The sequence below is a fragment of the Arachis ipaensis genome, chromosome B4, assembly GCF_059453495.1.
Source record: "Arachis ipaensis isolate K30076 ecotype BB chromosome B4, ASM5945349v1, whole genome shotgun sequence".
In the NCBI taxonomy this organism is placed as follows: Eukaryota; Viridiplantae; Streptophyta; class Magnoliopsida; order Fabales; family Fabaceae; genus Arachis; species Arachis ipaensis.
The window spans coordinates 45,398,702-45,470,790 of NC_142439.1; the positions used below are offsets into that span (position 1 = coordinate 45,398,702).

At 36.8% G+C, this 72,089-nt stretch overlaps 1 protein-coding gene and 1 pseudogene across 1 annotated transcript; both read left to right on the plus strand.

Moving 5' to 3' along the window:
• The first annotated feature begins 268 nt into the window (after nucleotides 1-268).
• Nucleotides 269-4,041, plus strand: LOC148567400 (uncharacterized; annotated as a pseudogene).
• Nucleotides 4,042-21,720: 17,679 nt separating this feature from the next.
• Nucleotides 21,721-23,802, plus strand: LOC107639288 (uncharacterized protein At4g06744). The gene is made up of 2 exons (XM_088485793.1): nucleotides 21,721-22,693; nucleotides 22,949-23,802. The coding sequence occupies exons 1-2, from the start codon at nucleotides 21,903-21,905 to the stop codon at nucleotides 23,541-23,543; spliced, it is 1,386 nt and encodes a 461-aa protein (XP_088341919.1). The 5' UTR covers nucleotides 21,721-21,902; the 3' UTR covers nucleotides 23,544-23,802.
• The last annotated feature ends 48,287 nt before the right edge of the window (nucleotides 23,803-72,089 follow it).

The following is a 72,089-nucleotide window of genomic DNA, read 5'->3' on the forward strand; positions in this document are numbered from 1 at the left end:
CGGCAGTGACGGGAACCGTCTCAGCCTCGGACCTCTCCCTTTCTTCTTCACGCACGCCGGTCCTCTCTCTCCTGGCAGAACCCCTTGACGGCGACGGCGGAACGGCGGCGGTCAGTGAGAGGCAGAATTGGCGAGCCCTCCTCTTCCAGCGGCGGCGCTGCGGCAAGGAGCATAGCGGCGGCGTGTGAACCGGCGACGGCAGAAACGTGACGGCTCTCCCTCACGGCGCGTCTCCCTCTCGCGCGACTGGCAACGGCACAGGCTAGAGATGACGGCTCGGCTAACAGTGGCGGCGGCGGTGCCAGGCTCTCCTCTGGCGACGCCCTTCCCTCACTGCTCTCTCTCGGATCTCGTTCTCCCTGCTGTCAATGGCGGCGGCGTCGAAGGAACAACAATGGCACCTCGGCGGCGTCTCCTCCTTCCCGACACGGCTCTCTCACTCTCTATCGTGAAATGGCGGCAGCTAGCAGGGGCGGCGACGACGCGTCGGTGGTGGTGAAGCCCAGCGCGCCGGCGCAGTCTCCTCCCTCCTCTTCTCTTCCTCCTTCCACGGATCCCGTTTCTCCCTTCCCTCTCTATTTCTTTCTTTCTTCCATTTTCGCAGCTGTTGCTGCTGGTTGAATTGGGGAAGGCTGCGGCTGTGTGTGTGTTTAAGGGGGGTGACTAGGGTTTCATTTTGAAACTTAGGGTTAGGGATGATTGGGTAATTTCACATAAAATTGGGAATAATATAATAATTGAAACCCAAATTAAATCCAACACTAATTATATATAGAGAATACTATTTGCTCATCAATTTCACAAATTATTTTCAATAAAATGCCCAAATCTAAAAATTAGAAATAATATACTTAATTTCTTCATTTTTCCAAAATAGCAGTAATAATATTTAAAATATTACTTATCTAATCCAAATCATATAAAATCTTATTATTTCACAACTACCAACTTTATAATTCAAATATAGAAAATAATCCAATAATTATAAAATTGGATAATAATCATAACTCGTCTCAAATTCAATAAATCAAAACTTGCCTTAATTATCTTTAATAAAATCATTTCTGAAATTAAGGTTATAAATAACCATATGATTTGAGACTTGATCATAATAAGACTTTTCAAAGGTTCTGGGTCTTATAATCATCACCTTCAATTTTTAGTTTATACGTCTGTACAAAAATAATGTGTATAAATGTGCGAATAATTATATGGTGGAATAAAAAAAGTTCATCATATATGTATATAAAAAAATTAAACTTAATGCACTGTCAGTATAAAATAGTTTTATATGTACATTCAATTATATAATAATACATCAACAAAATAATTATTTTTTATACTCACTGCATAAATAATTATCTAAAAAAATAAATGTGATTATACAATTATGTAAAATATTTTATACTGTCAGTGTATCAAAATTAAACTCTATAAAAAAATCATTGTATATAAGGCTACATATTTGAGGTTTTACAAAAAATTTTATTATAATATTAGAAATAAATTAAATTATTTATTTATTATAGATTTAATTATTTTATTATAATAAATTTAATTATTTTAATGATGACCAATTATTAAATTAAAATATATAAATTAATATTACATAATACATAATAATTTAGTGACTGATTTTGACCGTATATAAAACATAAAAAAATTGATTGTCGAACATATGTTTTTTATGTGCAATACACATAGAAACTATATTTTCATAAGTGTTAAACTGGAAAAACAATATATGAATTGACGAGACGTATGATGATAGATAATTTAATTAAATATATTAAAATATGTAATAATTTTTAATTATTATTTTATATGAGTAGTTACCTATTTACTAAAATGAGATAATTTTAGCTTAAATTATATTAGATTGGGGAATTGGAAAATTCCAAAATAGAAAAATTCAGTGAAGTTTAAATGGAACTTACACTACAAGAAAGGCGTAATATTGTGGCGGTTTTTTCATAATTAACGACGGTTTTAAATTATCGCAAAATCAAATGTTGATAGCTAAAGAAACTGTCTTAGTTATTGGTGCGGGGATAAGATTTTGCGGGAGTTTTTAGCAACCGTTGGTATAACCGCTGCTATCACTATAAGAAAATGAAACATTTGTAACAAAAATTTTTTTGTAACAACAATTAGTTATTGTCTTATTTTGTAATAAGAAAATTTGTTACAAAATATTTCAATATTTTGTAACAACTTGATTTCTTTTGTTACAAATTATGTTGACTTTCGTATCGAATTGTTGTTTTGTTACAAAATGTTATAATGTTTTGTAACAAAAGATTATATTGTTGTAAAAATTCAAAATATTTTGTAACAAAATATCTATTTGTTTGAAAAGCTCTAAATATTTTGTAACAAAAAATTAATTTGTCACAAAATACAATATTTTTGTAACAAGTTATTTATTTGTCACAAAATTCAAAGATTTTTTGTAACTAATAAAAAATTTTGTTTCAACATACTAAATGTAAGACTTTGAATTTTTAAAAATTAACATAATAAATTATTTATGATTTATTATATTTATTTAAGATTTTATATTCAAAAATTTATTTTACTAAAAATATTTAAGTCAAATTGATGATAGTTTGAGTTTAAAATTATTTTAAAAATTAAATAATAAATAATTTATAATTTATTATATTTATTCAAAATAAATTTTTAGAGATTTATATATTAAACGGAGTATTTTTTATTTATATTTTAAAATAATAATAAAATAATATTTTAAGAATAATTAATTTAATTACTCTAATTCTTAAAATTAAAATATTTATTTAAAAATAATTTAAAAATTTATAATTATATAATATCTTTATATAACTATTATTAAATTAAAATTAATTTTTCAGTTATTATACTATCCTTATTTTTATTAAAAATATTTAAGCTACCCAATCTCTAACCTTATCTTCAGAATTTTCGAAAAATGTTATTATAAGTTAATTTTAATTTATTAATTTATTAAAGACTTTATTTTTAGAAATTATTGTATTAAAAATAATTAAATTAAGTTTTGATAATTAAATTAAAAATTTTACTTAATCTTATAATATTGAATAATTTTCTATATTTAAACGATAAAACTTAATAGTTGTAAAAGAATAGGAATTTTATATAATTCGGGTTAAATAATTAATATTTTATAATTTAATACTCATATTTTAAAAAACAAAAAGAATTAACCATATTATGTCTAATTTTTTTGAATTAAAATATTTATTAAAAAATAATTTATATATTGATGAACAAATAATACTTTCTTTGAAGATAATTTTATTAGATTAAATTTAATTTTTAATACCATTTTATATCCTAATTATATTGTCAATTGTCCTCAAAATGAAACCTAATTTGCTAATACTTCCTAAGACCCTAACCCTATTTTTCCCCTTCAGCCGTCACACCCCTTTTAGCAGAAAGAAATCAGCAGAAAGAAAGAAAGAAAGAAAACGTTGAGGGAGAGAGGGAGAAACGGAGTTAGAGAAGAGAAGAGAGGAGAGGGGGACGGCCAGTGCTGGTGGGCCGAGCTGCTCGCCGCCATCGTTGCTAGCACCGACGCGGAGGAGGTAGCCAGAGGAGAAGAAGCACAACACCGCGGATGAAGCTCGCCGCCGCTGCACCACGCCTCGCGAACCACTGCTGCGTCGCGTCTGTCGTCATCTTCGCGGGTTCCGGTCGCCATCGTCGTCTCTTCCGTTAAGCCCGTCGCCGCCGTCCTTCTCGCTATGAAGCCAGCACCGCCATCGTCATCATCACGGGCTGCTGCTGCGCGTGATGCCGCCGCCGCCGCCTCTGAGTCCATCGCCGTCAAGCAGAGCCACGGGCAGAGACAAGATCCCCAGGTGAGAGAGAGATGGAACCTGGGAGGGCCGCGACCAGTCCAGCCGCCGCAACCAGTCAACGGCGTCGTCTTTGTCTGAACCACCGCTAGATCCGCCGCTGTCGAAGCTTCTGGCTGCGCCTCTGCCGTCGGTGGAGCTTGCCGTTACTAAGATCATTGTTGCTACTAGGAATTAAAAACAAACGAAGGGTTTGTTGCGTTTAATTACCGAATTTTAGCTAATTGAGGTAGGGGATTTTATTTTGAAATTAACTGTTTTAATTTATGAATGCTATGGAAGTTTAGGGTTTAATTTTTTAGAATTTTTTATTAGGGATATTATTTTTGATTATCAGAACTTGTGAATATTAGGGCTGTTGATTATTGTTCTGTGTAGTTTTTTTCTGATTTGTTACTTTTTCTTTTTTTACTTGTTCTGATTAGTAATTTAACATTATTGGAACTTCAAATTATTACTTGTTTTTGTTTTTAATTTGTTCTTAATTTAGTTGATGCTAGATTGATGCCCAACAAAATTCATTCATAATAATAATTACTTACATGTTCATACCATCGATTGAGTTGTTACTCTTGAGTTGTTACTCATAATTGAGTTCATACCACCATGAACTGTTGATGAATTCTAACAGACAGCACAAAATAAAAAATGTTAGTAATGGAGGATCAGTTCATAATCTGAGTCATTGGATTGACAAAAATCTTTTCAGTAATGCAGTACACAATAATTCATTCAATCTTACTGCTGTTTGTGATTATTCATGGTAAATGTGCTGCTGTCCTGTTATTCTTTGTGCTGCTGTCCTGTTATTCTTTGTGCTTTTGTGGCTTCATTGTGTAAAACCAATTTTGAGGGCGCTGTCCATGGCAATATCTACAGTTTCAATCCATATCTTTGGTGATGTGCCTTCCTTACCACTTGTTGGCATCCTGCAGGTTACACCTCATTTTTCCTGATATTGTGCGTGTTTTGGTTACTTTTATTATTGGATATATATCAGCCATTGGATTCTGCATTTTACACGACTTTTCCTAATATTTTGATTATTTTTATAACTGGATATTATCATCCAACATAAGACACAGATTTGTACTAGAAGTAAAGTGCTTGATTGATTTTCACCTTATCCATGTTTGTTGGATTTCATTTGCAGCTTCTAAATCACATTTTAGTAGTTTTGTCCAAACCATGATATGGAGTTGCTCAAATAGAAAAACCAAACATATGATTAGCCAGTGGGTTTGATCTATAGTAAACGTTTCAAAACTTAAGTTTATCCCTTCTCTTTTAGTTATTATATCTATCTCCAGAAAATTGTTAAAATAAATGTCAAACCTGGTTTTATTTGTTATAAACTGTTCTCTCTTTTTCATCTCTCCCTTTGATGTAAAAGGGTTTCACATCTTAGTTTGTTTAGGCAACTTTCAACACCCCTCTTGAATTAACATATATGGAAAAGATGTTGACAAAACTAGTAACAAGAACTGTGCTGCCTTATGTTTTATATTTTGATGCAACCATACTCATGATTTATTGACCTGCTTTACATTGTTGGCTGTTCCAGCCTTTTGCCTGTATTTGTTCCTGTTTTAACATTTATTTTTATTCTAAGCAAAACAGTTTTCCTACACAGGATCATATTAATGACTGGAGGAAAATAGCATTTTGTTTAACATCCATTTTCTTTCTTGCTGCTATAATATGGTTCATAGGTAAGTGGCATACCACCATGCAGCTTTGGTATTATATTAGATGTTCTTAATTTTTAAACCAGATATGCATTAGAATTAATTATTTTTTAGGAATGTTCCTGTAAACTGAAATTTTAGAACACGTACTGAAGAAATTGCTGAATGTTGCCCATGGGTTTCAAATGCTAATAGACCCTAAAGGTACTCCTAAAATTACTTATGGTTTAAATACATTTTCATAGATGATTTCCATTTTATATTAGTATACTTTAATTTGTATATGGATCTATTTATCACATTTTACTTGTGTCATGGTTGAAAAATGATAAATGTCCTATTATTTGGTTTGATAAATTTGGTCGGGTATTGGCTGAGACATAAGTTGTGAATTGGTTATTTTTGTTGGAATCGTAGACGGTGAAAATATCCAAGTTTTAGGGGAGGTTCTGGGGGAGGTTCTGCCAAAATTTTTCTAAACATTTTGGATAAAACTTAGTGGAAAAATTATAATTAGTGTTATATCTTGTTTCTAAAATTTTGTTTCAGTTTTTCTTATTTACAGGAGTGCTGAAATGGTGATCATATGCTACCTTGAGGGCTCAAGAATATTTTGATGCATAAAGACACTAATCTATGTTAGAACTTTTATGTTTTGGTTGAACTTATGCAAGACATATAACTTGTAAAACTAATCAATATACTCACTAATGTTATTTTGTTTGAAAACAATTTTAGCTAAAAGGATCTTGTTTGACTTATGTATGTTTTTGCATATTATATAGATATAAACTTGCTTATTAAAATAAATATATTAGTCAATTTAAAAATAGTTTATTAAACTATGCATGCAATTTGTATTAAAAAAAAGTTGTTGCAAAATAATTAATTTGCTTTTATAACTAAAGAAAAAAAATGTTACAAAATCATGTTACATTTTGTAACAAAATTTTTTGATAGGAAAAAATAAATTGTCACGAAAAATACCTTGAAGATCAAATTTTGTTACCACTTTTGTAACGGCTTCTAGTTTTTTGTATCAGAAAAAATTGTTACAAAACATCATATTGAATTGTAACAGTTCTATTTTTTGTTACAAAAACTTTTTGTAATGGGACTTACTACAACGGCCCCTTTTTTTGTTACAAAAAACTTTTATTTCAAAATTTTGACGTTTTGTAACAATTTTTTTGTTACAAATACGCCTTTTTCTTGTAGTGTATATCAATATTTTGCGTCATCCAAATAAAAAATCGCCGCTAAATGTGAGTGCCACGATTTCGCGCATGCTTATTGGCGGTTACCGGCTGCCGCTATTTAACACGGTTTTTTAAAGCTTGCAGCTGTTTTGCGGTGGTTTTAAAACCGCTGCAATATGGAACTGTGAGTTTTAACCATGTTTACCAGCAATTTCAAACCGCCGCAATCTATGACGGATTTTCAAAAGTTTAGACCTTTTTCGACAGTTTAAAACTGCACGCTAATTTTAAAAAATGTTTTAAAAAATTGGTGTTATTTTTAAAAAATCGCAGGTTTTTTGAAAATTTTATAGATATATTTTTTATGCTCTTTGGATTTTTTCATATTTTAACTCTTAATATTTTCATGCCTAGAATTTAAACTTGTGGCAAAAACAAAAAAAATATCTGTAAAACAAAATAATATATTTATAAAAATTTCAATAAAACAAATCTCTTGCAAAGAGTTGCATAATCAAATTCAACTAAATGTTTACTTCAAACCAAAAAAATTCATATCCTAATTTATTATTTGTTACTCTATCATTACACGGAATTCATGCCTGCAGCGATGTCTGATGGCAGCTCCTCACCCTGCCGTTAAAATAGATATCTCAGAGCACTCTTCATTGCTTGACTCTTTTTCTTCTCTGATGCTACTTCATCCTCGATTGCCTTTCTTTTCAACTCCTCGGCTTCCATCTCTGACTATAGTTCAAGCAACTTCCTTTGAGTCTCCTCTACTTAGACTCCATTATCCGGCAGATGCGAATTCGGACCGAAGAGTTGACTAGGAGTCGATCCGAAATCCATACCACTCACTCTACTCGCTTTCTCTTTTTTGAGAACTTGAGCAATGGAATTATTTTGAGACAACACTCTAGAAGAGTTATCCTATTGCTCAATCTCCTTCAGTCTTTCCTACAGACATAAATAAGCAAATACAAGCATTTTGTTGATTGGTCTATCTGATGTCAAGAACATGCCAAACAGGATTATTAACTGCATCACTTTCATCACAGTAAAATAACATTCAACCACTGCAAGTCTATAAGTATATTAATGCATCAACAACTTATACTCTCATAGTAATAAAGGGATCTATTTCAAAAAATAATGGGGTAAAATACAATAAATTAAACAGTTAACCTATTTGAGATCATAATTCTATCGATCAATTATAATAAGTAGTACTTACACCAATTGCTCTTACTTCATCATTGATATAGGAACCATATTTTTTTATGTGCACTATGATCCATAACTCTCTTCTACCGACTCTCCTTCTTGTTGTTTCAACTGTAACAACAAAGTTTATGTCATTACCGTATTCCACACAATTAAAGAGAATGTAGACATAGAGATAGTCTACAGAGTGAATAAAAAAGTAAAGTACCACTTCTTACCTCTGTATTGTCAAAATTTTCGTACCGCTAGTGTGGGTATATAGTTGTTTTGATCGATTCATCGCGTTTTTCCTACACTTCTCCTATTGGTCCATCAGAGATAAGCAGCGATTAGAAACTGATTTAAAAAGACTCAATGCAACATAAATTGTATTGTTGTGTACTAAATGATATACTAGATTACCTGCGTCTCAAGTTTACTGCAAGTACCATCTCCAATCCTCTCAATCAATTCTCGGCCGGCGGTTCTCAATATTTTATTTAGTCGTTGATGTTGGGTCATAATAAGCATCATACAACCTCAACTTTGTGTCCTTCCAGGACTTCCCCATACTTTTCAAAATATTTTTCTTGATAGTTCCTTCACTATCTTCATCAAAGTGAAAAATTTGCTACATAGATAATACAATTTGTTAATAATTATCAAACGAAGTAGATTTAATTCAACATGGATATAAACTTTTACCTTTACACATTCGTTATAAACCTTGTCTTTAGTGGTAATCTTATGCCAACTTTCCTCACAGATAAGAAATTTTCCATATTCAGATCCTAGCAGACCAAGAATGCCACTCAACAGTCCAACTTCGTCTCCAATTGGTTGCTTTTTGTTGTTAAACTTGATCATGATCCTTCTACTATTAGGCCGTTCCATAGCCTCCTTCATACTTAATTTTACCAGCTTGATTATGCCATCGAAATCTATAAAGAATATAATACCTTATATGAATATCCGTTGTGGACAACATGCAAAAAAATTAATATATAACATAGAGTCTAAATCATGTTGAATAAGAAAAATTATTTATACGTTACCGATGATCTTAACCATCCAAAATTCTGTAGTCTTGCGTCCTTTGCGACTCTGAGCTCCAGAAGTAACAAAGAGGTCGTCAACTTCTTAATCAAGAAAATCTACCTCATTTGCATTAGCGTCCAATTTTACGTGAAAAGAATCCAAGTTCTGGACACTATTTGTACTTGTCTGTGGAGCAGGCCTTGGTTCACTGCGCGGTGGATGGAACTGGCGTGAAGTTGCAGGGACACTATCACCACTGGGAGGGAGAATTTGAGAGTCATCATGGTGGGAAGCCGAAGCCGTAGGCGGAGTCGTTTGAGGTTGCTGACATCTTGGTCCTAATTTTGGTTTTTTCGTGTAATGACCTTTCCTAGCCATTTTAAATTCCTAATACCAGGATGCAGAAAAAAAAATCACATTATCTCTAACAACACATAATGCTAGTAAGTTATGTTTATACAAATTAACCAAAAAATATATATATACAATGCAAGGAGTTAACCAGCACAACACACAGTTTTAAGCATGTATACTCTTTTGGTTATTTTTAAAGGAAACTAAACATAAAGAAAGAGGTAAAAGAAACATATCAACCAAAATAAGCGTATAACCGGTTTGCTAGTTAGTTTGCAGTTGTCATGCATTTTTTCCACGGTGAAAAAGAGGACACGGGAAATTTTTTCTCCCCATATCCTTAATCCTCCCCACAATTGATTTGGGGTTAGTCCTAATTAAAATGACATAAACAATGCACAAAATTCCCCCACTATCCTTAATCTTTCCCATATTTTTTTAGATCTCTCTAAATATTACTAATTTTGTAAGGCAACAGAGGAGTAATTGATAAACCCTATTTTTAGGGTTTATCTTGTGTTAATTGAGAGCATTTTATCAATCTTTTCTCACATTTATTCAATAAAATAGCATGGTTTTGTGATTCTCCCTCATTTTGTGCTTAAGTGTGAAAACGTGCTTTTAGACCTTTAATTTGATGATTTTAATTCACCTTTGATTCCACTAGATACCTTGATTTGTTTGTTAAGTGATTTCAGGTTGAAAAGGCAAGGAATGGATCAAAGGAGTGAAGAGAAAAGCATGCAAAGTGGAGAACACATGGAAGAACCAAAGATTTGGTTGCGCTCATCCACGCGCACGAGCAACAGACGCGCACGCGTGGATCGTAAAAACTCCATGGATGCGCACGCGTGCTGTACGCGTACGCGTCAGTGCTGGCACATGATTTTTAAGTGAAAACGTGCCCAGCGAATTCACAGGGAGTGTGGGGCCCAATCTGAACTAACTTTGGCGCCAAAATGCTTAAAAGGACCAAGGATTGAAGGGGAATGCATCATCCATCATCATGAATCATTAAGGAGTTTTAGATCTAGTTTGAGTGTTAGTTTTAGAGAGAGAAGCCCTCACTTTTCTCTAGAATTAGGATTAGGTTTAGGTTAATAAGCTTAGATCTAGGTTTTAATTCATGCTTTCATCTACTTCTACCTTTCAATTCTTTGTTGTTACATCTTGTTCTTCTATTCTCTTGTTGTAATTTTTTCTATTTTGTCTCTATACTTTGTTGTTGATCTACTCTTGTTCCTTTTATTTTCTTTTAATGAAATTTGAGGTAATTCATATTAATTGTTCTTTCTTTGATTTTTTTTTGTTGATTCTTTGCAATAAATTGTTGTTAGATTTCACTCTTGTTGTCAATTTACTATGCTTTTCTTTTATACCTTCCAAGTGTTTGTCAAAATGATTGAAAGGATGTTAGAGTAGAATTTTATGCTCTTGGCTTGGGAAGGTAACTTAGGAATTCTTGAGTTACTAATGTCCAAGTGATTGATAGTTGGTAGCCATTGACTCTAGCTCTCATTAACTCAATTAGTGAATAGTTAGGACTTATGGACTTCGATTGATATAACTCACTTGACTTTCTTTTACTTGTTAGAGGATGATTTAGTGGGATTGATCCTTACAATTATCATATTGTGGTTAGTGATAAGGATAGAGATCCTTGACCACCAACCCTTGCCAAGACCTTTTCATCATTTGAATTCCTTTGCAATTTACTTTTCTTGTTTTTCATCCAAAACTCCAAAATATACATGTCCATAGCCAATAACAAGAACACTATCCTGCAATTCCTTTGAGAGACGACCTGAGGTTTAAATACTTCGGTTATTATATTTATTAGGGGTTTGTACTTGTAACAAACAAATTTTTGCATGAAAGGATTACTGTTGGTTTAGAAACTATATTTCGACAAGATTTCATTTGTGAATTCTATACCATCAATTTTTCATTCATCAGTAATGCAAAAGTTCGAAACAAAAATCCAAGGTAATCAAAACATATTGCAATCTAATACAATAATACTCAAAATTCAAAATCAAAACTTAGCTCACTGTTTTGGATTATCCTTCATATAACCTTAGTTAGCTAACTGCTTAATTACCTAGTATTTACATATATAAATTTCATATTAAAACCATGAGTCAAAATCAAACATGTTGTGATCTTCATTCCAAACCAATTTTATATTGCAAATTAACGTCATTGATTATACAAATTAATACTAATTAACATCATTGACTATAAAAACACCTACCATTAATACTAATTAACATCGCAAATAAGAAGAAATAGTTAAACATGAGATGAAAATGACAACAGCTCCACTATTCCCATCAAATAATTATACAATATATACAATCCAGTTAACAAAGCACCATAGGAACGGGTGTGTACCGGAAAAGAGAAGGCGGGCCAGTAGCAGGCCCAAACCGATGACGACGCAGGCAGAGACGGCGACGCGACAAGAAGCTCCTAGAGACCGAGACAGTGACGTGAGGAGATGAGTAGTCCTCGTCGGCGAGAGGTGCGAGAGGTGAGAGGTGAGAGCGCAAGAGATGAGAGCTTCTCTGGATGAGGGATTGGTTCACTGGATTCAGGGCTGTAAGTTAGGGTTGGAGTGGAAGACAATGTATAAGGAATAGAGAAGAAGGATTGGGGCGCACTGAGGCTACTTTCAAAATAGGAATAGCAATATATATAAGGCTATTATTATTAAGGTTTAATTACTCTGCAGATCTCTATAGTTTCACCGAATTTTTAATTAGATCCCTATACTTTTTTTCTTTTCAATTGGGTCCCTATACATTATTTTTTTTGAATTTAGTCCTTATTAATATTAAACGTCAAAAAAATATTAGTGAATTGTGAAATTATTTGTATACCCTTAGGGACCTAATTGAAAAAAAATATAGGGACTTAATTAAAAATTCGATAAAATTATAAATATTTGGTTACGCCCATGTGGTCAACAACCAATATGATGAGTGGAAAATGTATGCTATAGGAGGGAGTTCTAATCCAACCTTTTTAAGCAAAGGGAATGTTTATATAGCACCAAATAATGATAACAAACAGGGAGCAAACGAATTAAGCATTACCATGAAATCCAACACCCAATAAATGTACTAACTGATGAGTAGTATTGGAAAATTAAAGCGTAAACAAATACATAAACGTATAATATATGGTGTTGTCTACAGTACTAAAATATGAATTGTCAAAATTATCCCAAAAAATATAACAAATCAAATTTTGTACAATACAACAAGATAAAGAATTTATTAACGTAACTTTTTCTAAAGAAAGAATTATATATCAGACAGAAGAGTCTGTTCTCATTGCTTTGGACTCCACATGTTACGGATGCTTTAACTCTCAATTTCTTCAAGTACCAGATACTTGCTCAAATTCCAAATGCCCCAACAACCGATATGTCAGTTACTATTCCTGCAGACACAACACATTACCCTCATTTTCAACTTGAAAAAGTTTGCTATGAACAATAATCAATACACCACTTCAATTAGCAGTAACAACCTGCAATTACATGTGCCCTCGTATTGTGCTGTGCAATATTATAATCTGCAAAATAACATACGAAATCTAATTCATGATCATTACTTTACTAAAAAGGCAGAATTATATTATTGAGGTTGTAAGATACCTTTGCAATGAGTAGTGGAATTTTCATTGTCACAAAGGCACATGAAACTCTCTGTATGTGTATCAAATCCATAAGTTCCACCTCCTTTGGATGGATCCTGGCAAGACACTCATAGTGAAAGAACACTCCGGCATGGCAAGACACTCATATAAGATCTTAATTCTAGTTGTTACTTAATAATAATGTATAGACTAAAATAAAAACTATTCCATTATATGATGATGAAAATATAACTAAAGATAAGGGCATCAATTCACATAACATAATGGAAGAAAAATTAAATAGATAAACATAAGCACGGAGGCCAACCCCTATGGTCCCCCAAGTCCCTACATCTAACCTAGTCTTGGGTGACCAACATAGCCCTACCTACATCGATAGTATTTGCACCCTCGGACACCACTATCGGAGCAGAGCTTCTGATTCTAAGAATTGCATCTCTTATGATCCTCATTGGGGTCAAAAAATTGAATGGCACAACATCCTTAGCAATCTGAGCCTCCATCTTTGCCACATTATCCTTAGACTTATGTCATACAGCTTCCACCCAAGGTGGTTCCTGGCCAAATAAAAAGGATTATCCTTAATCTCCTTATTCAAAGTATCCACAACAGTTTTTGCATCACCAACCAAACCCAAATTTAGTAGAAATACCTGAAACTTGGCACCATGATGATAAAATCCAAATCCCCCATCACTACATTAAAAAAAAAAGAGAAACAGAATCCTAATAAAACAGCATCATCACAGCAACAACAATCAACAATCAACAATAAAGAAAATTCATCATCAGCAAAATATTAATTTATATGTCAATTCACCAATTAACAAAATTTCTGTACATAAATATTCATATTGTAAATCCTAAATTACTATATCAAAACAATCCAGAAATCAATTCAAAAAAAATAAGTACTCAACCAATGCCATATTTTTTGAAAATTAAAATTAGCATAAACATGTTACATCAAGTTTTAAAAACTGAAAAAAAAAAATCAAATGTTGTATGTTACCTTTTTTTGTGACAGATCAAGTACAGGGAGATCGAGGAGAGGCGCAGCGCGAGGACGAGAGGCCAGACGGGAGGTCAGGCGCGGCGATACTCGGCACGGTGCGGTGCGGCGCAGCGACGTCAAGCGAGGCAAAGCACTGCGAGGGACGGCGACCGCTTGGATGGAAAAATAGTGCAGAAGACCTCCGAACAGAATAACGCAGAACAGACCAACGCAAAGAGAAGGAGGCAACGGGCGGTCGACCACCAAGTGTTCGTTGCAGACGACGCCACAGAGGGATGAAGACGACGGACCGACGCAGGAGATGACAGTGAACGCGATCTCCACAGAGCAACTGACGGCTAGCTAGGTTGTTTTTTCTTTGGGATAAGATGCAAGGGGCTCTTTTGGTATTTTAGAAAAATACATGTTTGTTTATCTAACTATTACAACTAAATCATCAGAATATTTGTTTTTTACTGAGAATATTCTGTTATCTTTAATGTTATTCTCACGGCAGGGACTTAATTAAAAAAAATTAACGTATAAGAACCCAATTGAAAAAAAAAACGTATAGAGACCTAATTGAAATTTCGGTGAAACTATAGGACCTGCAGAATAATTAAATATTTTATTAATTATCTTAGTTTTTTGTAATAATAATAATAATAATAATAATAATAATAATAATAATAATAATAATAATAATAATAATAATAGAAACAATATAAGAAACCGTACTAAACTGTTATAGCACCAGTAAATTTCATTGTTTATTAATATATTATTTTAAAATGAATAAATTCTATTAATCTTTTTTTAAAATTAAATGATAGTATACACAATATTTATTAGGTAAATCTCAAAAGTGAAAAAAATATTATAAGATAAATAAAAAGAAAAAAAAAGTTTATATAAAAATCAAATAAACTTAAAAAAAACTCTTATTTAAAAAAAAGAGTAAACTACCATTTGTACCCACGAAAGTTGAAAACATTGACATATTTACCCATAGAAAAAAGAAATTACCATTTGTACCCATAAAAAATTATTTTTACAGGAAAAATTATCCAAATCCTAAAAAATTATCTAAAATCCCTAAATTACCCTTCTCTCCACACTATCATCTCCTTCCTCCCTCCTCCTCTCTCTCTTAATGTTCTCAGCCACCCAATCCCTACCCTTCTCTCCACACTATCCTCTCCTTCCTCCCTCCTCTCTCTCTCTCAATGTTCTCAGCCACCCAATCCCAGCATCAACCACAAACCACCATCTCACCCTCCTCCGCTAGCAACATCGCGGACCTCCGCCAGCCCAGGAGCACTGCGCCAGCTTCTCCTCGCTACCATCACCATCGGCCTCAAACCAGAGCCTACCGCGTCAGAGACCCTCCTCTTCACGCTACCTTATCGCCGCTATAGCCAACCCTCTTCACCTCTTTCTGCGTCGTAGAACCACCACCGCCGCTGCCCTTCCAGTTGGGAGGAACAACGCCAACCCTCTCTCTTTGTCAGGACAGGTGTCAATGACTCCAATGACGAGATCTGAACCGAAATCCGTCTCCTTGAGGAGGCCGGCCCTATTGGCAGTTTTGAGGCCCAAGAACTGCGGTGAGCGGATAGTGTGGAGTTGGCGGACCTGCTTTGGGATCACTGCGATGACGTGGGACAGGGATTCCAGCTTCTGGGCCTCTAAAGGTGAGAGCTTTGCTGAGAAGCCGTGAAAGACAGTGTCGTAAGTGTGAAGGACGGCGGCAGAGGCCGCGGTGGTGGTGGTTTCAGCTGCAGTGGCATGGTTGATAATAGAAGCGAGAGAGGATTCGTATCAGTGCTTGTGGGTTGAGAAGATGGAGGGCTTGGCTTCATGGTGGACTTGCACCGTGAAGATGCTCTTCTTCTCCGGGGAAGCGGCAGCAAGTGTTGCTGTGACTGTGAGGATGAAAGAGAGGAGGGTGTGGCAAAGAACCATTGGAGCAGTGGTGGGGACTGAGTGGAAAGCAATGGTGAGAGTGTGTTAGAAAGGGAAAGAGGGGTGGTGGCTGGGTGAAGAGGGTGGTGGTGGAATTTGAGATTAGAAAGGGAAAGAGGGGTGGTGGCTGGGTGAAGAGGGTTAGGGTTAGAAAGGTGATTGGGTGAAGGAGGTGGTGTGGTGGTGAAAATAAGGGTAATTTATGGATTTTAGATAATTTTTTAGGGTTTGGATAATTTTGCCTGTAAAAATAATTTTTTATGGGTACAAATGGTAATTTCTTTTTTCTATGGGTAGATATGTCAGCATTTTCAACTTTCATGGGTACAAATGGTAGTTTACTCTAAAAAAAATTAAAAATATAATCATTCAGATTATCTTCTCCAATTTTTTTTTTTTACCAAAAATAGGAGACTCGAACCCACAACCTCTTAATTGAGTATGGGAAGACTATGCCATTTGAGCTATAACTCATTGGCAATTATCTTCTCCTGTTAACATAAAGTATTAAGATGAATGATATCTTAATAGCATATTGTACAAGTATATTTTATTCTCCCCTTACTTTAATACTATTTTTGGATAATTCAAGAATCGTTCCATTTCACTAGAACAAGATGAGCTAAAGGGTCAAGGAAACAAATTAAAACATACATTATCGTCAAATTACAAGCAACAATTAAGGGGTACATCCTAGAGATAAAATATAACAGATTTTCGTTTTAAAGTGAAATAAGATATATCATTTAATTTTGTTAGAAAATATTACATTCCGAATATTAAAATTTTATGAGAAACACGACTCTTTTGAGTTCTAACTATATATATATATATATATATATATATATATATATGATTATATTTAACATAACATTTTTTCCGTCACTTATTAACGTTCTTATAGGCATATGGTCAATCCCTTTGTCACTTATTTCATATATATAACAGCTGGACCTCATTATTGTTTGTACGATCAATAATTTGAAAGTCCCATTGTTATCAAGACAAAAAGGTTTCACGAGTCTTGACATTTTCTCCGCATAAGTACAGGAATGACAGTTGGACACTAATTATCCCATCCCCCCCTGAGTGGTAGGTTGCAACTTGCTGGTCCCAACATGAAAGAGAAAAAATTGACTAGATAGTTTATGGTCGATGCATATGGATCCCTCTTAATATCCTCAATTTGTGTTATGTGGATATATATAGCATGAATTTAATTTGATACACTCTCGGCATAAAACAGTTTTAATTTATACTATATTCAGTTATATAATATCATAATAATAAAAATAATTATATTTTATATTAATGGTGTAAATAATTATTTAAAAAATAAATATAATTAAATAATTATAAATAAACATTCTACATGATCAATTCATTAAAATTAAACTCATATAATTTATAGTAACAATTTGTGATAATTTTCCTATGACCCCCCCCCCCCCCTTCTTATTTTGAACCTTATGCATTTTATGTGGTTAAGCATTTATAACGTGACACATATAAGCTTTCTAACCTGACTATATTTCAAATACGATTTTTTTCAAATTTTCTTTCAACTGATATTGTTAAGTGTGATGTTTTTATCATATCATATATTTTTTTTTATCTCACTTAAAAAATTATATAATAAAAGGTTATACTTAATATATCAACTTAAAGAAGAAACTAAGACAATCTATTTCTTTCAAATACTTATAGTTCTTCCCCCCCCCCCCCTTTCTAGATATATATATATATGTGTGTGTGTGTCCTCCCAACTGTAATTTTTCACTTCTTCAGTCAATATAATTTAGCCAAAATATTGGAAATCTTATGAGATAAATAATTTATTACCATTAACATTTGTCTACTGTGATTTTTATCTAGTATTACATTTGTGCCAAAGATAGGCATGTGAATTTGAGTTGCCAGAATCAACGGCTCCTTGGGGAATCTGATAATATATTAGTAGTACTATATAGATAATAATGTTATTTTGAGAAAAGTATGAAGAACCAATGTATGTTTTATATAATGTATACAATGACGTTAAATTGAAATTATAATTAATTTAGAGGCAATTAATTAATTTTGAGTAGTTTTCAATTTAAAATTTGAATCAAATCATGATTCCCGTCAGTTATGGAATCAAATTAGGATTACCTAATTAAATTAGAGGTAACTAATTAATTTTGAGTAGTTTCCAATTTAAAATTTGAATCAAATCGTGATTCTCATCAGTTACGGAATCAAATTAGGATTACATCCCTCTCTCAATACGGTGTGAACTTCTTCTCTCATTCTCTCCTCGAAACAAAAGCCGGTATAATGCCGCCACGGTTACCAACCGCCGTCGGACATCGCGCCGACACTCTTCTGACTGGCGCCGTCGTCCGCACAGGCCACCATACGTAGGGAGGCGTGCATATTGTGTGAGTCGAGCTCGCGGCAGTGCAGCAACCCGGACGTCCAGCGACTCCGTCGCAACCGGTTTGTGCCTTCTTTACGTCACCAGATGTTCACCTTCTCTATGAACGTGGATGGTTATTCTTGGGTGCTTAGTTGTAGATGATGATTGCTGGTTATGATTCATCTGACTATCACGGTTTCAAAATATTTTTTTGCACGGTCATTTGGTTGGTAGCTAGTCGTTTTATAAAGTAATTAGTAATTATGTTGTTATTTATACATGTTCACATTAGATGTTTATTTTTGTATGATTTTGGATGTTCACTTTCTCAGTTTTCGTAGATGTTTATTCTTCGAGTAATTCAACAAGACCCAGGCAGCAAGCTGGCGCTGGGATGACGCGAGCGCAGGAGTTTGGGGCTGCAACTCACGTCGGCGACGCTGACAATTGCAGGTCACGGATGTTCGGCCGCGTGAGGAGTGACGGAGGTTCTTTCGGCGAGGGCCTTGGCGCGAGGAGGCGGAGCGCGACAATTCTGGTCGGCAGGAACGGAGGCTACACATCGTGCAGAAACAGAGCGGTGGGATGCAGGTTGCTGCGCACACGGCGGGGCGACGGAGAAAGGGAATTTTTTCTACGAAACAAACAATGGGATTTTTTGGGGGGTATGATAACGGTGGGTGAAGGGTTAATGTGAAAGAATTGGGGTAAATTGGGGGTAGATATCACAAAACTGAACAGACAACTAGAAATTAGGGATAATGATGTTTAATTTGCATTATTAATACATATTGAGCCAAATAAACAGCCCATTGTACATATTGTATAGATACCTCATTGTTTCTCTAGCGGGACTCGTTATTTTGATATTCATTAATTCGGTGGAAGCATAATAATTTATCAATGAGTTTAGAATTTTTTTTTTGCCAATATCAATCAATTTTTTAATTATAAATTATAAATTTTAAATTTAGTATTCTAAACTTTTAATTTTTTTTAAAAATAAAGGTTAAAATTTTAATTTTATAATTAAAAAATTAGCTAATATACTTACTACTTAAAAAATTAATTTTTAAAATTTTTTCTTATAAATTTATAAACATTCTTTAAAATTGTTAATTTTTTAAAATATTAGATGATATTTGATATAATGCATGATTATGATGCAGTTGTGTGTTTTATTATGATATTAGAGATTAGCAGAAATTGCTCTATGTGATTAGTAGACAGTAACAAGAAGATAAATTAAAAAAAAAATAGAAAGAAAGAAAACGAGAGGAACAACTAAAATTACAGTGGTAACCATTTGTGAAGGTGATAACAAAATTTGAGATTATTTATAATGGCAAAGACTTAATTTTTTTTTATCTTCCTCGTAAAATATTCCCACTATACATTAAATCCCTCCCACCATACTTTTAGTTGTTTCCTCAATTTTCTTCTTTTCTGTTTTTTTTTTTTTTTGTCTTTTTATTATTGTCTATAAATCACGATAAGTAATTACTACTAACCTCTAATATCATAATAAAATACACAACTGCATTATAATTACGCATTACACCAACTCGATGGTCAATATTAAAAAAAAAATGCTGATGTTTTTTTTAATATATATTTATTTGGGTCGTTAGAATGTAATGGTATATTTGATAAGCTTATTTAATAGTAACATCACCCAACAATCAATAATAGGGTTAATTAAAACAAGCTATATACAACAACCAAAAGTACTACCACAAGCTTGCATCTTTTTTTAAATTACTTTTATTTTCCTATAGGTTGAGATAGTGGGTATTTTAAATCAAGTGTTTGATGCAAGTTCAATTATTGAATTGTGATTCTTGCTGGGTGTTCAAACTTTATATTCTTAAATTATATCCAATCAGCCGACATTGGACCAACTTCAAAGTAGAAAAATGGCATATATAGTGTGTTCTACAATAACATCAAATTTCATCCACCTTAAGTACTTAATATTTGCCGGTCAGTCTTCGTATTATAGTAACTCGAAATTAAATTATACATTAAGTATTGTATTTCTCTCATGATAAATACGTACTATATATGTATTTTATTTAGAAAATATTTGCTTCTTTTTCTGTTCACTTAAGACGCATCAGTATGATGAATTGTTAATAAATCATGAGTAATCATGTCACTATTATTTATGCACATATATGTTAAAAAATATTATATATACAAAAAAAATTAATTATTAAATTAATTATATTATATTTATATATAAATATATATATTATTTAATTTATTTTTAATATATATTTTATATGAAAAATCTTAAAGATTAACAGTTTTTAGCAAATTTAACAAGTATTTGATCAGTATAAATACAACATTATTTTTAATAAATAAATTTTAATAATTTACGTGTATAAATTCTGATAAATATAAGTGCAAATTATATTAATTTAAATATAAATTCTAATAAATATATGTATAAATTATGTGTTTTATGTGAGTAAAGTTTTACAAATATAAATATAAATTTTACTAATTAAATACTGCTCCAAAATGATAATATTTATTAGTCATATAATATTATTAATTTTTATATTTTAATATATATTATATATAGTAATTGATTTTTGTAATTGAATTTTTTGTGTACATTAAGCTTATGTTAAACACCGAGATCACTATATCATATTAACAAGTTACTTCAAAGAACATTTAAACCAAAAAACGAAGAAAAGAAGGTGCTTTAAGTTCAGTTTGGGTAACCAACTTAATTAAGTTTTTTTTGATAAAATAACTTAAACAATAAATGATTTTGTTAAAAGTAACTTATAAATAAGTTATTTTATGTTTAGATTTTTAACTCTAAAAGTGCTTATTTTATAGAAATGTGATGAAAAGTAGAAGTATTATGAGAGAAGTTATTTTTTTTAACTTCTCTATAAACTCCTAAATAGCTTCTTAAAAAATTACAATTTGATTTTTAAAATTGCACCAAACATTAATACTACTACTTTTCATAAGTCAAAATAAAAAAAAGTTACTTCTAGAATTTTCAAACCGCCCTAGGTACCTTAAAATTACAAGTTATTCTTGAGTCAAGAAAAACTTATCTAAAGACAGACACAAGTTATAAGATTTCAATGATCACTACTTTTTGCCAAACACCACAGTTAAAAATTTTATACAATTCACCACTTACTTTTCTTTTCTTTTATATAATCTTTTTTCCCACACAAACACAAAAATGCATGAAGTTTCTATGCACAAAATAAATGTTGGAAAAAACATTGCCCTGCATCTCATTATCAGTGGCTGCTTCTCGGTTCCTTTTTTTTCTTTTATGTACATGATACATAAACTTTTTTTTGAGTTCTATGGAAAGTGAAACCACAACAACTAGCACTACGTCATGACTCATTGACTTTCTTATTCTCAAGGTCAACTTAAAGCCAATGAGCCAAAGACATTTTAATTTCACCTTAATGACTATATATCCCAATAGCAATTCACAAAACAAATAAACCACCTTTTGCTTTCAAAAAAAAAAAGCATCATCATGGGAAGAGGAACAACAACAACCAACTCCCTGTTCTTTTCATCACTACTCTTATTGCTATCTTCTCTCTTGTTCCAAAACGGCGTCGTTTATGCTCAAGAAAAGATAGCATCATCAGAGGAAGAAGCACTGGGCTTATTTCAAGAAAGAGAGACACTTGAAATCATCATAGGAGGTGGAAGTACACCTTCCCCTTCCCCTTCCCCTGCACCTACGCCACCTGATTATACGCCATGCCCTCCGCCACCGAAACCGCTGAGCCGTTTGGACAAAGCGCGAAAAGTGCTCCTCAACTTCACCAACTACATCGTAGACCCAAAAGGTTTCACCAGTAACTGGTGCACACAGACAATTAACACGTGCGATTTCAAAGGAATTCGGTGCGCCCCATACCCACACTCAAACGAACTTGCAGTTGCAGGGTTGGACCTCAACCAAGCCGGAATCTATGGCCGCAACAACAAACCTCTTTCCCTCTCTGGAATCTTGGACAGAATTCCAGAACTCACATTCTTCCATGTTAACTCCAACAACTTCTCCAGTTCCGTACCAAAGGAAATAATCAGTTACGGCTTTTTCTTCGAGCTTGATCTTAGCAACAACAAGCTTTGTGGTCAGTTTCCAATGGAAACGCTTAAGAACAAGAACCTAGTGTTCTTGGACCTCAGGTTCAACAACCTCGCCGGCCCGATTCCATGGCAACTATTCGAAATGGATCTCGACGTGATTTTCATCAACAACAACAAGTTCAACCAGTTCCTCCCCCAGAATTTCGGAAATACCCCCGCAAGGTAAGATGTTTGTATTTGTTAGGCTTACTTTTTGGTAAAACTCATGTGTAATTATCTTTATCTAAAGTGAAGTTAATAATTGAGAATTATTAGATGATAATTGAAATTAAATTTGTCAAACTATCCAACAATTCTCAAATATCAACTTCACATAAAAATAATGCACTTGAGACTTCGCTAGTATATTTTTTTTGTTTTCTTACTTGAACTATGTTCCAAGTAATTTGTTGAGCTCATTCTTTTAACCGCCGACAGGTACCTGACCTTTGCCAACAATCAATTATGCGGTCCGATACCAAGGAGCATCGGCAAGGCAGCCAACACTCTGACGGAGGTGCTCTTCCTTGGGAACAGGTTTGATGGCTGCTTGCCGTACGAAATCGGAAACCTAAAGAAAGCAGTTGTGTTTGATGTGAGCATGAACCAATTAACAGGTCCAATACCGTACTCGTTTGGTTGCTTGAGGCAGATTCAATTCTTGAATCTTGCGAAAAACAAATTCTACGGTGCGGTTCCGGAGAACGTTTGCAAGCTTCCGGGGCTGATTAATAACGGAAACTTGACCCTGTCAAACAACTACTTCACAGAGGTTGGTCCTGAATGCAGGAAATTGATAAAGTCAAAGGTTTTGGATTTGACCAATAACTGTGTTCCGGGTTTACTGAACCAGAGGCCACAAAAAGAGTGTTGGGAGTTTCTTCATAGTGTGAAGCCTTGTCCAAATGAGAAGTATCTTTTGAGTTATGCACCTTGTGCGGGATGGAAGGAAACTGAGAACACGGAGGAGGTGGCAGCGGCGACGGAGCCTGTTACTTATAACGCTCTCAAACCGCACCGGTTGAGACTTTGATGGTGTCGTAATCTGAGTCATAATGGGGTGCGGGGACTCTCTGATTTTTTTGAATTTGACGATGATAATGATTGATTATGCTTCTTTTTAATTTGCACATATAGTTTCTTTAATAATTAGGGTCCTACACTCCTACTTTTGTGTCGGTGTGTGTTTATAGTTTCAATTGTTGAATAAGAAATGTAATCCATTCAGATATCTAAAATATAATTTTCCTAATTATTCCAATAAATATAATCATATCTTATTGATAGCATAACTATGTTTCTTTTTATTTAAATTAAAATTGTTATTATGTAAAGATATTCTTACATGAATATGATAGATAAGATGTAAAGAAGTGTTGTGTTAAGAAGTTTAATTAATTATATTAAACTATTCAACAGATTTTAATTATTATCTTTATATTTTTAATTAATTAATTCATTATTTATTATTGGACACCTTTTTTGAAAATATAATTGAGCTGAGAAATAAAGAGAAAAAGAATTGGAGAAAGAGTTGTTTTTGTGTTATAACACAAGTTTTAGCAAGAAAATGTTATATAATACTATCAAAATGATATATGATATTATTCATATTCTGACCCAATAAATAAAAACTAGGCACAACAAAACGAAAGAGTCCATCATTAAAGGTGGCCTTCATGATCAACTCGACCTCTTTAAAGAGGTCAGACATTGGCATAAGGGGAAAAGTTCTACTTGCCTCAAAGCAGGTAATTACTCCCAAAAATCTTTCTTACTATCTCTACTTCATTTAGAAGGTAAATCCCAATAAACTCTCAAGATAAAGGAAACGCTTATCTATCAGAAAAGATGGAGCTACTCCTATAAAGATAGTTATCAGCTCTACTATAAATAAACTGGAACCCCTAGGTATAATTCACGTTCTAATCTACTAAAAACCTGCTCAAAGCCCTTGTTAACTTAAGTATCGGAGTCTCTTGCAGGTACCACCCCCCACCTTCTCACGAAGAACTCGGACAGGCGCACCTCAGTACCAATGAGGTCGGTCGCTGCCATACCAAGGGATCTGGACCTCAAGTTCAGGACAAAATCACCGTTTTAGGTAACCCTCAAAACATTGGCACCGTTGCCGGGAACCTAGAATTCTCCCTCTAACAAATGCCAGACCACGTGCATGAAGACGGCTATGCAGCATCTGAATCTGAGCAAGAAGCTCAGCCAAAAGGCTAGGCCCTCGTACTTCCTCCTCCACCACCACACCAAGGCTCTCATGGGGAAGGGACCTCGGAAAATTCTCATCCAAGGAAGATCCATTCTGAGGATGAGGACCGTCCTCATACAATCAAGATCATGGACCTAGTTCATGGCCAGGGGGATCGACTGCAACAGCTCGAACACGAGACTGAACGACAACGGAAAGCGGAACGAGAATTATGAAGAGAGATGAGATGACGAAAGGAGCTAGAAAATAGGCTCCGAAAGCTGGAAGCCGACTTACAAAGGAGGAATGATCAGGCAGAGTGTGATGAGAATCCCCTAAGAGGAGAAGATCCGTTCATAGAAGAGATCATGAAGGCTAAAGTTCCTAAGAACTTCAAATCACCCGACATGGATCTCTATGATGGAACGTCCGACCCGAGTCACCACCTCAGTAACTTTAGAAGTAGAATGTACCTGGTCGACGCTTTTGACACCACCCGCTGCAAAGCCTTCCCGACTACTTTAACAAAGGCGGCCATGGAGTTGTTTGATAACCTGCCACCTAGGTTGACTACCAGCTTCGACGATCTTGCTAGAAAGTTTTTAACTAGATTCTCCATCCAAAAGGATAAAACCAAACACGCCCTGAGTTTGTTGGGAGTTAAGCAAGAAGTCGGCGAGACTCTTTGCGACTATATGGAAAGGTTTAACAAGGCCTGCTCGGAAATTCAAAATCTACCCACTAAAGCTGTGATCATGGGACTAGTTAATGGTCTCAGAGAAGGACCATTCTCTTAGTCGATATCAAGCGATACTCTAACCGCTGAGTCAAGTCAGAAAAAATAAACCCTTATAAGAAAGAGAAAACGTTATCACTATACAAAATATCGGCCTATTCACTCAGCTAATGTTAATGCTAGATTAAGGAGGGGGAGGGAGGGGGATAACTCTACCCTAAGCATTTTTTGTTAGGCATTGAACCCTACCTTAGGTGCTGAGTGGTGTCCTCCCCTCCCTAATACCTAAAAAAGAAAAGTTCTGAAATGATATCTGACTTCTTTAAAGGAAGTTCAAGAAAGGGCAGAGAAATATATCAAGATGGAGGAATATTCCCAACTTAGGGAACCTTTCCCATGAACGAACCTGCCCTACTACCCTCGAGAAAAGGAAAGGGAACCCAAGAAGAAGGAGGAACAAAGTGTAGAAAAGCACCGAAAATACCACAACTACACTCCTCTAAAGGTTTTCCTAGTGGATGTTTACCGCGAGATATGCCACACGGAGAAACTTCCACCTCCTCATCCAATTAAGCACAAAAAAGCTGGAAGTCGGACTGAGTATTATGAGTATCATAAGCTGTATGGACATTCCACCAATGAATGTTACGATTGAAAGAATGTCATAGAAAAGTTGGCCAGAGAAAGCCAACTTGATAGATACCTGGCTGACAGGTCAAACAACCTGAGAAAAAGAAGACGGGATGAAGAAGGAGGACGACCTAAGCACCCGTCTCACACCCCAGAGTGACACATACACATGATCAATGGTGGGTTTGCAGGAGAAGGAATATCAAAATCCTTGTGAAAAAGACACCTTAAGGAGGTATATCAAGTCGAGGAAGACAACCATCCAACCGACCTACCCACTATCTCATTCATTAAAGAGGATGCTCAAGGGATATTACCAGGGCATGACGACCCAGTGATAATAACTATGATCTTGGCAAACATTAATCTCCACAGAACCTTGATAGATCAAGGTAGCTCGACTGATATCCTGTTTAAACCCACTTTTGACAAGCTCAGATTAGAAGAAAAAGATCTAAAGTCATACCCCGACAGCCTCTTCAGACTGGGAGATACCCCAATCCGACCCCTTGGTTATATCTCATTGTACACCAGCTTTGGAAAAGGTATCCGATCAAAGACACTAAGAATCAATTACATAATAGTCGAAGTAACCTCGACTTACAATGTCCTAATAGGTCAGACTACCTTAAACCGACTTGCGGCTGTAGTCCCTACTTCTCACCTCTGCATGAAGTTTCCAACAGCAGAAGGAATTGCTACTGTAAAGGGGAACCAAAAATTGGCACAAAAATGCTACAACGAGAGCCTTAGTTTAAAAGGCAATCCAGGGGAAAAAGAGGTCACACCATTGAGTTGAGAGGGTTCCAAACTCGTGAAGAATTGTGCCCCTAACCTGAGGGCAAAATAGAAGAAGTCCAAATCGGGAACCATCCTGACAAGACAACGAGCATAGGGAAAAACCTGGAAGAAAGCCTGAAGGAACAGCTCATTGACCTGTTAAGAGAAAACTCCAACCCCTTCGCCTGGAAGGCTTCCGTCATGCCTGGTGATGACATGTCATCATGTCATGTTTTTCTATACTTTTTCATACAAGAAAGTGATAATTAGTGCTTAAATATTGAATGCTTTTGTGCTTAAATGGTATATTTCTTTGAACTTTTGATTTTATAAACTTTGTAGGAAATAAGAAGAAAAAGAAGCAAAAAAAAGCACAAAATAAGGTAAAAAGGAGAAAAGAGAATTTTGGGGCACGTTTTGGAATTTAGGCATGCTTTGAAGCCTTAGGCCACGCTTTTAAAAGTGTGTCCCATGACTAAATCAAGGAAGCGTGCTCTATTTCACCATCAGCGTTCATTTGCAAAGAGAACGCTACGTTGCGTAAGTGAATGTTTTCGTGCAATTCCAAAATTGGAATTGGAATTTTGCAACCGACGCGCACGCGCACCTGCCGCGCCCGCTGATGAGCGGATAATTTATACACTTTTTGGCATTGTTTTTAGTATGTTTTTAGTAGGATCTGGTTACTTTTAGGGATGTTTTTATTAGTTTTTATGTTAAATTGACATTTCTGGACTTTACTATGAGTTTGTATGTTTTTCTGTGATTTCAGGTATTTTCTGGCTGAAATTGAGGGACTTGAGCAAAAATCAGATTCAGAGGTTGAAGAAGGACTACTGATGCTGTTGGATTCTGACCTTCCTACACTCAAAGTGGCTTTTTTGGAGCTACAGACCTCAACATGGCGCGCTTCCAATTGCGTTGGAAAGTAGACATCCAGGGCTTTCCAGCAATATATAATAGTCCATACTTTGGCCGAGTTTAGATGACGCAAAAGGGCGTTGAACGCCAGTTCTATGCTGCAATCTGGAGTTAAACGCCAGAAACACGTTACAAGCCAGAGTTGAACGCCAGAAATACGTTACAAGCTGGCGTTCAACTCCAAGAATGACCTCTCCATGTGGAAACTTCAAGCTCAGCCCAAGCACACACCAAGTGGACCCCAGAAGTGGATTTATGCATCAATTACTTACTTCTGTAAACCCTAGTAACTAGTTTAGTATAAATAGGACTTTTTACTATTGTATTTGAAATCCTGGATTGTATTTTTGATCCTGTAATCACGTTTTGGGGGCTGGCCATTCGGCCATGCCTGAACCTTTCACTTATGTATTTTCAAACGGTAGATTTTCTGCACTCCATAGATTAAGGTGTGGAGCTCTGCTGTTCCTCATGAATTAATGCAAAGTACTGCTGTTTTTCTATTCAATTCAACTTATTCCGCTTCTAAGATATTCATTCGCACTTCAATATGAATGTGATGAACGTGACAATCATCATCATTCCCCTACGAACGCGTGCTTGACAACCACTTCCGTTCCATCTTAGATTGGATGATTATCTCTTGGATCTCTTAATCAGAATCTTCGTGGTATAAGCTAGATTGATGGCGGCATTCATGAGAATCCGGAAAGTCTAAACCTTGTCTGTGGTATTCTGAGTAGGACTCTGGGATTGAATGACTGTGACGAACTTCAAACTCGCGAGTGCTGGGCGTAGTGACAGACGCAAAAGGAGGGTGAATCCTATTCCAGTATGATCGAGAACCTCAGATGATTAGCCATGCTGTAACAGAGCATTTGGACCATTTTCACAAGAGGATGGGATGCAGCCATTGACCACGGTGATGCCTCCAGATGATTAGCCATGCAGTGACAGCGCATCGGACCATTTTCACAGAGAGGATGAAAAGTAGCCATTGACAATGGTGATGTCCTTACATAAAGCTAGCCATGGAAAGGAGTAGGACTGATTGGATGAAGACAGCAGGAAAGCAGAAGTTCAGAGGAACGAAAGCATCTCTATACGCTTATTTGAAATTCTCACCAATGATTTACATAAGTGTTTCTATCTTTATTTTCTGTCTATCTATTATATATTTTCGAAAACTCCATAACTATTTGATATCTGCCTGACTGAGATTTACAAGGTGACCATAGCTTGCTTCATACCAACAATCTCCGTGGGATCGACCCTTACTCATGTAAGGTTTATTACTTGGACGACCCAGTGCACTTGCTGGTTAGTTGTGCGAAGTTGTGAAGTTATGTTTGGACCATGGTTCTGCGCATCCGTTTTTGGTGCCATTGCCAGGGAGAGAACGAACAAATAATTTTACAACCCTAATCTGAGTAACAATTTCGCACACCAAGTTTTTGGCGCCGTTGCCGGGGATTGTTTTGAGTTTGGACAACTGACGGTTCATCTTGTTGCTCAGATTAGGTAATTTTCTTTTTGTTTTACTTTTAAAAAAAAAATTTCAAAAAAAGTCTTTCAAAAATTCCTCATTTGTTTTCAAAAATCATTCTAAAATTTTTCAAGAATGAATTCTAGTGTTTAATGAAGCATGTGAAGCCTGGCTGGCTGTAAAGCCATATCTAAATTTATTTGGACTGGGGCTTCCAACCCAACATTATCAAGAGCAAGCTAGTTGTTGCTAATCCACCTGCTGCTGTTCCTGATCCAAAAGATTTACATGCTAAAGCTTGACTGGCTATTAAGCCATGTCTAACCCTCAGATTGGAGCTTTAGACTAAAGAGTACAAGATTCCTGGAATTCATATTAAAAATTTTGGAATCCTTATTTTTCTTTTTCACATTAATTTTCGAAAAAAATAAAAAAAATAAAAAAATACAAAAAAATTATAAAGTCATAAAAATAAAAAATATTTTGTGTTTCTTGTTTGAGTCTTGAGTCAATTTTTAAGTTTGGTGTCAATTGCATTTTTTTCTAAAAATCTATGCATTTTTCGAAAAATTCATGCATTCATAGTGTTCTTCATGATCTTCAAGTTGTTTTTGGTAAATCTTCTTGTTTGATCTTGATGTTTTCTTGTTTTGTGTCTTTTCTTGTTTCTCATGTGCATTTTTGCATCCATAGAGTCTAAGCATCAAAGATTTCTAAGTTTGGTGTCTTGCATGTTTTCTTTGCATCAAAATTTTTTCAAAAATATGTTCTTGGTGTTCATCTTGATTTTCAAAGTGTTCTTGGTGTTCATCTTGACATTCATAGCATTCTTGCATGCATTCATTGTTTTGATCTAAAAATTTTCATGCATTGCATCATTTTCATGTTTTTCTCTCTCATCATAAAAATTCAAAAATCAAAAAAATATCTTTCTCTCTTTTCTCTCATAAAATTCGAAAATTTGAGTTGACTTTTTCAAAAATTTTTAAAATCTAGTTGTTTCTTATGAGTCAAATCAAATTTTCAATTTAAAAATCTTATCTTTTTCAAATCTTTTTCAAAAATCATATCTTTTCCATTTTTTTTATTTTCGAAAATTTCAAAAATCTTTTTCAAAATATTTTCAAATTTTTTTTTATTTTATATCATATTTTCGAAAATCACATCATCAATTAATGTTTTAATTCAAAAATTTCAAGTTTGTTACTTGCTTGCTAAGAAAGATTCAAACTTTAAGTTCTAGAATCATATCTTATGATTTCTTGTGAATCAAGTCATTAATTGTGATTTAAAAAAAAAAAATTCAAATCTTTTTTCAAAAACTAATTTCAATCATATCTTTTCAAAAATATCTTCTTATCTTATCTTTTTCAAAAATTTGATTTTAAAATATCTTTTCTAACTTCTTATCTTCTTATCTTTTCAAAAATTGATTTTCAAAATTTGTTTCAACTAACTAACTAACTTTTTATTTTTTTTCTTATCTTTTTCAAAACTACCTAACTAACTCTCTCTCTAATTTTCGAAAATATCTCCCTCTTTTTCAAAAATTCTTTTTAATTAACTAATTGTTTCAAAATTTAATTTTAATTTATTTATTCTTTTAATTTTCGAAAATCAGTAACCATTTTTCAAAAAAATAATTTTCGAAAATTCTTTTTTCTCTCTCATCTCCTTCTATTTATTTATTCATCTACTAACACTTCTCTTCATCTCACATCTCTGCTCTCCTCACCCTTGTGTTTCTTTCCTTACATTACATTCTTTTCTTCTTCTTTTCTTCTACTCACACAGGGACCTCTATACTATGGTAAAAAGGATCCCTATTATTATTATTTTTCTGTTCCCTCTTTTTCATATGAGCAGGAGTAAGGACAAGAATATTCTTGTTGAAGCAGATCCAGAACCTGAAAGGACTCTGAAGAGGAAACTAAGAGAAGCTAAATTACAATAATCCAGCAAGCACCTTTCAGAAATTTTCGAACAAGAAGAGGAGATGGCAGCCGAAAATAATAATAATGCAAGGAGGATGCTTGGTGACTTTACTGCACCTAATTCCAATTTACATGGAAGAAGCATCTCCATCCCTACCATTGGAGCAAACAATTTTGAGCTTAAACCTTAATTAGTTTCTCTAATGCAACAAAATTGCAAGTTTCATGGACTTCCATCTGAAGATCTTTTTCAGTTCTTAACTGAATTCTTGTAGATCTGTGATACTGTTAAGACTAATGGAGTAGATCCTGAAGTCTACAGGCTCATGCTTTTCCCTTTTGCTGTAAGAGACAGAGCTAGAGTGTGGTTGGATTCTCAACCCAAAGATAGCCTGAACTCTTGGGATAAGCTGGTCACGGCTTTCTTAGCCAAGTTCTTTCCTCCTCAAAAGCTGAGCAAGCTTAGAGTGGATGTTCAAACCTTCAGATAGAAAGAAGGAGAATCCCTCTATGAAGCTTGGGAGAGATTGATGAGCGGATAATTTATACGCTTTTTGGCATTGTTTTTAGTATGTTTTTAGCATGTTTTAGTTAGTTTTTATTATATTTTTATTAGTTTTTATTTAAAATTAATTTTTCTAGACTTTACTATGAGTTTGTGTGTTTTTCTATGATTTCAGGTATTTTCTGGCTGAAATTGAGGGACCTGAGCAAAAATCTGATTCAGAGGCTGAAAAAGGACTGCAGATGCTGTTGGATTCTGACCTCCCTAGACTCGAAGTGGATTTTCTGGAGCTACAAAAGCCCAATTGGCGCGCTCTCAATTGCCTTGGAAAGTAGACATTCTGGGCTTTCCAGCAATATATAATAGTCCATACTTTGCCCGAGATTTGATGGCCCAAACCGGCATTCAAAGTCAGCTCAAGAATTCCCAGCGTTAAACGCCGGAACTGGCACCAAAGTGGGAGTTAAACGCCCAAACTGGCACAAAAGTTGGCGTTTAACTCCAGGAAAAGTCTCTACACGAAAATGCTTCAATGCTCAGCCCAAGCACACACCAAGTGGGACCGGAGGTGGATATTTACGTCATTTACTCATTTTTTGTAAACCCTAAGCTACTAATTCTCTATAAATAGGACCTTTTGCTATTACACAAAAACAAACACCTTTCATATACTTTCATAGTTCTTTTCACGTTTTGGGGCTGGCCTCATGGCCATGCCTAGACCATGTTCTTATGTATTTTCAACGGTGGAGTCTCTACACACCATAGATTAAGGTGTGGAGCTCTGCTGTACCTCGAGTATTAATGCAATTACTATTGTTCTTCTATTCAATTCAGCTTGTTCTTGTTCTAAGATATCACTTGTTCTTCAACTTGATGAATGTGATGATCCGTGACACTCATCATCATTCTCACCTATGAACGTGTGCCTGACAACCACCTCCGTTCTACCTTCGATTGAGTGTTTATCTCTTGGATTCCTTAATCAGAATCTTCGTGGTATAAGCTAGAATTGATGGCGGCATTCTTGAGAATCCGGAAGGTCTAAACCTTGTCTGTGGTATTATGAGTAGGATTCAAGGATTGAATGACTGTGACGAGCTTCAAACTCATGATTGTGGGGCGTTAGTGACAGACGCAAAAGAATCACTGGATTCTATTCCGACATGATCGAGAACCGACAGATGAATAGCCGTGCCGTGACAGGGTGCATTGAACATTTTCACTGAGAGGACGGGATTGTAGCCACTGACAACGGTGATGCCCAACATACAGATTGCCATGGAAAGGAGTAAGAAGGATTGGATGAAGACAGTAGGAAAGCAGAGAGGCGGAAGGGATAAAGCATCTTCATACGCTTATCTGAAATTCTCACCAATGAATTACATAAGTATCTCTATCTTTATTTTATGTTTTATTTATCTTTTAATCATTCATCCTCCATAACCATTTGAATCCGCCTGACTGAGATTTACAAGATGACCATAGCTTGCTTCATACCAACAATCTCCGTGGGATCGACCCTTACTCACGTAAGGTTTATTACTTGGACGACCCAGTGCACTTGCTGGTTAGTTGTGCGAAGTTGTGATAAAGAGTTGAGATTACAATTGAGCGTACCATGTTGATGGCGCCATTGATGATCACAATTTCGTGCACCAAGTTTTTGGCGCCGTTGCCGGGGATTGTTCGAGTTTGGACAACTGACGGTTCATCCTGTTGCTTATATTAGGTATTTTTCAGAATTTTTAAGAATGAATTCTAGAGTTTCAAGGTGATGTTCCCACCATCACACAAGCTGATTGATTCTCTTCAATTTAGCTATTGAATGTAATGTCCTGCTGAAGCTTGGCCAAACATGTCTAATCTTTTTAGACTGAAGCTTTAGATTAACATTGCATGATTCCAAGAATTCTTATTAAAAGTTTTGATTCTCTTTATTTTCTTTTTCATATAAGTTTCGAAAATAACCAAAAAAAAAATGTATAAAACCATAAAAAACCAAAAATATTTTCTGAGTCTAGTATTAATTTTTAAGTTTGGTGTCAATTGCATGTTTCTGTTCTTCTTGCATTTTTCGAATTCATGCATGTTCTTCATTGATCTTCAAGTTGTTCTTGATGACTTCATTGCTTTGATCTTCAAATTCTCTTGTTTTGTATGTTTTGTTGTTTCTCATATGCATTCTCAATTTGTTAGTGTCTCCTATATGAAAATTTTTAAGTTTGGTGTCCTGCATGCATTGTTTATTTGATCTTAGTTGCATTTTTATTGTTTCTCATCATCAAAAAAATTCAAAAATATTCTTAAAACTATGTCTTTTCAACGCAATAATAGAGAGAATTGAAGATTCAGAACATACAGCAGAGGAATTATACAGAAAAAGTTGGGCGTTCAAAACGCCCAGTGAAGAAGGAAAACTGGCGTTTAAACGCCAGCCAAGGTACCTGGCTGGGCGTTTAACGCCCAAAAAGGTAGAGATTTGGGCGTTAAACGCCAGAATGGGCACCATTCTGGGCATTTAACGCCAGGATGACACAAGAGGGAAGATTTTATTTTTAATGCACACTTTTTTTTAAGTTTTCAAAATTTTTCAAAATCAAATCTTTTTCAAATCATATCTTTTCAATCATATATTTTCAAAATCAATTTCTTTCCATTTTCAAAAATACTTGCTAACAATTAATGATTTGATTCAAAAATTTCAAGTATGTTGCCTTTTCTGCTGAGAAAGGTTTAATGTTTGAATCATATCTTTTCTTGTTAGCCAAGTAATTAATTTTAAAAATCAAATCTTTTTAAAATTGTTTTTCAATCATATCTTTTTAAAACCATAACTTTTCAATCATATCTTCTTAATCACATCTTTTTCAAAATTTAATTTTCAATCATATCTTTTTGAATTATAAATTCAAAATCTTTTTCAAAAAAATCACTTTATTTCTTTCCCAACTTCAAATTTTGAAAATCATTCATCAAGTTTTCAAAATTTTCTTTTAATTATTTCAAAATCTTTTTAATTTATTTTCGAAAATTCTTCCCCTCTTCTCACATCCTTTTATTTAAGGACTAACACTCCTCCATTATCAATAATTCGAATTTTATCTCTCTTGATAAGTTCGAATTCTTCTACCTCCTCCTTCTATTCTTCTTTTCCTCTGACACCTCAAGGAATCTCTATACTGTGACATAGAGGATTACATATTTTCTTGCTCTCTTCTCTTTCATATGAGCAGGAGCAAAGACAAAGGCATTCTTGTTGAGGCTGATCCTGAACCTGAAAGGACCTTAAAGCGAAAGCTAAGAGAAGCTAAGGCACAACTCTCTGTAGAGGACCTAACAGAAATCTTCAAACTAGAAGAAGACATGGCAGCTGAAAACAACAACAATGCCAACAATGCAAGGAAGGTGCTTGGTGACTTTACTGCACCTACTCCTGATTTCTATGGGAGAAGCATCTCAATCCCTGCCATTGGAGCAAACAACTTTGAGCTTAAGCCTCAATTAGTTTCTCTAATGCAACAGAATTGCAAGTTTCATGGACTTCTATTAGAAGATCCTCATCAGTTTTTAGCTGAATTCTTGCAAATCTGTGACACTGTCAAGACCAATGGGGTTGACCCTGAAGTCTATAGACTTATGCTATTCCCTTATGCTATTCCCTGAAGCCTGAACTCTTGGGAAAAGCTAGTCAATGCCTTCTTCGCAAAGTTCTTTCCACCTCAAAAATTGAGTAAGCTTAGAGTGGAAGTCCAAACCTTCAGACAGAAGGAAGGTGAATCCCTCTATGAAGCTTGGGAAAGATACAAACAACTGATCAGAAAGTGTCCTTCTGACATGCTTTCTGAATGGAGCATCATAGGTATCTTCTATGATGGTCTGTCTGAACTGTCCAAGATGTCATTGGACAGCTCTGCTGGAGGATCTCTTCATCTGAAGAAGACGCCTGCAGAAGCTCAAGAACTCATTGAAATGGTTGTAAATAACCAATTGATGTACACTTCTGAAAGGAATCCTGTGAATAATGGGACAAATCAGAAGAAAGGAGTTCTTGAGATTGATACTCTGAATGCCATATTGGCTCAGAACAAGATATTGACTCAGCAAGTCAATATGATTTCTCAAAGTCTGTCTGGAATGCAAGCTGCACCGGGCAGTACTAAGGACGCTTCATCTGAAGAAGAAGCTTATGATCCTGAGAACCCTTTAATGGAAGAGGTGAATTACATGGGTGAACCCTATGGAAACACCTATAATCCTTCATGGAGAAATCATCCTAATCTCTCATGGAAGGATCAACAGAGCCCTCAACAAGGCTTCAATAACAATAATGGTGGAAGAAACAGGTTTAGCAATGGCAAACCTTTTCCATCATCTTCTCAGCAGCAGACAGAGAATTCTAAGCAGAGCCACTCTGACTTAGCAACCATGGTCTCTGATCTAATTAAAACCACTCAGAGTTTCATGACTGAAACAAGGTCCTCCATTAGAAATTTGGAGGCACAAGTGGGTCAGCTGAGCAAGAAAGTTACTGAACTCCCTCCTAGTACTCTTCCAAGCAATACAGAAGAGAACCCAAAAGGAGAGTGCAAGGCCATAAACACAATCAACATGGCCGAATTTGGAGAGGAGGAAGAGGAAGTGATCGCCACTGAGAAAGACCTCAATGGACGTCCACTGGCCTCCAATGAGTTCCCTAATAAGGAACCATGGGAATCTGAGGCTCATAATGAGACCATAGAGATTCCATTGGATTTACTTCTGCCATTCATGAGCTCTGATGAGTATTCTTCCTCTGAAGAGGATGAAGATGTTACTGAAGAGCAAGTTGCTAAGTACCTTGGAGCAATCATGAAGCTAAATGACAAGTTATTTGGTAATGAGACTTGGGAGGATGAACCCCCTTTGCTCACCAAAGAACTGGATGACTTGACTAGGCAGAAATTACCTCAAAAGAGCCAGGATCCTGGGAAGTTCTCAATACCCTGTACCATAGGCACCATGACCTTTGAGAAGGCTCTATGTGACTTAGGGTCAAGCATAAACCTTATGCCTCTCTCTGTAATGGAGAAGCTAGGGATTATTGAGATACAAGCTACAAGAATCTCACTAGAGATGGCAGACAATTCAAGAAAACAAGCTTATGGACTTGTAGAGGATGTTTTGGTAAAGGTTGGAAACCACTACATCCCTGCTGATTTCATAGTCCTAGAGACTGGAAAGTGCATGGATGAATCCTTCATCCTTGGCAGACCCTTCCTAGCCACAGCAAAGGCTGTGATTGATGTTAACAGAGGAGAATTGATCATTCAAGTGAATGAAGACTCCCTTGTGTTTAAGGCTCAAGGATATCCCTCTGTAAACACGGAGAGGAAGCATGAAGAGCTTCTCTCAAAACAGAGTCAAACAGAGCCCCCACAGTCAAACTCTAAGTTTGGTGTTGGGAGGCCACAACCAAGCTCTAAGTTTGGTGTTGAACCCCCACATTCAAACTCTAAGTTTGGTGTTGGGAGGTTCCAACATTGCTCTGAACATCTGTGAGGCTCCATGAGAGCCCACTGTCAAGCTACTGACATTAAAGAAGCGCTTGTTGGGAGGCAACCCAATGTTATATCTATCTATTTTCCATTGTTGTTTTATGTTTTCTGTAGGTTGATGATCATGTGAAGTCACAAAAATAATTGAAAAAGCAAAAACAGAATGAAAAACAGAGAAAAAACAGCACACCCTGGAGGAAAAGCTTGCTGGCGTTTAAACGCCAGTAAGGACAGCAAATGGGCGTTTAACACCCAGTCTAGCACCATTCTGGGCGTTTAACGCCAGAAAGGGGCACCAGACTGGTGTTTAACGCCAGGAATGGGCAAGGAGCTGGTGTTAAACGCCAAAAAAGGGCAGCAGCCCGGCGTTTAACGCCAGAATTGGCAGAAATGGCGTTTTTGCACGCCACTCGGTGCAGGGATGAGCTATCCTTGACACCTTAGGATTTGTGGACCCTACAGGATCCCCACCTACCCCACCACTCTCTCTCTTCTTCACCCATTCACCAATCACCTCAATACATCTTCCCTAAAAAAACCCCTCACCTATCAAATCCCACCATTCTCTTCACCACTCATATCCATCCTTCATAAAACCCCACCTACCTCACCATCCAAATTCAAACCACTTTTCCTCCCAAACCCACCCATACTAGCCGAACCCTACACCCCTCTCAACTCCTATATAAACCCATCTTCATTCCTTCATTTTCACACAACCTCAACACCATTTCTCCCCCTTGGCCGAACCACAAAGCCTCCTCCATCTCCTCCATTTTTCTTCTTCTTCTACTCTTTTCTTTCTTCTTTTGCTCGAGGATGAGCAAACCTTCTAAGTTTGGTGTGGTAAAAGCATTTGCTTTTTGTTTTTCCATAACCATTTATGCCACCTAAGGCCGGAGAAACCTCTAGAAAGAAGAAAGGGAAGGCAAAAGCTTCCACCTCCGAGTCATGGGAGATGGAGAGATTCCTCTCAAGGGTGCATCAAGACCACTTCTATGAAGTTGTGGCCAAGAAGAAAGTGATCCCTGAGGTCCCTTTCAAGAGGGAAGCCGGTTCAACTAAAAAGGCATGACCTCAAGCCCATCACTATGAAAAGGATGGAGAAAACAAGAGAAGCTCATCAAGAGCATGAGGAAATTCCTCATCATGAAATCTCTGAGATACCTCAAGGGATGCATCTTCCTCCACAAAACTATTGGGAGCAAATCAACACCTCCCTAGGAGAATTGAGTTCCAACATGGGACAACTAAGGGTGGAGCACCAAGAGCATTCCATCCTCCTCCATGAAATAAGAGAAGACCAAAGAACCATGAGAGAGGAGCAACAAAGGCAAGGAAGAGACATTGAGGAGCTCAAGCACTCCATAAGATCTTTAAGAGGAAGAACAAGCCGTCATCACTAAGGTGGACCCGTTCTTTAACGTCCTTGTTCTTTATTTCCTGTTTTTCAAAAATTGTGCTTTATGTCTATTTATGTTTGTGTCTTTATTACATGATCATTAGTGTCTAAGTGTCTATGCCTTAAAGCTATGAAAATGAATCCATCACCTTTCTTAAATGAAAAATGTTTTTAATTGAAAAAGAAAAAGAAGTACATGAATTTTGAATTTTAAAACAGTTTAATTATTTTGATGTGGTGGCGATGCTATTGTTTTTCTGAATGAATGCTTGAACAGTGCATATTTTTGAATTTGATTGTTTATGAATGTTAAAATTGTTGGCTCTTGAAAGAATGATGGGAAAAGGAGAAATGTTATCTGATGATCTGAAAAATCATAAAATTGATTCTTGAAGCAAGAAAAAGCAGTGAAAAGCTTGCAGAAAAAAAAAAAAAAAGAAAAGCAAGCAGAAAAAGCCAATACCCCTTTAAACCAAAAGGCAAGGGTGATAAAAACGATCCAAGGCTTTGAGCATCAGTGGATAGGAGGTCCCACAGGAATAAAATCCTGGCCTAAGCGGCTAAACCAAGCTGTCCCTAACCATGTGCTTGTGGCGTGAAGGTGTCAAGTGAAAACTTGAGACTGAGCGGTTAAAGTCGAGGTCCAAAGCAAAAAGAAGAGTGTGCTTAAGAACCCTGGACACCTCTAATTGGGGACTCTAGCAAAGCTGAGTCACAATCTGAGAAGGTTCACCCAGTTATGTGTCTATGGCATTTATGTATCCGGTGGTAATACTGGAAAACAAAGTGCTTAGGGCCACGGCCAAGACTCATAAAGTAGCTGTGTTCAAGAATAAACATACTTAACTAGGAGAGTCAGTAACACTATCTGGATTCTGAGTTCCTATAGATGCCAATCATTCTAAACTTCAAAGGATAAAGTGAGATGCCAAAACTGTTCAGAAGCAAAAAGCTAAAAGCCCCGCTCATCTAATTAATACTGATCTTCATAGATATTTTTGGAATTCATTGTATATTCTCTTCTTTTTATCCTATTTTATTTTCAGTTGCTTGGGGACAAGCAACAATTTAAGTTTGGTGTTGTGATGAGCGGATAATTTATACGCTTTTTGGCATTATTTTTAGTATGTTTTTAGCATGTTTTAGTTAGTTCTTATTATATTTTTATTAGTTTTTATTTAAAATTCACTTTTCTGGACTTTACTATGAGTTTGTGTGTTTTTCTATGATTTCAGGTATTTTCTGGCTGAAATTGAGGGACCTGAACAAAAATCTGATTCAGAGGCTGAAAAAGGACTGCAGATGCTGTTGGATTCTGACCTCCCTGCACTCGAAGTGAATTCTTTGGAGCTACAGAAGCCCAATCGGCGCGCTCTTAATTGCGTTGGAAAATAGACATCCTGGGCTTTCCAGCAATGTATAATAATCCATACTTTGTCCGAGATTTGATGGCCCAAACTGGCGTTCAAAGTCAGCTCAAGAATTCCCAGCGTTAAACGCCGGAACTGGCACCAAAGTGGGAGTTAAACGCCCAAACTGGCACAAAAGCTGTCGTTTAACTCCAGGAAAAGTCTCTACATGAAAATGCTTCAATGCTCAGCCCAAGCACACACCAAGTGGGCCCGGAAGTGGATATTTACGTCATTTACTCATTTTTTGTAAACCCTAAGCTACTAGTTCTCTATAAATAGGACCTTTTGCTATTACACAAAAACAGACACCTTTCATATACTTTCATAGTTCTTTTCACGTTTTGGGGCTGGCCTCATGGCCATGCCTAGACTATGTTCTTATGTATTTTCAACGGTGGAGTCTCTACACACCATAGATTAAGGTGTGGAGCTCTGCTGTACCTCGAGTATTAATGCAATTACTATTGTTCTTCTATTCAATTCAGCTTGTTCTTGTTCTAAGATATCACTTATTCTTCAACTTGATGAATGTGATGATCTGTGACACTCATCATCATTCTCACCTATGAACGTGTGCCTGACAACCACCTCCGTTCTACCTTCGATTGAGTGTTTATCTCTTGGATTCCTTAATCAGAATCTCCGTGGTATAAGCTAGAATTGATGGCGGCATTCTTGAGAATCCGGAAGGTCTAAACCTTGTCTGTGGTATTCTGAGTAGGATTCAAGGATTGAATGACTGTGACGAATTTCAAACTCGTGATTGTGGGGCATTAGTGACAGACGCAAAAGAATCACTAGATTCTATTCCGACATGATCGAGAACCGACAGATGAATAGCCGTGCCGTGACAGGGTGTGTTGAACATTTTCACTGAGAGGACGGGATTGTAGCCACTGACAACGGTGATGCCCAACATACAGCTTGCCATAGAAAGGAGTAAGAAGGATTGGATGAAGACAGTAGGAAAGCAGAGAGACGAAAGGGACAAAGCATCTTCATACGCTTATCTGAAATTATCACCAATGAATTACATAAGTATCTCTATCTTTATTTTATGTTTTATTTATCTTTTAATCATTCATCCTCCATAACCATTTGAATCCGCCTGACTGAGATTTACAAGATGACCATAGCTTGCTTCATAGCAACAATCTCCGTGGGATCGACCCTTACTCACGTAAGGTTTATTACTTGGACGACCCGGTGCACTTGCTGGTTAGTTGTGCGAAGTTGTGATAAAGAGTTGAGATTACAATTGAGCGTACCATGTTGATGACGCCATTGATGATCACAATTTCGTGCACCAGAGATACAAGCAACTGACCAAAAAGTGTCCTTTTGACATGCTTTCAGAATGGACCATCCTGGATATATTCTATGATGGTTTGTCTGAATTAGCTAAGATGTCATTGGATACTTCTGCAGATGGATCCATTCACCTAAAGAAAACACCTGCAGAAACTCAAGAACTCATTGACATGGTTGCTAATAACCAGTTCATGTACACTTCTGAGAGGAATCCTGTGAGTAATGGGATGCCTCAGAAGAAGGGAGTTCTTGAAATTGATACTCTGAATGCCATATTGGCTCAGAATAAAATATTGACTCAACAAGTCAATATGATTTCTCAGAGTCTGAATGGAATGCAAGCTGCATCCAACAGTACTCAAGAGGCATCTTCTGAAGAAGAAGCTTATGATCCTGAGAACCCTGCAATAGCAGAGGTGAATTACATGGGTGAACCATATGGAAACACCTATAATCCCTCATGGAGAAATCACCCAAATCTCCCATGGAAGAATCAACAAAAGCCTCAACAAGGCTTTAATAATGGTGGAGGAAACAGGTTTAGCAATAGCAAGCCTTTTCCATTATCCACTCAACAACAGACAGAGAACTCTGAACAAAATACCTCTAATTTAGCAAACTTAGTCTCTAATCTATCTAAGGCCACTGTGAGTTTCATAAATGAAACAAGGTCCTCCATTAGAAATTTAGAAGCACAAGTGGGCCAGCTGAGTAAAAGGATCACTGAAATCCCTCCTAGTACTCTCCCAAGCAATACAAAAGAAAATCCAAAAGGAGAGGGCAAGGCCATTGAAATGACCATCATGGCCGAATCCAAGGAGGAAGGAGAGGACGTGAATCCCAAGGAGGAAGACCTCCTGGGACGTCCAGTGATCAACAAGGAGTTTTCCTCTGAGGAACCAAAGGAATCTGAGACTCATCTAGAGACCATAGAGATTTCATTGAACCTCCTTATGCCATTCATGACTGTGACGAGCTTCAAACTCGTGATTGTGGGGCGTTAGTGACAGACGCAAAAGAATCACTGGATTCTATTCCGACATGATCGAGAACCGACAGATGAATAGCCGTGCCGTGACAGGGTGCGTTGAACATTTTCACTGAGAGGACGGGATTGTAGCCACTGACAACTGTGATGCCCAACATACAGCTTACCATGGAAAGGAGTAAGAAGGATTGGATGAAGATAGTAGGAAAGCAGAGAGATGGAAGGGACAAAGCATCTTCATACGCTTATCTGAAATTCTCACCAATGAATTACATAAGTATCTCTATCTTTATTTTATGTTTTATTTATCTTTTAATCATTCATCCTCCATAACCATTTGAATCCGCCTGACTGAGATTTAAAAGATGACCATAGCTTGCTTCATACCAACAATCTCCGTGGGATCGACCCTTACTCACGTAAGGTTTATTACTTGGACGACCCAGTGCACTTTCTGGTTAGTTGTGCGAAGTTGTGATAAAGAGTTGAAATTACAATTGAGCGTACCATGTTGATGGCGCCGTTGATGATCACAATTTCGTGCACCAAGTTTTTGGCGCTGTTGCCGGGGATTGTTCGAGTTTGGACAACTGACGGTTCATCTTGTTGCTTAGATTAGGTATTTTTTCAGAATTTTTAAGAATGAATTCTAGAGTTTCATGGTGATGTTCCCACCATCACACAAGCTGATTGATTCTCATCAATTTAGCTATTGAATGTAATGTCCTGCTGAAGCTTGGCCAAACATGTCTAATCTTTTTAGACTGAAGCTTTAGATTAACATTACATGATTCCTGGAATTCTTATTAAAAGTTTTGATTCTCTTTATTTTCTTTTTCATATAAGTTTCGAAAATCACAAAAAAAAATGTATAAAACCATAAAAAACCAAAAATATTTTCTGAGTCTAGTATTAATTTTTAAGTTTGGTGTCAATTACATGTTTCTGTTCTTCTTACATTTTTCGAATTCATGCATGTTCTTCATTTATCTTCAAGTTGTTCTTGATAACTTCATTGCTTTGATCTTCAAATTCTCTTGTTTTGTATGTTTTGTTGTTTCTCATATGCATTCTCAATTTGTTAGTGTCTCCTATATGAAAATTTTTAAGTTTGGTGTCCTGCAAGCATTGTTTATTTGATCTTAGTTGCATTTTTATTGTTTCTCATCATCAAAAAAATTCAAAAATATTCTTAAAACTATGTCTTTTCAAGTCAATAATACAGAGAATTGAAGATTCAGAACATACAGCAGAGGAATTATACAGAAAAAGTTAGGCGTTCAAAACGCCCAGTGAAGAAGGAAAACTGGCGTTTAAACGCCAGCCAAGGTACCTGGCTGGGCGTTTAACGCCCAAAAGGTAGAGATTTGGGCGTTAAACGCCAGAATGGGCACCATTCTGGGCGTTTAACGCCAGGATGACACAAGAGGGAAGATTTTGTTTTTAATGCACACTTTTTTTTAAGTTTTCAAAATTTTTCAAAATCAAATCTTTTTCAAATCATATCTTTTCAATCATATATTTTCAAAATCAATTTCTTTCCATTTTCTAAAATACTTGCTAACAATTAATGATTTGATTCAAAAATTTCAACTATGTTGCCTTTTCTGCTGAGAAAGGTTTAATATTTGAATCATATCTTTTCTTGTTAGCCAAGTAATTAATTTTAAAAATCAAATCTTTTTAAAATTGTTTTTCAATCATATCTTTTTAAAACCATAACTTTTCAATCATATCTTCTTAATCACATCTTTTTCAAAATTTAATTTTCAATCATATCTTTTTGAATTATAAATTCAAAATCTTTTTCAAAAAAATCACTTTATTTCTTTCCCAACTTCAAATTTTGAAAATCATTCATCAAGTTTTCAAAATTTTCTTTTAATTATTTCAAAATCTTTTTAATTTATTTTCGAAAATTCTTCCCCTCTTCTCACATCCTTCTATTTAAGGACTAACACTCCTCCATTATCAATAATTCGAATTTTATCTCTCTTGATAAGTTCGAATTCTTCTACCTCCTCCTTCTATTCTTCTTTTCCTCTGACACCTCAAGGAATCTCTATACTGTGACATAGAAGATTCCATATTTTCTTGCTCTCTTCTCTTTCATATGAGCAGGAGCAAAGACAAAGGCATTCTTGTTTAGCTGATCCTGAACCTGAAAGGACCTTAAAGCGAAAGCTAAGAGAAGCTAAGGCACAACTCTCTGTAGAAGACCTAACAGAAATCTTCAAACTAGAAGAAGACATGGTAGCCGAAAACAACAACAATGCCAACAATGCAAGGAAGGTGCTTGGTGACTTTACTGCACCTACTCCTGATTTCTATGGGCGAAGCATCTCAATCCCTGCCATTGGAGCAAACAACTTTGAGCTTAAGCCTCAATTAGTTTCTCTAATGCAACAGAATTGCAAGTTTCATGGACTTCTATTAGAAGATCCTCATCAGTTTTTAGCTGAATTCTTGCAAATCTGTGACACTGTCAAGACCAATGGGGTTGACCCTGAAGTCTATAGACTTATGCTATTCCCTTTTGCTGTGAGAGACAGAGCTAGGACATGGTTGGACTCACAACCTAAAGAAAGCCTGAACTCTTGGGAAAAGCTAGTCAATGCCTTCTTGGCAAAGTTCTTTCCACCTCAAAAATTGAGTAAGCTTAGAGTGGAAGTCCAAACCTTCAGACAGAAGGAAGGTGAATCCCTCTATGAAGCTTGGGAAAGATACAAACAACTGATCAGAAAGTGTCCTTCTGACATGCTTTCTGAATGGAGCATCATAGGTATCTTCTATGATGGTCTGTCTGAACTGTCCAAGATGTCATTGGACAGCTCTGCTGGAGGATCTCTTCATCTGAAGAAGACACCTGCAGAAGCTCAAGAACTCATTGAAATGGTTGCAAATAACCAATTCATGTACACTTCTGAAAGGAATCCTATGAATAATGGGACAAATCAGAAGAAAGGAGTTCTTGAGATTGATACTCTGAATGCCATATTGGCTCAGAACAAGATATTGACTCAGCAAGTCAATATGATTTCTCAAAGTCTGTCTGGAATGCAAGCTGCACCGGGCAGTACTAAGGACGCTTCATCTGAAGAAGAAGCTTATGATCCTGAGAACCCTTCAATGGAAAAGGTGAATTACATGGGTGAACCCTATGGAAACACCTATAATCCTTCATGGAGAAATCATCCCAATCTCTCATGGAAGGATCAACAGAGGCCTCAACAAGGCTTCAATAACAATAACGGTGGAAGAAACAGGTTTAGCAATGGCAAACCTTTTCCATCATCTTCTCAGCAGCAGACAGAGAATTCTAAGCAGAGCCACTCTGACTTAGCAACTATGGTCTCTGATCTAATTAAAACCACTCAGAGTTTCATGACTGAAACAAGGTCCTCCATTAGAAATTTGGAGGCACAAGTGGGTCAGCTGAGCAAGAAAGTTACTGAACTCCCTCCTAGTACTCTTCCAAGCAATACAGAAGAGAACCCAAAAGAAGAGTGCATGGCCATAAACACAATCAACATGGCCGAATTTGGAGAGGAGGAAGAGGCAGTGATCGCCACTGAGGAAGACCTCAATGGACGTCCACTGGCCTCCAATGAGTTCCCTAATAAGGAACCATGGGAATCTGAGGCTCATAATGAGACCATAGAGATTCCATTGGATTTACTTCTGCCATTCATGAGCTTTGATGAGTATTCTTCCTCTGAAGAGGATGAAGATGTTACTGAAGAGCAAGTTGCTAAGTACCTTGGAGCAATCATGAAGCTAAATGACAAGTTATTTGGTAATGAGACTTGGGAGGATGAACCCCCTTTGCTCACCAAAGAACTGGATGACTTGACTAGGCAGAAATTACCTCAAAAGAGACAGGATCCTGGGAAGTTCTCAATACCCTGTACCATAGGCACCATGACCTTTGAGAAGGCTATATGTGACTTAGGGTCAAGCATAAACCTTATGCCTCTCTCTGTAATGGAGAAGCTAGGGATTATTGAGGTACAAGCTGCAAAAATCTCACTAGAGATGGCAGACAATTCAAAAAAACAAGCTTATGGACTTGTAGAGGATGTTTTGGTAAAGGTTGGAAACCACTACATCCCTGCTGATTTCATAGTCCTAGAGACTGGAAAGTGCATGGATGAATTCCTCATCCTTGGCAGACCCTTCCTAGCCACAGCAAAGGCTGTGATTGATGTTGACAGAGGAGAATTGATCATTCAAGTGAATGAAGACTCCCTTGTGTTTAAGGCTCAAGGATATCCCTCTGTAAATATAGAGAGGAAGCATGAAGAGCTTCTCTCAAAACAGAGTCAAACAGAGCCCCCACAGTCAAACTCTAAGTTTGGTGTTGAACCCCCACATTCAAACTCTAAGTTTGGTGTTGGGAGGTTCCAACATTGCTCTGAACATCTGTGAGGCTCCATGAGAGCCCACTGTCAAGCTACTGACATTAAAGAAGCGCTTGTTGGGAGGCAACCCAATGTTATATCTATCTATTTTCCATTGTTATTTTATGTTTTCTGTAGGTTGATGATGATGTGAAGTCACAAAAACAATTGAAAAAGTAAAAACAGAATGAAAAACAGAGAAAAAAATAGCACACCCTGGAGGAAAAGCTTGCTGGCGTTTAAATGCCAGTAAGGGCAACAAATTGGCGTTTAACGCCCAGTCTGGCACTATTTTGGGCGTTTAACGCCAGAAAGGGGCACCAGACTGGCGTTTAATACCAGGAATGGGCAAGGAGATGGCGTTAAACGCTAGAAAAGGGCAGCAGCCCGACGTTTAACGCCAGAATTGGCAGAAAGGGCATTTTTGCATGCCACTCGGTACAGGGATGAGCTATCCTTGACACCTCAGGATCTGTGGACCCCACAGGATCCCCACCTACCCCACCACTCTCTCTCTTCTTCACCCATTCACCAATCACCTCAATACATCTTTCCCAAAAAAACCCCTCACCTATCAAATCCCACCATTCTCTTCACCACTCACATCCATCCTTCATAAAACCCCACCTACCTCACCATCCAAATTCAAACCACTTTTCCTCCCAAACCCACCCATACTAGCCGAACCCTACACCCCTCTCAACTCTTATATAAACCCATCTTCACTCCTTCATTTTGACACAACCTCAACATCATTTCTCCCCCTTGGCCGAACCACAAAGCCTCCTCCATCTCCTCCATTTTTCTTCTTCTTCTACTCTTTTCTTCCTTCTTTTGCTCGAGGACGAGCAAACCTTCTAAGTTTGGTGTGGTAAAATCATTTGCTTTTTGTTTTTCCATAACCATTTATGGCACCTAAGGCCGGAGAAACCTCTAGAAAGAGGAAAGGGAAGGCAAAAGCTTCCACCTCCGAGTCATGGGAGATGGAGAGATTCCTCTCAAGGGTGCATCAAGACCACTTCTATGAAGTTGTGGCCAAGAAGAAAGTGATCCCTGAGGTCCCTTTCAAGAGGGAAGCCAGTTCAACTAAAAAGGCATGACCTCAAGCCCATCACTAAGAAAAGGATGGAGAAAACAAGAGAACCTCATCAAGAGCATGAGGAAATTCCTCATCATGAAATCCCTGAGATACCTCAAGGGATGCATCTTCCTCCACAAAACTATTGGAAGAAAATCAACACCTCCCTAGGAGAATTGAGTTCCAACATGGGACAACTAAGGGTGGAGCACCAAGAGCATTCCATCCTCCTCCATGAAATAAGAGAAGACCAAAGAACCATGAGAGAGGAGCAACAAAGGCAAGGAAGAGACATTGAGGAGCTCAAGCACTCCATATGATCTTCAAGAGGAAGAACAAGCCGTCATTACTAAGGTGGACCCGTTCTTTAACGTCCTTGTTCTTTATTTTCCTGTTTTTCGAAAATTGTGCTTTATGTCTATTTATGTTTGTGTCTTTATTACATGATCATTAGTGTCTAATTGTCTATGCCTTAAAGCTATGAAAATGAATCCATCACCTTTCTTAAATGAAAAATGTTTTTAATTGAAAAAGAAAAAGAAGTACATGAATTTTGAATTTTAAAACAGTTTAATTATTTTAATGTGGTGGCGATGCTATTGTTTTTCTGAATGAATGCTTGAACAGTGCATATTTTTTAATTTGATTGTTTATGAATGTTAAAATTGTTGGCTCTTGAAAGAATGATGGGAAAAGGAGAAATGTTATCTGATGATCTGAAAAATCATAAAATTGATTCTTGAAGCAAGAAAAAGCAGTGAAAAGCTTGCAGAAAAAAAAGAAAGAAAAGCAAGCAGAAAAAGCCAATACCCCTTTAAACCAAAAGGCAAGGGTGATAAAAACGATCCAAGGCTTTGAGCATCAGTGGATAGGAGGGCCCACAGGAATATAATCCTGGCCTAAGGGGCTAAACCAAGCTGTCCCTAACCATGTGGTTGTGGCGTGAAGGTGTCAAGTGAAAACTTGAGACTGAGCGGTTAAAGTCGAGGTCCAAAGCAAAAAGAAGAGTGTGCTTAAGATCCATGGACACCTCTAATTAGGGACTCTAGCAAAGCTGAGTCACAATCTGAAAAGGTTCACCCAGTTATGTGTCTGTGGCATTTATGTATCCGGTGGTAATACTGGAAAACAAAGTGCTTAGGGCCACAACCAAGACTCATAAAGTAGCTGTGTTCAAGAATCAACATACTTAACTAGGAGAGTCAGTAACACTATCTAGATTCTGAGTTCCTATAGATGCCAATCATTCTAAACTTCAAAGGATAAAGTGAGATGCCAAAACTGTTCAGAAGCAAAAAGCTAAAAGCCCCGCTCATCTAATTAATACTGATCTTCATAGATGTTTTTGGAATTCATTGTATATTCTCTTCTTTTTATCCTATTTTATTTTCAGTTGCTTGGGGACAAGCAACAATTTAAGTTTGGTATTGTGATGAGCGGATAATTTATACGCTTTTTGGCATTATTTTTAGTATGTTTTTAGCATGTTTTAGTTAGTTTTTATTATATTTTTATTAGTTTTTATTTAAAATTTACTTTTATAGACTTTACTATGAGTTTGTGTGTTTTTCTGTGATTTCAGGTATTTTCTGGCTGAAATTGAGAGACCTGAGCAAAAATCTGATTCAGAGGCTAAGAAAGGACTGCAGATACTGTTGGATTCTGACCTCCCTGCACTCGAAGTGGATTTTCCGGAGCTACAAAGGCCCAATTGGCGCGCTCTGAATGGCTTTGGAAAGTAGACATCCTGGGCTTTCCAGCAATGTATAATAATCCATACTTTGTCCGAGATTTAATGGCCCAAACTGGCGTTCAAAGTCAGCTCAAGAATTCCCAGCGTTAAACGCCGGAACTGGCACCAAAGTGGGAGTTAAACGCCCAAACTGGCACAAAAGCTGGCGTTTAACTCCAGAAAAAGTCTCTACACGAAAACGCTTCAATGTTCAGCCCAGGCACACACCAAGTGGGCCCGAAAGTGGATATTTACATCATTTACTCATTTTTTGTAAACCCTAAGCTACTAGTTCTCTATAAATAGGACCTTTTGCTATTACACAAAAACAGACACCTTTCATATACTTTCATAGTTCTTTTCACGTTTTGGGGCTGGCCTCATGGCCATGCCTAGACCATGTTCTTATGTATTTTCAACGGTGGAGTCTCTACACACCATAGATTAAGGTGTGGAGCTCTGCTGTACCTCGAGTATTAATGCAATTACTATTGTTCTTCTATTCAATTCAGCTTGTTCTTGTTCTAAGATATCACTTATTCTTCAACTTGATGAATGTGATGATCCGTGACACTCATCATCATTCTCACCTATGAACGTGTGCCTGACAACCACCTTCGTTCTACCTTCGATTGAGTGTTTATCTCTTGGATTCCTTAATCAGAATCTTCGTGGTATAAGCTAGAATTGATGGCGGCATTCTTGAGAATCCGGAAGGTCTAAACCTTGTCTGTGGTATTCTGAGTAGGATTCAAGGATTGAATGACTGTGACGAGCTTCAAACTCATGATTGTGGGGCGTTAGTGACAGACGCAAAAGAATCACTGGATTCTATTCCGACATGATCGAGAACCGACAGATGAATAGCCGTGCCGTGACAGGGTGTGTTGAACATTTTCACTGAGAGGACGGGATTGTAGCCACTGACAACGGTGATGCCCAACATACAGCTTGCCATGGAAAGGAGTAAGAAGGATTGGATGAAGACAGTAGGAAAGCAGAGAGACGGAAGGGACAAAGCATCTTCATATGCTTATCTGAAATTCTCACCAATGAATTACTTAAGTATCTCTATCTTTATTTTATGTTTTACTTATCTTTTAATCATTCATCCTCCATAACCATTTGAATCCGCCTGACTGAGATTTACAAGATGACCATAGCTTGCTTCATACCAACAATCTCCGTGGGATTGACCCTTACTCACGTAAGGTTTATTACTTGGACGACCCAGTGCACTTGCTGGTTAGTTGTGCGAAGTTGTGATAAAGAGTTGAGATTACAATTGAGCGTACCATGTTGATGGCGCCATTGATGATTACAATTTCGTGCACCAGAGATACAAGCAACTGACCAAAAAGTGTCCTTCTGACATGCTTTCAGAATGGACCATCCTGGATATATTCTATGAAGGTTTGTCTGAATTAGCTAAGATGTCATTGGATACTTCTGCAGATAGATCCATTCACCTAAAGAAAACGCCTGCAGAAGCTCAAGAACTCATTGACATGGTTGCTAATAACCAGTTCATGTACACTTCTGAGAGGAATCCTGTGAGTAATGGGACGCCTCAAAAGAAGGGAGTTCTTGAAATTAATACTCTGAATGCCATATTGGCTCAGAATAAAATATTGACTCAGCAAGTCAATATGATTTCTCAGAGTCTGAATGGAATGCAAGCTGCATCCAACAGTACTCAAGAGGCATCTTCTGAAGAAGAAGCTTATGATCCTGAGAACCCTGCAATAGTAGAGGTGAATTACATGGGTGAACCATATGGAAACACCTATAATCCCTCATGGAGAAATCACCCAAATCTCTCATGGAAGAATCAACAAAAGCCTCAACAAGGCTTTAATAATAGTGGAAGAAACAGGTTTAGCAATAGCAAGCCTTTTCCATCATCCACTTAGCAATAGACAGAGAACTCTGAACAAAATACCTCTAATTTAGCAAACTTAGTCTCTAATCTATCTAAGGCCACTGTGAGTTTCATAAATGAAACAAGGTCATCCATTAGAAATTTGGAAGCACAAGTGGGCCAGCTGAGTAAAAGGATCACTGAAATCCCTCCTAGTATTCTCCCAAGCAATACAAAAGAAAATCCAAAAGGAGAGTGCAAGGCCATTGAAATGACCATCATGGCCGAATCCAAGGAGGAAGGAGAGGACGTGAATCCCAAGGAGGAAGACCTCCTGGGACGTCTAGTGATCAAAAAGGAGTTTTCCTCTGAGGAACCAAAGGAATCTGAGACTTATCTAGAGACCATAGAGATTCCATTGAACCTCCTTATGCCATTCATAAGCTCTGAAGAGTATTCTTCTTCTGAAGAGAATGAAGATGTTACTGAAGAGCAAGTTGCCAAGTTCCTTGGTGCTATCATGAAGCTGAATGGCAATTTATTTGGTAATGAGACTTGGGGAGATGAACCTCCCCTGTTCACCAATGAACTAAATACATTGGATAAACTGAGATTGCCTCAGAAGAAACAGGATCCTGGAAAGTTCCTAATACCTTGTACCATAGGCATCATGACCTTTGAAAAGGCTCTATGTGACCTTGGTTCAGGAATAAACCTCATGTCCCTCTCTGTAATGGAGAAACTGGGAATCTTTGAGGTACAAGCTGCTAGAATCTCATTAGAGATGGCAGACAACTCAAGAAAAGAGGCTTATGGACAAGTAGAGGACGTGTTAGTAAAGGTTGAAGGCCTTTACATCCCTACTGATTTCATAATCCTGAATATTGGGAAGGATGAGGATGAATCCATCATTCTTGGAAGACCCTTCCTAGCCACAACAAGAGCTGTGATTGATGTTAACAGAGGTGAACTAGTCCTTCAATTGAATAAGGACTCCCTTGAGTTTAAAACTCAAGGACATCCTTCTGTAAACATGGAAAAGAGGAACAATAAGCTTCTCTTAAAACAGAGTCAACCAGAGCCCCCACAGTCAAACTCTAAGTTTGGTGTTGGGAGGCCACAACCAAACTCTAAGTTTGGTGTTGAACTCCCATATCCAAACTCTAAGTTTGGTGTTGGGGAGTCTCAACAATGCTCTGAACATCTGTGAGGCTCCATGAGAGCCCACTGTCAAGCTATTGACATTAAAGAAGCGCTTGTTGGGAGGCAACCCAATTTTTATTTAATTATATTTTTATTAATTATATGTCTTCATAGGTTCATGATCATGTAGAGTCACAAAACAACTGAAAAAACTGAAGAAAAATCAAAAACAACATTAAAAACAGCACACCCTGGAGGAGGAGTTCACTGGCGTTCAAACGCCAGAAACAAGCAGCATCCTGGCGTTCAGACGCCAGAAATGCACAGTGAAGAAGAGCTGGCGCTGAACGCCAGAAACAAGCATTTGGCTGGCGTTCAACGCCAGAAATATGCTGTATCTGGGCGCTGAACGCCCAGAACAAGCATCAATTCGGCGTTTAAACGCCAGAATTGCATGCAAAGGCATTTTACATGCCTAATGGGTGCAAGGATGCAATTCCTTGACACCTCAGGATCTGTGGACCCCACAGGATCATCTCAGCATCTGTGGACCCCATAGGATCCCCACCTACCACCACTCACTCTCTTCCCTCTTCTCAATGTTCATCCTCTCTTCCCAATAAACACTCTTCCCCAAAACCCTTCACCAATCACCTCAATCTCTCTTCCCTATTACCACTTCACCACTCACATCCATCCACTCTCCCCCATAAACCTACCTCATAAAATCCACCTACCTTCAAAATTCAAAATCAATTTCCCACCCAAAAACCACCCTTATGGCCGAACCTTACCCCCCTCCCTTCCCTATATATAGCCCTCCATTCTTCCTCATTTTCACACAACACAACCCTCTCTTCCCCTTCTTGGCCGAATACACCTCTCCCTCATCTTCTCCATATTTTCTTCTCCTTCTTCATCTATTCTCTCTTCTCTTGCTCGAGGGCGAGCAATATTCTAAGTTTGGTGTGGTAAAAGCATAAGCTTTTTATTTTTCCATTACCATTGATGGCACCCAAGACCGGAGAATCCTCTAAAAAAGGGAAAGGAAAGACAAAAGCTTCCACCTCCGAGTCATGGGAGATGGAAAGATTCATCTCCAAAGCTCATCAAGACCACTTCTATGATATTGTAGCCAAGAAGAAGGTGATCCCCGAGGTCCTTTTCAAGCTCAAGAGAAATGAGTATCCAGAGATCCGACATGAAATCCAAAGAAAAGGTTGGGACGTTCTAACAAATCCCATCCAACAAGTCGGCATCCTAATGGTTCAAGAGTTCTATGCCAATGCATGGATCACTAGGAACCATGATCAAAGTAAGAACCCGAACCCAAAGAATTATATCACCATGGTTCGGGGGAAATACTGAGATTTTAGTTCGGAAAATGTGAGGTTGGCGTTTAACTTGCCCATGATGCAAGGAGATGCACGCCCCTACACTAGAAGGGTCAACTTTAATCAAAGATTGGACCAAGTCCTCATAGACATATGTGTGGAAGGAGCTCAATGGAAGATTGACTCCAAAGGCAAGCCGGTTCAACTAAGAAGACTGGACCTCAAGCCTGTGGCTAGAGGATGGTTGGAGTTCATCCAACGCTCCATCATCCCCACTAGCAACCGATCTGAAGTTACTGTGGATCGGGCCATCATGATTCATAGCATCATGATTGGAGAAGAAGTAGAAGTTCATGAAGTCATCTCCCTTGAACTCTGCAAAATAGCCGAAAAGTCCTCCCCCATGGCAAGGCTAGCTTTTCCTCATCTTATTTGCCATCTATGTTACTTAGCTGGAGCTTTCATAGAAGGAGACATTCCCATTGAGGAAGAGAAGCCCATCACTAAGAAAAGGATGGAGCAAGCAAGAGAGCCCATTCATGGATCTCAAGAGACGCATGAAGCTCATCACCATGAGATCCCGGAGATGCCTCAAATGCATTTTCCTCCACAAAACTATTGGGAGCAAATCAACACCTCCCTAGGAGAATTAATTTCCAACATGGGACAATTAAGGGTAGAACATCAAGAGCACTCCATCATCCTTCATGAAATTAGAGAAGATCAAAGAGCAATGAGGGAGGAGCAACAAAGACAAGGAAGAGACATAGAAGAGCTCAAGGACATCATTGGTTCCTCAAGGAGAAAACGCCACCATCACTAAGGTGGACTCATTCCTTGTTCTTAAATTCTATGTTTTTCGTTTTCTTTATGTTAAGTGCTTATCCATGTTTGTGTCTTATTACATGATCATTAGTAGTTAGTAACTTTGTCTTAAAGTTATGAATGTCCTATGAATCCATCACCTCTCTTAAATGAAAAATATTTTAATTCAAAAGAACAAGAAGTACATGAGTTTCGAATTTATCCTTGAACTTAGTTTAATTATATTGATGTGGTGACAATGCTTCTTGTTTTCTGAATGAATGCTTGAACAGTGCATATATATTTTGAAGTTGTTGTTTAAGAATGTTAAATATGTTGGCTCTTGAAAGAATGATGACAAGGAGACATGTTATTTGATAATCTGAAAAATCATAAAAATGATTCTTGAAGCAAGAAAAAGCAGCAAAGAACAAAGCTTGCAGAAAAAAAATAGCGAAAAAAAAATAGAGAGAAGAAGCAAGCAGAAAAAGCCAAAGCTCTTAAAACCAAGAGGCAAGAGCAAAAAGCCAATAGCCCTTAAAACCAAAAGGCAAGGGTAATAAAAAGGATCCCAAGGCTTTGAGCATCAGTGGATAGGAGGGCCTAAAGGAATAAAATCCTGGCCTAAGCAGCTAAACCAAGTTGTCCCTAACCATGTGCTTGTGGCGTGAAGGTGTCAAGTGAAAACTTGAGACTGAGCGGTTAAAGTCAAGGTCCAAAGCAAAAGAAGAGTGTGCTTAAGAACCCTGGACACCTCTAATTGGGGACTTTAGCAAAGCCGAGTCACAATCTGAAAAGGTTCACCCAATTATGTGTTTGTGGCATTTATGTATCCGGTGGTAATACTGGAAAACAAAGTGCTTAGGGCCACGGCCAAGACTCATAAAGTAGCTGTGTTCAAGAATCAACATACTGAACTAGGAGAATCACTAACACTATCTAAACTCTGAGTTCCTATAGATGCCAATCATTCTGAACCTCAATGGATAAAGTGAGATGCCAAAACTATTCAAGAGGCAAAAAGCTACAAGTCCCGCTCATCTGATTGGAGCTATGTTTCATTGATAGTTTGGAATTTATAGTATATTCTCTTCTTTTTACCCTATTTGATTTTTAGTTGCTTGGGAACAAGCAACAATTTAAGTTTGGTGTTGTGATGAGCGGATAATTTATACGCTTTTTGGCATTGTTTTTAGTATGTTTTTGGTAGGATCTAGTTACTTTTAGGGATGTTTTTATTAGTTTTTATGTTAAATTCACATTTCTGGACTTTACTATGAGTTTGTGTGTTTTTCTGTGATTTCAGGTATTTTCTGGCTGAAATTGAGGGACTTGAGCAAAAATCAAATTCAGAGGTTGAAGAAGGACTACTGATGCTGTTGGATTCTAACCTCCTTGTACTCAAAGCGGATTTTCTGGAGCTACAGAACTCAAAATGGCGCGCTTCCAATTGTGTTGGAAAGTAAACATCCAGGGCTTTCCAGCAATATATAATAGTGCATACTTTGGCCGAATTTAGATGACGCAAAAGGGCGTTGAACGCCAGTTTTACGCTGTAGTCTGGAGTTAAACGCCAGAAACAGGTTACAAGCCAGAGTTGAACGCCAGAAATACGTTACAAAATGGCGTTCAACTCCAAGAATGACCTCTCCATGTGGAAACTTCAAGCTCAGCCCAAGCACACACCAAATGGGCCTCGGAAGTGGATTTATGCATCAATTACTTACTTCTGTAAACCCTAGTAACTAGTTTAGTATAAATAGGACTTTTTACTATTGTATTTGAAATCCTGGATTGTATTTTTGATCCTGTAATCACGTTTTGGAGGCTGGCCATTCGGCCATGCCTGAATCTTTCACTTATGTATTTTCAAATGGTAGAGTTTCTGCACTCCATAGATTAAGGTGTGGAGCTCTGCTGTTCCTCATGAATTAATGCAAAGTACTACTATTTTTCTATTCAATTCAACTTATTACGCTTCTAAGATATTCATTCGCACTTCAATATGAATGTGATGAACGTGACAATCATCATCATTCCCCCACGAACGCGTGCCTGACAACCACTTCCGTTTCACCTTAGATTGGATGATTATCTCTTGGATCTCTTAATCAGAATCTTCGTGGTATAAGCTAGATTGATGGCGGCATTCATGAGAATCCGGAAAGCCTAAACCTTGTCTGTGGTATTCCGAGTAGGACTCTGGGATTGAATGACTGTGACGAACTTCAAACTCGCGAGTGCTGGGCATAGTGACAGACGCAAAAGGAGGGTGAATCCTATTCCAGTATGATCGAGAACCTCAGATGATTAGCCGTGCTGTGACAGAGCATTTGGACCATTTTCACAAGAGGATGGGATGCAGCCATTGACCACGGTGATGCCTCCAGATGATTAGCCATGCAGTGACAGCGCATCGGACCATTTTCACAGAGAGGATGAAAAGTAGCCATTGACAATGGTGATGTCCTTACATAAAGCCAGCCATGGAAAGGAGTAGGACTGATTGGATGAAGACAGCAGGAAAGCAGAAGTTCAGAGGAACGAAAGCATCTCTATACGCTTATTTGAAATTCTCACCAATGATTTACATAAGTGTTTCTATCTTTATTTTCTGTCTATCTATTATATATTTTTGAAAACTCCATAACTATTTGATATCCGCCTGACTGAGATTTACAAGGTGACCATAGCTTGCTTCATACCAACAATCTCCATGGGATCGACCCTTCCTCACGTAAGGTTTATTACTTGGACGACCCAGTGCACTTGCTAGTTAGTTGTGCGAAGTTGTGAAGTTATGTTTGGACCATGGTTCTGCACATCCGTTTTTGGTGCCATTGCCAGGGAGAGAACGAACAAATAATTTTACAACCCTAATCTGAGTAACAATTTCGCACACCACCCGCGCCGATGGAATAAAGTGGTGATGGACGCAGACGCATACAAGACACTGGAACGCAGAATTGATATGTTGCTATACACGTGCAAGCGCACAAGGCGCGCATGCATACATAGCATTTATAGCACGAACGGAGCGTTCAGTTAATGAACGCTGCTCAAGGACGCGCTCGTGCATAGTACGCGCTCGTGCCGATGATGAGGAACGCCAGGGATGCGCACGCGTGGGGTAGCGCTCACTAAGTTAACGCTGCAAGGGACGCGTACGCATCAATGAGCCAAAACACCAGGGACGCGGAAGCGCATAGCACGCATACGCGTGGGTGCCCGAACGCTCTGTTCTCTAAATGAACGCTACGCTCACCAAGAAGTTGCAACTTTGCTCAATTAATTTCATTGTGAGCCCGTTTGAACTACAGCAAGCAAAGCCCACTCAGATCACTCAAGCAAAGGCACAAGGAGCATCTAGAATATGATTTTCATTTTAATTGTAATTTGTTTTCAATTTCAATTTCATTTGTAATTTAGGAATGCCTATAAAAAGGCTTTAGTTCTATTAAAAGAGAGAGCTCGGTTAGGCTGCAGTAGTAGTAGGCAATAGTAGGAGTAGGAGTAGGATTAGAATAGAAGGCTCTCTTTGAATCACTTTTATTTTTCTATACTCTCTACATTTCAGAATTCAATTCAGCTTTATGCAATTTCATTTCTTATACTTCTTTGCTACAATTTCCTTTTTTGTAATTTTACCTTCTACAACTTTACAATTGAGTTTGCTGTGATTGAATTTACTTTTCTTGCAATTTAATTCTTCTGTAATTGTTCTGTTTCTGATCTATTGCCTCCTTTAATTTTCCAGCAACCCATTCCCTTTATATTTACTGCAATTTACATTTCTTACTCTTTAAGCTTCAGCTAATTTACATTCTGCACTTTACTTTCACTGAAATTTACTTTCTGCAATTTATAATTCCTTGCCATTTACATTCTGTTGCTCAAATTTTACTTAATTCATCACTGTTAGCTTGACTAAACTAATCACCTCACTAAAATTGCTTGATCCATCAATCCCTATGGGATCGACCTCACTCTTGTGAGTTATTACTACTTGATGCGACCCGGTACACTTGCTGGTGAGATTGTGTGGAAATCTAATTTTCTCCCATCATGTTTTTGGCGCCGTTGCTGGGGATTGATATAGCTCGACAATGATTAAGTGGGTGAAAAGTCTAGATTAAGCATTTTCTTTGTTTTTGTTCTTTTTAGTTTGCTGTTTTAAATTGATACCAAGGTGTTTGAGTTATTGCCTCACTAAGGAATTCGTCTCTGAGATATGAATTTCAATTTTCATTGGTGATGTGTTTTACAAAATTCAAATGAAGTTCCACTCATCTTGTGATCAAGCAAATTTTATGGGATATTACCCACCATTACCAATTGACTATTCTAATGGTGGCTAGGAATATCACCAAGAAATCACAGATTCTGAGCACTCCAATCAATGGAGATATGCTTCAGAACCACATGATGAACAAGACAACTTCATGGGATATTACCCACTATCACAATATGATTCAAGTCATTATCCTAATGATGGCTGGGAATATCACCAAGAAATGATAGATGATGAAGCAATTCACATGAGATATGATCCAGAACCATAAGATGATTTATGTCATTACCCTCATGGTGTCTGGACATGTCAACAAGAGTGTGAACAATCAGTTGAAATGGGACACTTCCCAGAGACACAATATGATCCAGATTTTGATGAGTCTAACAACTACTCATATTGTGGTTGGGAAGGTCAAAATCAAAGAGATCTTAGTGATCCATACTTTGTTCATCAAGAAACATCTTCACTGGAGTGTACTTTCAATAAATTTATGCAAGATTGTCCCTCAATGCCACAAGATGATCCATACTGTGATGAATTCCACAATTATTCAAGTTGTGATTGGGAGGATCAAAATCAGAGAGCATTCAATGTGTCATACTCCACTAATCAAGAGCCATCATCACTTGAGCAAACCTTCAATTCATTCATGCGAAATTACCCAACCTCACTTCACAGCTCTTCATTTGAAAATTCTTCATCATTTGACTATATCTCAGCACAAGAATCTTTCCATACTTCTAAAAATAACTTCACCTCAATGTCCACATATCTAGAAACTCATTCTCAGCCTTCATCTCTTGAGCTAGCATTTGAACAATACCTACAAACATCCATAGACTCTTGGAAAGAACAAGAAACCCTCTGCAATAAGATAGATGGATATTTAGAGCAAGCAAGGAGAGACAAAGAATTGCTAATCAGGGAAGATGAAGACCAATTGGTGGATATAAAGGAAGAAGTAGAGAAGGAAGATGAAGAGGTCCTTGTGTCAAGCAAAATTTCAATGAAGAATGAGGTGGAGGAGGTATTTGAACCTGAAACTGCATACATACAGAAGCCACTTAAGATGACAAAGGAACATGAAAACTCACAACCTCAACAAATCTCCCTGAACTAAAGACCCTCAACACTTGAATCTGTAATTGAAAAATATGAAGAGGAGATGAAGAAATCTTGGGAAGAACAAAAAACCTCCTCCATGAAAGTGCTATTAAGTTAAATGTTGAGTGCAAAAGAGGAAGTTGGAGAACAAGAAAGTGAGGAAGACAATCAAAGAAGTCCATACTCAAGTGAGGAAGAAAGTTTCATAGAGGAAGAGCTCATGGAACCACCAATTCAAAAGGCTTTTGATGAAGATAATGCTTCAACCATCACACAACCACCAAGTATTGATATCCAATAAGTGAAGGCAACTAACAAGAGCACCGATCCTACCTCTGATCCAGCAAGCAAGCTCAATTAAGCCATTAACAAAAGGAAGCTTGCTGAGGAGAGACCAAGAAAGGGGATACTGACTGACTCTTCTCCCTCCTTGAGGTTGTAACGACCCAACTCCCAGTATGCCATGGTCATACAAGAAGCTAAGTGTTACTAACTTATCCCTCCTAATTATTAACTATTATTTAATATATGAGCCTGTTCCTTGTTAGAGCGATGCCAGCTTTACGAGTAACTTTTTTTTTTATATATATCGTTGCGGATAACAAGGTAAAATAAACAGGCATACATTGAGAGAAATAGAAAGGAAGCATATATAAACATAGAAGCACAGCTGATAATATACATCATGTATACTATAACAAAACATGTAGCGTTTACACAAGATCAAGTCAGTTTACATCCTCGTCATCCTATGTAGCTAATATATACACGACACTCCCAGGGCCTGGCCCATACAAAAAGCCGCTAAGCTGACGCCCAGGCTAGCCTAACCTCTATATAGCTCCTAGCCCTTCGGTGTACTAACACAAGTGAGAGACTAACTATCAGATAATGTCAGACTAGAGTGTCATCAAAAGAATGCCCCTTCCGTAGTCAAACTATATCTACACGTGGCCGTTCGGAGAATCGCCGTGAGGCTCGTCCATCTCCTCATCCTGCTCTATCTCTATCTCAGGATCCTCCTCCTCCCCATTATCCGCAGCTACAACTATACCCTCAGATCCACCAAAAACACTGCTGTCACTATGTACAAAACTATTCATGAGCACAGGTCCGTTCGCGTATATAGGAGCTGTCCCACCGTCCGGTAGTGCCGGCTCATCAGGCTGTGGAAAGTCGGGGATCAGCTCAGGGGGAAAATCCCACTCTGGTGGTATCACAGGTATGTAGTCACCAGCTAACTCAGGCTCATCAGGAATGATAGGCTCAGGTACCGCCTCATTCAAAGGTTGAGCTGGTATAGGGGGTTCGGGATCATCAGAAAAAGGATGTCCAGGTGCGTCAGGATGTAACCAAGATAAGGGAAAGTCGTAAAGAGCATCGGGGTCAAAATGCGGGCTAGACAGAGGATGTTGAAAAGCTCGATTAGGTAACGCATATCGTCTAATACGAGGCTCCAAACCCATAATGAAGTAACTGTGATGTACCGGATCCTCGTAGACGTAAGGGTCCTCGAACTCATAGAAGATCACGCCCGTCTCCATCTGAAGGGGAGGAAGGGAGAGAAGGGGTAAGAATTGGGGAGTTCTTAGTAGGGTCGGGGTTGTTAGATACATTCATTTATTCATTTTCGATTGGCAGATGGATAATAGAATACAGTAAAGTAGTAAACAGAAGTTAAAAATAGATAGGAAAAAAAAGAACAGAACATAAGCAGAAGAATACAAGAAGATAAAGCACAGATAGCACTCGAGCAAACAAACATAAAGAAATAGATCACACACAAGTAGAAATGCAACAGAGAATGATGCACAGACAAGAATGATGCATGTCTAGTCCTAGTACAGGCCATGAGCTCATGTGTCGGTTAGCACCTGCATTCCCGACATTTATCCGGTCACGAGTTCACAATTTCCCGGATACGATCTTCCGTTCAAATAAATGCACATATAATTATTAGTAGCTCTATTGAGACAGCCTCTACTTTCTACTCGCAGGAAATATACTCTTGGGAACGGAAAATTGCTGTAGGTATCCTAGTTTCCCTACAGAAGCTCTTGGGTTGCTTTAAGCAACAGATAATAAACATTATCTCTTGGGTTGCATTAATCAACGAATAAGCAAACAATATCTCTTGGGTTGCCTCAAGCAACAATTAACTTTTCAATAAGTCATCTGCTCTTAATCTCTTTACTCTGCTCTGACTTCTCTGTTTAACATGTGTACTTAAAGCTTATGTAAATCTTGATATGAATAGTTAGCCTGTCCCAAGTATAGGTTCATTAAGTCTATACTGAAACAGTTTAACTTTTCATATAGTACCTAACCCTAGTCGCAACTCAAGAACTAACTATGTTGCCCTAGTTTGTTCGCTAGTCTCTGTCTGTTTTTCTGTCATTAAAAATTTACAGACTTTTTCTTCGATTTTTTAATATTTTCTTCAACTTTTTATCTTTTATTTATCTTTGCCTCACTAATATGTTCTTACCACTCCCTAAGTATTTTATGAAGGTAATTATGAGATTCTGCGCTTAAAGTTGTCTTTCTAAAGCTTTTACAAAAAATTGCCTTTTTCGCATTATTTTATTATTTTTATTATAATATTATTTTTAATTAAATATTATTATTTAATATTTTATTATTATTTATTATTTTATCATTAATTTTCGAAAATTAACTTACCTTTTACTTTTAATCTTTAAAATTCACTTTTTACCACCCGTAACTTTTAATATTTCTACTTTTACCACCCTAACTTTCAGAAATTACCAAATAACCCCTTAAACGCCAAAAATTTTACTTCCTTGCCCTTTTAAGGATCTAAAGCCTGTTCTTCATTGTTCTTCATCACACTCAAAGTGTCCTTCATGTTCTTCATAAATTCTTCAAATTCTTTCTCTGTTTTTACACGTTTTTCAGTCTTTTCAGCAACCGATTTTTACTATAATTCATAATAAATTAGCAGCCACTAAAACCCCATCTTTTCTACATGATTTCAAAACAAATTGAACCTCAATTTAAGCCTAGAGTTTCATTTTTTCCAGCTGCCCCAAGAACATGAACTTTAAAGCTTGAATTTCATCAAATTTCATCAAAATTTCACCAAATTTTCACCAAGAATCAATCATATATGCAACTAATTTTTAGCACAGCCAACTCATACAACATTCACACAGCTCAAACACAAATAATCAAGATTAATTTTGTGACACCCTACCTGGTTTTGCTGCTCCTAATTTAGTTAGACTTTCAGGTGGTCCTTAAGCACTTTTTCCTTCTAAATCACATCAAGAACAACTTTAAATCCAAAAACCCTCAACTAACCAAATCTCACTCAGCATGTTAGGAAGTGATTTCTAACCTCAGACTTGCTGGAAAGTCACGTTTCTTGGCCCTCAAGTCAAGTTAAGCATGATTCCTAAGGTAGAACATCAAGAAAACACATGTTTAAGCATGTTTCCTTGAAACCGAATCAAAAGAGAGATGGTGCAGCCAACTCACCTTGATTCCAGCCTTGATAAGTCATATGATCATGTAGAGAAAGAAGAGAGGATCATTTTGGTCGGATTAGAATTTTGATTTGAGTTTTAGTTCAGCAGAAATCAAGCTTTGAAGATTTGGAACTAAGAACTTTTCTCTCTTTTTCTCTCTTCCTATTTTCGGCCACAAAGGGAAAATGAGCCAGCCTTGGGGGTTTTGGGGGTGTAGGGTGAGTTGTGATTGGTTGGCTTGGAGATGGATTAAAATAATATTAAAATATCTCAGGTGTATAACTACTAAAACTAGATGTATCGAAACACTTGTAAAAATATCTCTAAAATTTTTTTTCTGAGCTACTAGCATAAATGACACTAGTAACATATTTATTATGAGAATAAGACATGTATAATGAGGCCTTATCATTGCTAAAGTCATCAGAGAGTGCTGGTGCTAAGCTGTACCAGTAAACTGTGAACCCGGTTAAACCGATTTTCTGTTTTAACTAAAACTAACCAGGTAACCTTATAATATTATTCAAGAAGCTTATAATACTAATATAATAATAATATTACCCTATTATCTCTCTTCCCTCATAAATCGAGTCCGGTTCGTCAAACTGAGACTATTTACGAAAAACCGAATCAAAACTCCTAACCGATATGGTTCAAAAACTAGGTTCTTCGTGACTGCATTATCGAGCTTGCCTCGGAAAAGGTTCTATCTTAAAAATGACATAATGACAATGAGAATTGAGATACTTGATGATATATCAAAGGTTTTCTCCTTACTGATCTTCCGGAGAAATCCGTACTTTCAGAAAAGATCTCGCGTTCTCGAAAACCGGGGTTGTTACAGAGGTCATTCCTCTTAACAAACTGGAAGTAGAGGAAGAAAGTGAAGAACAACATGTCAAGCTAATGACACTAAAAGAGCACTTGTTGGGAGGCAACCCAACCTTAGGTAACATTTCATTTCTCTGCTTTGTTTATTTTCTTTCTCTGCTTTGTTTAAATTTCAATAAATTGGCATATGATTACATTCTAAGTTTGGTGTTGCCCTGCAACAAATTGTTTTCAATCCTTCTGGATGATTGCATCAAATCAAAAATGAAAATGTCACACTAAGATTCTAAGTTTGGTGTGCCACTTATTTTCTATGCAATTTATTCAACAACACCACTTGTCTGCATAATCATAATGCCTTTGCAGTGCTATCTTCCTTTTAGTTAGACAATTTAAGTTTTCTCTTTCTTTTATTAACTGTTTTTGTTAATACATCACCAAGAAATCATTATTCATGACAGATTCTTCGCTTGGTGATTGTATTTAACATATAACAGTTTCATTTGCTTAGTTTTAGTTCAAATAAATTGACATGTGATTGCATTCTAAGTTTGGTATTGCTATGCAACAAAATTTAATTCTAATCTTTATTGGATACTTGCATCAATTCCAAGTGAAAGTGTCACACTAAGTTTGGTGTGCCACTTATCCTTTAGGCAATGTATCATGCACACCCTCTTATTTTTGCAATCATAATGTCTATGTTTCCTGTGCCTTCATTGTATTTTTAATTTTTGCTTGCTTAAACACATGTACTACTAACAATAGTGAAGATGAACTACAAGGTGGTAACGTTCCTTTTCTCTCTTACTTATTTCCAGCATTATAAACTGCATGATTGTCTTTATCTTCTCTGTATGCATGTGTGTTATCAATAAGCATAGCTTGAATTTTGATTTGTAACATCTTGTTGTGACATTATGACTACCAACTTGAATTCTGTGAGTTCAAAAGTAATAAAGTATCATGATCATAAACAAACAAGGAATTAAAGAAGAACTTAAGAGCTTAATGAAGTCCTCTAAATGAATAAGAGCTCAATGATCATAAACAAACAATGATTAGAGAGTTAAGAAAAAGAAACAAATGAGCTTAATAAAGTCCTCTAATTAAATGCTTGTGGTGCTTATGTATCAAGTGGTAATACTTGAAAACAAAGCATTTAGAGTCGTAGATTTGTTATCAACTCATGGGGCAAAACACCCAAAAGGAGAAGCTAATAAGAAAATGAAAAGCTTGTTTCAAGGGAGAAATATAAGAAAAAAAGATTTCATAAAATGAGCTAGATAGGAGCATCAATCATTTACATTTCTTTTGTGATTGTAGCATGCATAAAAAACTAGCCAACCATGAACATTAACTTGCTATTCTTCTCTCCTTGGGTTGTCAAAATTACTGCATGATTATTTTCTTGCTTGGGGACAAGCAAGGTTTAAGTTTGGTGTTGTGATGACTGATAAACCCCAATTTTGTGGTTTATCTTGTGCTTATTTTAGGGGATTTTATCACTTTTTCCCACATTTATTCAATGAAATAGCATAGTTTTGTAATTCTCCCTTAAATTGTGCTTAAGTGTAAAAATATGCTTTTTAGGCCCTTGATTTAGTGATTTTAATTCACTTTAATTCCATTCGATGCATTGATGTGTTTGTTGAGTGATTTCAGGTTCATAAGGCAAGTATTGGATGGAAGAAATGAAGAGAAAAGCATACAAAATGGAGAATGCATGAAGAAACAAAGATTTGGAGTACATCAACCCACGCGCACGCGCAGTAGACGCGCACGCGTGGATAGTGTAGTTGCATGGCGACACGTACGCGGACATGACGCGTACGCGTGGATGGGAATTTGGCCAAGCGACGCGCACGCGCACATGGCACGTACGCGTCGATACTCGCACGTGACTCACTTAAAGCAAAATGTTGGGGGAGATTTCTGAGCTGCCCAGGCCCAATTCCAAGTTGTTTCTGAGGGTATTTCATGCAGAATTGAAGCTTGAGCAAAGGGGGAAGCAATTGTTTGTAACTTAGCATCAAGTAGGTTAGTTTCTAGAGAGAGAAGTTCCCTCTTCTCTCTAGAATTAGGGTTCTTAGGACTTTTCCATCGTAGATCTAGGCTTAATTCCATGTTCTCATCTTATTTCCTTTACAATTTCTTGTTCTACTACTCTATTCTCCTTAGTTCTCTTGTCAATTTTACTTTTATGTCTCTTTTATATTTATGAATGCTCATGTTGAATTTTGTTTACATTTAATGAAATTTAATGTTTGATGTTTTTTTATTGATGATTTGAGTTGAGATCTTACTTTTATTGCAATTGGTAGTTAGTAGATTTTATTGATTCTTGCAATTTATGATTAGTTTTATTACACTCTAGATGTATGATGAAATGTTTTCTTTAGTTTTTGATTAGTTCTCTTGACTCTTGGCCTAGGCCAAGGGAATTGAGTGACCTTGAGTCATTGGGTCTCATTGAATTGATGATTTGAGAACCCTTGGTGATCAATTTGATACTCATTGACACTAACCCACTACTAAGTCAATTAGTAGCTAGGTTGGGACTTATGGGTTGATGTGATCAAATCTATTTGACGAACTTCAAGCTTAGGAGTAGACGTTACGTACTTAAGGCTTTTGGAGGTAGACTTAATAGGTTGGCCCCTCATAATTATCAATATTTGGTTTGTTGACAAGGATGGTGATCTTAATTTCCCATGTCTTAGCCAAGAGTTCTTTATTTTGCTTTCTTTAATTGCTTGTTTGATTTACTTTTCTTGCCATTTACTTTTCTTGTCCTATTATAAATCAAACCCCCTTGTCCTTCATAGCCAATAATTGCCCACTTCATTGCAATTCCTTGTGAGACGACCCGGAGTCTAAATACTTCGGTTAATTCTTATTTGGGGTTTGTTCTTTGTGACAACTAAATTTTTGATTGGGAGGATTATTTGTTGGTGTAGAACTATGCTTGCAACGAGAATTCATTCATTTGAGGAAATTCTATACCATCAAAGAATTGACTCTTTAAAATGGCGCGGTTGCCGGGGAATTGCAATGGTGCTATGTTATTGGCTTTTGTAAATATTGTAAATATGTTTGCCTTTTCCTTCTTTGTTAGTTTTTGCTAGTTTTAGGATTTGGTTTTCTTTGTTTGTTGTTAGAATTCGGTTTTGTTTTCTCTTATCACCATGAATTCTCACCACTTTGGCTATGAGTTTGGTTCAAACTATGTTGTAGGAAATAGAAGCTTAAATGACAATATGCATCAAGGATTTGGAGATCAAAGCTTGACAAGAGTGCTTGGGGATATGACTACTCTCCTCACGGAGATGCACAAGGACCAAAAGGCATTTTATGCTATCCGAGCCGTTCATGCGCCACCCCAACGCAACTACTCTCCGGCTTCTTATGGGTACAATTCAAATCTTGATGCATACCAATATAATGTGTGTGATGATCCTATTGTGGTTGTCAACCACAATCATCATATACATATGAACCCCCTCCTCAATATATCCCTCAACCATACTCACAAGCCTCGTACCACCATTCACTTTCATATGATCCTAACTCATACACACCATACCAACTACCATATGAACCATATCTAGAGCCACCACCATTCCAACACCAATACTCCCATGAACCACAAAGTCCATACACACCACCTCAAGAATTTCACCAAAATGAACCACCTTTCAACTACAATACTCTTCCCTCAAATAATGAATCCTCTCTTCCACTACCACCTCCCAATGAAGCCCTCATGCTAGAACTAAGAGATCTTGAATCTCATATCTTAAGGCGACAAGAGGAGGATGAAAAGAAGTTTGAGGAGTTAAGAGCTAAGATGGCTATCATGGTAGAAGCCGTTAGCAACATATACTCATCCTGCCTAAGTGATGTAAAGGAAGAAACACAACTGTACCGATGGAAGAGATGTGAGATGAGATGTTAGGATATGAATGAATAAATAGAATAGAATGAGAGAGAAAGAGGGAATTTTCGAAAATTATTTTTGAAAAGGAGTTAGTGATTTTTGAAAATTGGTTTTTAAAAATGTGTTAGTGATTTTCGAAAATTAAGATTTTAAAAATTAAAATAATTAATAAATTAAAAAGAATTTTTGAAAAAGAGGGGAGATATTTTTGAAAATGAGAGAGAGAGAGTTAGTTAGGTGGTTTTGAAAAAGTTAAGAAACAAACAAAAAGTTAGTTAGTTAGTTGAAACAAATTTTGAAAAGATAAGAAGTTAGGAAGTTAGAGAAGATATTTTGAAATCAAATTTTGAAAAAGATAAGATAAGAAGATTTTTTTTTTTTTGAAAAGATATGATAGAAATTAGTTTTTTGAAAAAGATTTGATTTTTAAAACCACAATTAATGACTTGATTCATAAGAAATCACAAGATATGATTCTAGAACTTAAAGTTTGAATCTTTCTTAACAAGCAAGTAACAAACTTCAAATTTTTGAATCAAAACATTAATTGATTATATTATTTTCGAAAATTTGATATAAAAATAAGAAAAAGATTTTTGAAAAATATTTTTTTAATTTTCGAAAATAACTAAGAATTTTGAAAAAGATTTGATTTTTGAAAAAGATTTTGAAAAAGATAAGATTTTCAAATTGAAAATTTGATTTGACTCATGAGAAACAACTTGATTTTAAAAATTTTTGAAAAAGTCAATCCAAATTTTCGAATTTGATGAGAGAAAAGAGGAAAGATATTTTTTTGATTTTTGAATTTTTATGATGCAAGAGAAAAACACTAAAAAGATGCAATGCATGAAATTTTTAGATCAAAACAATGAATGCATGCAAGAATGCTATGAATGTCAAGATGAACACCAAGAACACTATGAATGTCAAGATGAACATCATAGACACAATTTTGAAAAATTTTTAATGCAAAGAAAACATGCAAGACACCAAACTTATAATTCTTTAATGCTTACGCACTAAGAATTCAAGAATGCATATGATAAACATGAAAAGACACAAAACAAAAAATCATCAAGATCAAACAAGAAGACTTACCAAGAACAACTTGAAGATCATGAAGAATACTATGAATGCATGATTTTTCGAAAAAATGCAAGATGCATATGCAATTGACACCAAACTTATAACATGGCTCAAGACTCAAACAAGAAACACAAAAATATTTTTTTTTGATTTTTATGATTTTCTAATTTTTTTGGATTTTTATTTTATATTTTTCGAAAAGTTATTTAGAAAAAGGAAAAATAAGGATTCCAAAATTTTTAATATGAATTCCAGGAATCTTACCATGTTAGTCTTAAAGCTCCAATCAAAGGGTTTGGCATGGCTTAACAGCCAGCCAAGCTTTAACATATAATTACATGGGATGGAGTGATTAGTTGAATACTAATCCCAAAGTAGTTTGGGTATGGCTTTACAGCCAGATATGATTCAACATGTTTCATGAAACACTAGAATTCATTCTTAAAAATCTTGAAGCCATAGAATAATTTATTTTTGAAAACATTATTTTTATTATTTTATTTTATTTTATTTGATTTTTTTTTTTCGAAAACAAAAGAAAAATTTTTGAAAGCTTTTTGAAAAATTTTTGAAAACAAAACAAAAAGAAAATTACCTAATCTGAGCAACAAGATGAACCGTCAGTTGTCCAAACTCGAACAATCCCCGGCAACGGCGCCAAAAACTTGGTGCACGAAATTGTGATGTCCAGGCTCAAACTATTCCTGGCACGTGAGCAACTTGGTACGCGTAATCGTGATTACACATTCATGATTTGTCACAACTTCGATACAACTAACCAGCAAGTGCACTGGGTCGTCCAAGTAATACCTTACGTGAGTAAGGGTCGAATCCCACGGAGATTGTTGGTATGAAGCAAGCTATGGTCACCTTGCAAATCTCAGTTAGGCAGATATAAATTGATAATAGTGTTTTCGAATAATAAATAATAGAATAGGGATAGAGGTACTTATGTAAATCATTGGTAGGAATTTCAGATAAGCGAATGGAGATGCTTCTCGTTCCTCTGAACCTCTGCTTTCCTGCTATCTTCATCCAATCAGTCTTACTCCTTTCCATGGCTGGCTTTATGTGATACATCACCACTGTCAATGGCTACTTTCGGTCATCTCTCGGGAAAATGATCCAATGCCCTGTCACGGCACGGCTAATCGTCTAGAGGCATCACCCTTGTCAATGGCTTCATCTTATCCTCTCAGTGAATAATATGCTCATGCACCCTGTCACGGCACGACTATTCATCTGTCGGTTCTCGATCATGCTGGAATAGGATTTACTATCCTTTTGCGTCTGTCACTAACGCCCTGCAATCGCGAGTTAGGAGCTCGTCACAGTCATTCAATCATTGAATCCTACTCAGAATACCACAGACAAGGTTTAGACCTTCCGGATTCTCCTGAATGCCGCCATCATTCTAGCTTACGCCACGAAGATTCTGGTTAGGAGATCTAAGAGATATTCATTCTAGCTTATTTCATGTAGAACGGAAGTGTTTGTCAGGCACGTGTTCATAGGGGAGAATGGTGATGAGCGTCACACATAATCATCACCTTCATCACGTTCTTGGGTGCGAATGGATATCTTAGAAGCGAAATAAGATGAATTGAATAGAAAACAGTAGTACTTTGCATTAATCTTTGAGGAACAGCAGAGCTCCACACCTTAATCTATGGAGTGTAGAAACTCTACCGTTAAAAATACATAAGTGAAAGGTCCAGGCATGGCCGTGTGGCCAGCCCCCATGGTCTAAGAACAATGCGTTCCAAGATGTCTAATACAATAGTAAAAGGTCCTATTTATAATAAACTAGTCACTAGGGTTTACAGAAGTAAGTTATTGATGCATAAATCCACTTCCTGGGCCCACTTGGTGTGTGTTTGGGCTGAGCTTTGAGTGTTACACGTGCAGAGGCCATTTGTGGAGTTGAACGCCAGTTTTTGTGCCAGTTTGGGCGTTCAACTCTGGTTTTGGATCCTTTTCTGGCGCTGGACGCCAGATTTGGGCAGAGAGCTGGCGTTGAACGCCAGTTTGCGTCGTCTATTCTTCGCCAAAGTATGGACTATTATATATTGCTGGAAAGCCCTGGATGTCTACTTTCCAACGCAATTGGAAGCGCGCCATTTCGAGTTTTGTAGCTCCAGAAAATCCACTTTGAGTGCAGGAAGGTCAGAATCCAACAGCATCAGCAGTCCTTCTTCAACCTCTGAATCTGATTTTTGCTCAAGTCCCTCAATTTCAGCCAGAAAATACCTGAAATCACAGAAAAACACACAAACTCATAGTAAAGTCCAGAAATGTGAATTTAACATAAAATCTATTAAAAACATCCCTAAAAGTAACTAGATTCTACTAAAAATATACTAAAAACAATGCCAAAAAGCGTATAAATTATCCGCTCATCACAACACCAAACTTAAATTGTTGCTTGTCCCCAAGCAACTGAAAATCAAAATAGGATAAAAAGAATAGAATATACTATAAATTCCAAACTATCAATGAAACATAGCTCCAATCAAATGAGCGGGACTTATAGCTTTTTGCCTCTTGAATAGTTTTGGCATCTCACTTTATCTATTGAGGTTCAGAATGATTGGCATCTATAGGAACTTCAGATTTCGAATAGTGTTATTGAC

What these genes read in the sequence shown, in the direction of transcription:
- LOC107639288 (XM_088485793.1), top strand. Translation starts at nt 21,903, where the DNA reads ATGGGAAGAGGAACAACAACAACCAACTCCCTGTTCTTTTCATCACTA. An exon ending in TTCGGAAATACCCCCGCAAG is followed by an intron (nt 22,694 to 22,948) that starts GTAAGATGTTTG and finishes AACCGCCGACAG; the next exon opens with GTACCTGACCTTTGCCAACA.